Here is a 72,089-nt window from a genome sequence, read left to right as displayed (position 1 = left end):
GAACTCCAGATTGCCAGGCTTGCACCGATTTTATCAAGACTCCAAATGCAGCACCTGAAGAAACTTCTAGCAATGGCTCCTTCTGCCTCACCCAGCTTTAGGCAGCACGCCATCCAGTCTTTGCTGGATGAGATCAAACACTAGCAGAGATAGGTGCTCTCTCACACAACAGAAATGCAAAACCTGCAGCATTTGGAAGGTATTTGTAAAAAATTTCACTTCTACACACCTTTTCCTCTCCAAACACTACTTGGTATGACCTGCAAACTTCCTTTGCTATTCGTGATTTAACTGTTATTTCCAGACCTGTCAATATTTAACTGAGTATGTAGAGTCCCTAAATTGAGAATAATTTCTGCTGAGGCAGCTACAGAAAAGCCTCTGTCTACCCCAGTGTGGCCTGGCAAAGAGAAGTCCCAGTGAAAACAGCCTGCAGTTCTAGCTGGCCTTTCACCTAGGACTGCATTGATCCAGCAACTTTCAGTCTTGAGATATACTTTATACAGTTTTTTCTACAACACCGGAAACTTTACTGTGTTACCAGTCTACCCACAAGGTCATTTTTCCTGGCCTTTTCAGCAAGGATGAGAAAAGATGAGTGAATTCTTCCTCTGGAAATTATCCAGTGTGTACCCCTGGGCATCCCACCTGTGCTCTTGTAGTGGAGAGCATGAACAAATAGTAACAGGTCAGGGTAAAAGGAAAGACACTGAGAAAGTCTTCAAAAGACTGGCAGATATTTAAATGTTACGGGGTTTTTCCATTTCATCAGCCTGTTTCACGTTATTTAACATGTGCCACCTTTTCCTAAAACTCCTAGGTAGCACTGGAATCTCTTGCCACAGGTACTATGCAGCACAACTTCCTTTGCCATTTTCTCACCAGTACCTTTAAGCAGTTATCTCTTTCTTTGATTTTTTTTCTTTGCATTCCTTGATTTCCATTACTGCTGATATCTTTTATTGTGTAGTCCATTGTCAGTAAATGAAGTCTGTTGCTCTCAGGAGTTTCTACTTGTTTCATGTTATCAATTTAGATTGAAATATTCACCACTTTGGGTATATACTTTTCAGTACATTATTCAGGAAACATTTCTGCATAGGGGCAAGCTATGCTAGCACTGGACACCAAGAATTTCAGAGAGCAACTTAGAGCAGCCATCAGATCTGGCTTTGTGTCTAAGCAATGTAGCCAGTTGCTTAGCGTGGTGGACATCTGGAGGCAAAGAGTGACATCCATTCTGACACTGCGGCTGCGATGCAGACAGATGGGTTTTGCAAGATGAAGGTTACTGCTGAGTTAAGTGGGGGGAAAAGCCAGTGTGTGGAGCTGTATTTTGGAAGGTGTAGTACTGTTTACTGCCCCAGTGAAGGGGTCTCCCTCTCATGGAGGGTCTGTAATGGCATATTATAGCAGTTGCAGTTAAACTCATCTGGTTCAAGGTGTTACAAATAGAGTTGTCTGCTCTGCTTCTCCACTGACAGGCCTCTCCTGCCAGCTGCAGGGCAGAGGGATTGCTCCACACCTGAGCTCCACACTCCACAGACACCAGTGAGAATGGAGTCACTGCTGCATGGGCTGATCTCTTTCACAGAGGTGGGGCAGGGAAATAAACTTTGCAGCAGTCCAGAATGCAAGTTCCCCTGCATGCTGGCAGCTGGTGAGCTTCCTTTTCAGTTGGCTTGAATAGGGTGGGAAGCAAAAATCCACAAAATTAATGTGGTGACATTTCATTCCCCGTGGAAATCTGCAGGCATCAAAATAACCACCACCTCTGTCAGTCCAACAGTTGCAGAATTTCCTGCTATGTTGCAATATCGCTGCTGAAAATTGGTCCGTCTGCAATACAGCCAAAGTGTCAGCAGCTCACTGTTGGTATTACAGACTTTTAATCCAACAGAAACATAATGACTAATAACTCCTCCTGCTCACCCCTTGCATACTCACATCTGTGTATGTGACTTTTCTGTGAGATCCGGAGATGATGTAAAACAGCATTACTCCATTGACCCAGCCAGTTATCCCCCATTCTGTATTTATTTGAGCATTTCTGCCTATAAAATATCCTGCACTTATCCTTACTAAATTACATCCTCTTTTTTCACAGGCCACTTTTCCAATTTGTCAAGTTTATTTTGAAGCCTGAGCCTGTCTCACAGTCTCTCACAATTTATTTTATAGGCCAGCTTAGTATCTATTCCCTCCTCTACCATCCATGCAACAGGCAAAACCATGTAAGAGAAACAGCACTGATGTTATCGCAGACGTCATGAAAGTCTTCAAGGAACCTCTTCCTTTCTGACAACAAAACACCAACAATTCGTGTTTTTAGAAACTGGAAAGGTTGTTCACCCAGTGTTACACCAATGTTTCCTTATTTCTTCAGCTACACTGGTTTCAGTGTGAATTGTGGGGGTTGTCATATGCAGGGACAAGTGCTAAACTTGATCATCCTTGTGGGTCACTTCCATCTCAAGGCATTTTGTCATTCTAATCTACATTGACAGTTACTCAGTCTTTCCTTAGAAGTTAGCAGTTTCATTTTTTCTTGTTCTGTTTCCAATAATTGAATTAAGCTATTTTTTTTTTTAATTCTTCGGTTCCTCTGGCTTTCTTTTTCAAAACAGGCCCCACATATGTTCTTTCCCAGTCTTCTGGTTCATCACCCACCCTCCAGGTGCTGTTGCTGATACTGGACTGATTCAGGCATGTCATCAGCCTGTTTGCTAAGCTGGTCCAGAGATAAGGTCCTAACTCCCCAGAAAATGTCTTTCTCATCTAGCTGTACCCAAGACTTGCTTAGGGGATAAGAGAAAATCTGGGCTAGATTCATACTACTGAGAGAACCACTGCATTGTGTGATGGGCTTCTGGCCTCCCTGCAGAGGACAGGCACCTTGGTGCAGGGAGAGGAGGGAAGTTTTTCTCTACCCTGAAAATGCAATTAGGACAAAGGGAAAAGCAGGGGCACAGCTACTTGGACATAAGTGTAAAATTCAGGAAGTAGTTTCATTGCCAGAAGGGAAAGAGATAGATGAAAACATTAAGAATTCAATCTTAAAGGTTTCTCAACACATTAAAATCCCAAAACCAAAGGAAAACATTGCAAAGTTTGAATCCTGAAATGGATTTTGCTCTGCAATTATTTTGTGTATTGTTTAAATGAGGAAAAAAAAAAAAAGTTGCCATTTGACAGAGACTGCAGCTTGTTTCACTCTGAATTTTTCAGGTTAGCTGAAGAGCTGAAAAAAATCAATTGTTTGCACAGCTCCTGTCCTGGAGCCTTGGAAAATTACCCTCTAGAGACAACAATTATGGAACTTATGGTGCAGAACACCATTATGGAGGTTTAAATAAGAACAGAATGAGTTTTAGATAATTTTGGAAGATACCATCAGAGCTGTGTTTTGAAATGGGCCTAAAAGCAGTTTCTGAAGCAGTAATGACTACGGCTTGGCCTTTCCTATGCCTTTTCATCCAGCACTATTAAGTATAGTTACCTCTAGTGCTCTTCATGCTGACAGCATCAGATGATAGGTATTCTTGTTGCAGATGAAATCTGTCAGATGTATTTTTGTGCACCTCTGCTGCTGGGAAAGAGGAGTTGCTTTTCCCTTCCTTCATCTTCTCTATATGCACGGATACCAGGATGTAATGGTGTTTCATAGGGAATTCAACTCTTCTCAGAGTAACAGCAGTTCTGTGTTTGTCTATTGGAGTTCAGCAAATGGATTGTGTCTTTCTTCAGGCCTTGCCTAATAAGGAGAGATTGTTCAAGTGATGAGTGAAAAGGTTGATGAGTCTATTTCTTTTTTTCCAGTAATATGTCATTAGTGAGTGGAATTAATTAAGAAACTACTTGGTTTAGACTTCTTTTTTTTTGTCACCCATGGTATGGTCCATGGATACGTATATACACACTGAAAAAATAGATACAATGCGTAATCCATCAAGAGGAGCGGTTGGTGTGTTCTGACATTGCTGTTAAGAACGCACTGTTTTAAATTTTATTCCCTGTAAATATTATGCTTTTATTCAAGTTTATGACATCATGTATTTTTCCCCTTGGCTTTTTCCACCTTCCCAAAAAATAAGCCCCCATTTCTGTAATTCTGTGCACTCTTTTCTGAAAGACTTGTGCTGAACCAATATATTAGTGTGGTTATTAGGTAGGCCTTTATTTTTTTTTCTTTGAGCATGAGTGTTTGCTTTTACTAACGAAGAATACTGGTTTTTGGCTGATGGGTATGAGCCATTGCACTGTTGAGCACACTCAGGTAGGATCCACATTTAAATCTGGACCTCAGGTACCCAGAACAGGATTCAGATGAGTTTACTTTTCCCAAAAACTGGGACAGGCTTGAGCTGGTTTTTTTTGCCATTGGAAGATGTTATAAAACAGGACCAGCATTTGGTGCCCTAGGTGGTTTGCAGCTTATCTTGAAGGAGACACAAAGTATGATGTAGTCAGAACCTAGGAATGTACAAATGCCACATACATGACAAAGAAAGGAGTGTTATGGGGTTAGACTCAGGGATCTCTGGATCTATTTAGGGTGCACTTGGAGTCATCACTGAGGAAATGCAAGATGTAGAAGAGGATCCAAACACCATGGCTGCTGGAACTGGGACAGGAAAGCCATACAACAGCATAGGTGGGATGTGGGGATAGCACGAGGTGAACACTGGTCTCTCTGCTCCCCATTACAAACTGGGAGCACACAAGATGCTCCATAGCCAGACACAGAGGGACCAGGCAGAGACCAAATGGGAGAAACTCAACTGAAAGCAGCTCCCGCAGGATGGGGTTCAGCTCTGGTCACATCCACTCTCTGGCACATTTGGAAGAATTTCCCCATGGCCATCAGTGAGAAGCAAGGACACCTGGTCTGTGCTGCCTCTGAGCTGACCCTGAGCACCAGCAGCCAAATCTGCAGGAGCAGAGATGCTCAGCACCTTGGTGCTGAATGGAATTTTATCTGCAAATGCTCATCTGGGGTTCAGGAGAGAGTAGTGTTAGCACTGTTAGCACACATCACTCACTCAGCTGCACCGAAAACTGTAGCAGTTCCCCAAAAATGTGTTGCTGTCGACACTAATGCTGATGGCATTGCCTGACTTCAGCAATCACTCTGTGGAGCAGCGTTGTTGGTGGTTTTTTATGAGGCAGATCAAGAATTTATGGGTGCCCATCACAGATCACAGATGCCCCAGTGAGCTGCTGCCTCTAGTTCATCGAGTGCTGGACCAGGGGCACGCAGGGAAGGCTGACTGTTTTGTTCCAGTCACAGCAATCACAAGGGAATTTGTACTTGTCACTGTGAGGTCTCAGCGAGGGGAAGGTGGGACCTTTAGAGATATACCCTTATAAGGCTCTCCCTTTGCCTTTGTCCATCAGTGGATTAACTCATCTATGGATACCATTCCTGTTCATGTAGTTCACCCAGCTTATTAGAAACATAAAGCCATGGAGATCAGGAGGAACCCTCTTGGGTTATGAACTTCACTCAGGTTTAGTCTGGTAAAGAATTCATGACAATAGTACCTGAAGTGTCTTCTTCAGGTGTTGGCCATTCAGGGCCTTTAGTTGCCTCAGTTGCAATTAGTTCACATGCTTTGCAGAAACCACAGGTTGACCAGCTATGGAAATAGTCTGTACAACAGCTGTCTTAATCTTTTGTTTTTCTTCCCAACAGCAGAATCAGAAAAATAGTCTGTGTGTGTGAACGCACATGCAGTAGCTCACAATCAAACCTTCCTTGAGTTTTAAGTGAAATCAAAGATAAAAAAAGTTGTGTGTAAGTTGTGTGTTGTGTTCATTTTCCTGGGCAGTGTACAAAGCAGTGTACAAAGCTAGGGATGGGACACGAGTCAAGTCAACAAAACTATAGAAGAGAGGATCCTCCTCTTATCTAGCATTGAGGGCACCTCTTCAGGGTGTGAGGGACCTAAGTTCATGTCCTTTCTCTGCCTGTGCACACTCTGACAGCAACAAAGGGCTCGCATACTGCCAAGAGGTTTCTGTTCCCTTCCTTCAGCATCCTCTAAGAGGCGTTTTCCAATCTCTGGTTTCAGGGCTCTTTCCTTTGTAAACAAGTCTTAACCAGTCAAAGAACTAATCTTGAAGGTTAACATCAGTCACAGAGGTTGCTCTCATCAGGGTCCCTTTATGATCAGTGGAATACCTGTATCTGAAGCAGATATCTTGTTTTGATTTGAATTCATCTCAAAAATGAGACGTGCTGTCAAGATGATGCCCACAGGATGTCTGCACTTTTGAAATCCATTCCCTTTGACCTAGAAATCTGTCAGTTTTAGTATTACACAAAGTCTGATTCACCTCAACTACTTTCCCTCAGCTTTGCTGAGAGGTGCACTGAATGTCCGTATTATTAATATAAGACGAAGCTTGTCGGGATTCTGTGTGCTTTAATGTTTCTTGTACATCGCATAAAAGTAAAAAAACGTATACAGATAGTGGAAAAATAAGTTCTGACTCTCACTGCTCAGAGTATTGTTTCTTCTGTCCTCAGTGACAAAGAACAAAATGTTAGTAGTTCATATTTGTGAGTGCCCAGCAGTTTTCCTTAGCAGGCAGTCTGAGCAGTGAGGAACATGCCTTTTTAAGCTTTATTAGATGAGTGCTTTTGAGGGATATATTCTTAATGCAGAAAGATCCTTCTGGGTTTTGCTTCTATTAATTTTACAGAAGGCATTTTTGTTAGCCAGAGTTAGACAGCACCGCTTATTAATGAATAACCCATGAAGGAATGCATGAGTCAATATGAGACACTTTCCCAGTCCCTGGTGCTGGTTATTCACAAATCAAGAATGGCATCTATGCAGAACAATCACCGATAGAGATATTTCTGTGGTATGCCTGGATTAACTTGGAATGAGTTATCTTCCCAGCTGTATGAGTTGCTTTCCCCGAAGCATTTCAGCTATTCTTCCCCTACAGGGAATAAGTAATGATTATGGTGGAGTTTTTTTAGCTGTGCACTTTGAGTGGCCTCAATTCCCTTCTACACCTTTATTGAATGGTTCTAATGACTGGTCCTGAAGAAGAAGAGACATCTGGGGCATGTTGTGTTGGAGAAATGCAAAGTGATAATGGTAAAATCCTTACAATTCACAAGATTTTCTAAGCTCTACCAGTCCCGCCTGACATGACGTAGAGGCTCTTTAACAGCCTTTCTCCAATGTGATACTGTCCATTCAATTCTAGAAACAGGCACAATGGATAAAGACCTGAACAAAAAGTGAATTACAACACAGTGAAAGAAAAAGTGTGATAACGTCATCAAAGAGGCTATCGCAACCACACTCTATGTATGCATGTGTGTGTGGACTCACACATCCCTGGGCTGACACTTCCTCACACCTACACTGTGTCTCCTGAAACAACCCACTTAAAATGGTTAACCTATCCAGGACTGTTGTTTAGTAACTTTAGCAATGTAGGCAAAAAAACAAAATTTAGGGCTGCTCAAACAGAAAGGTGGGAGCTTCCCCAGGAGGGTAAAATATGGAAGAAGGTCACAGGTAGCTCAGAGATGTAACAAGGTTGGACAATGGTCTGGTACCAGGCAATGCTATCAGAAACAGAGCAAAAACAAAGTAATAATATCCCTGGCTCGTTTGCTGCTAGATTTTGGTCACTTCTGCAGGCATGCAGAGAGAGAGTTCACAAGGAACTCAGGTACACCACAATATGGGAGATTGGGCATGAAAATCCTGGTGAATTTGAGCCACACCACCTAAGAACTTGCCCAAACAGCATTTTCTTTCTCTAGCACCAAGAAGTTGGCAAAGGCAGGGTAAGATTTTCACTCCATCCCCTGTAATGCCCAAAACAACTGGGAAGAACTGCTTGTAGAGGGAATACATCATCCCCTACAGAGAGGCAGCAATTTCAGCATGCTATAATCCCCTAAAAATCTCGAGAAGAAAATTTGCTTATAATGTGTTTGCTGGAGCACACTGCTGTTACATTCAGTCATTAGGCTGCTCATTTTGTGTGTGGGTGATATATAGCCCATAGCAATGCAGATCCTAAAGCAAGAGTGTTTGTATCTGACTTGGGTTAAATTTTCTGTAGTATAATACAGAAGGAGAATGGTAACTCATAATTTGCCAGAAGCTTTCCATGACTAGTAAAAAATTAGGTGAAATTAGAAAGCAGATTAAATACATTCAGAGTATGTGTTTGGGCTCTGGAATGCATCCAGCCTACATAAGGAGATGAAAGCAGTAAAATATGATTTGTTTTGAACTGACATTTCAATTACAAAGCAATTGTTGAAATGCTTAGCTTTAGAGCACATTTTGGTAACTCACAGGTATAACTGTTAAAAAAAATAGACATGGGCTTAACTGACTTTAATAGGATCACTGCCAAAATTCATGTCCAGAAAAATCTTACATTCCCTGAATAGTAAGATAAAGTTCATTATTATCACTATTTTGTAGTGATTCTTGGATAACTATGTGAGTTTAACCAGATCTTTTACTTCTCACTCTCTTTCCCTGTAAGAATACCTGCCTTAGACATTTGCAGGTTTGTTTTCATATTTCTGCAGTGCACATTGAGAGAGCAGGTAGTCACTTGGAATATATGGAATTTGTGCTGATCCCCTTGATAGAAGTGAAGTTCATACACAGCTGAGAGCAAGAACTGGTAGTTCAACTGGTTCAGTGGGTCTACTCATGGCAGTGAGTCCTAACCCCATGAGAGAGGACTGAAGAATCTAATAATTAAGATCTTTAAAATTTCCATCCACAAAGTTACACTCAGGCACATTGGTCCTTCAGGGGAAGGGGTGAGGGAGAGAATTCAACCTGCGTAATAAAAACAGCTTAGTTCAGGCACAAAAGTTTATACAAACAAAACTGAAAGCCCTTGTATGAGAATAATGAGTAGAAAGTCTAGCTTTTCTATGTACAGAAGAATTACTAGGCAAATTCTTGAATGCTGTGGTTATTTTGTTTGCTTAGCAATATTATACACTCTAGTCTTCTCCTGGAGTTGAATTTCAGTTTTTCACTTCTCATTCTGCAACAGTTCAACTGTTATTTTGGATGTGTTCTTTTTCTAGAATATGAGACAAGTCCAGTGATGTAGATACACAAGGCATACACTAGGCAACCTGGTCACCAGGAAATAATTATTTTTTATTTTAACAGACTATATATCCTTCAAAAGTCATAATAGTCTAGACCAGAGATTCATAAAATTGTAAAATAACTCAGTTTGGGAGGGAATTCTAGAGGTGATTGCTCAAAGCAAGATCAGTTCTGAAGTTATATTAGGTTGCTCTGGACCTTCGGTCAATTTTTCAGAATCCCCAAGGACAGAGATGTCAGAATGCCATTTATGTGGTTCTTGTATCAGATTGTTAATGTGAAGTCATGCTCACAGTAGAAACAATTCTGACTTCATGTGACATAAACAATATACTCACGTTTACGATCAAAGAAAGAGAAGAATATTAATTTTCTAGTTGAAGCAGATTTCCTAGATTTTGAAGACCAGAGGGACAACTGTGATCGTTTAGTCTAAACTCCCGAGCAACATAAACTGGAAAGTTGTCTTCAGACACACTGGAAAGTAGTGTTCAGGCACCCGTAAATCTGGCAGCTCACTGCTGCGAGACTCTGAGATGACCTGTGGGAGCAAGCTTTATATTGTCAGTCACAAAGGACAGTTTTAGCTGAAAGCATGCAACTATGCTCTGCTTGCATCATCTTCTACTCAGTCATGGAGACTCCTTCGGTTCTGTCTAGCAGGCAAAGAAGCCTCAAGGGATCTCTATCCTGAGCAATCATTTCAGGTTAAATTCCAGTCCCTGTGGATTGGTTATGAAGTTGTTATTCAAACTCAGTTGCAGCAAAAGGATTACGTGTGTGATTAAAGGTTGTGAGATTGGCCCCTTTGTACTGCAACTGTAAATCAGAATGTAGAAAGCAGCTGTATCTGCATTCGAATGAGCTAAAAGCTGGGAATTTCCAAATCCCAGCAGGCGCTGTTTTCGGGAAGATTTTCAGAAAATATCTAGTCCTTTATAGTTGCTGGGTAGCTGAGGTAAGGAGCCTTGTTAACATCTTGTTTTATCTCCTGCTGTGTTGAAAGACGTAGTTTTCTTCTCAAACATTTTTTTCTCCACACAAGCTAAAACACATCTGCCATGGATCGTGTGGTGATAAGGCACCTTGTCCAGCTTCCAGAGTGCTGGTTTGCTGTTAGGGTACATGAGAAGCATCAGCTGCTTCATGACTGTACAGTTGTGCTACTCTCGTACAGCTCAAGGCATCAGTTCAGCATTTGTCTTGGAGACACATAAACGTGTGCCAGGTGCAGGTTTGCTCAGCCTCACATGACACAGATCCTGCAGCAATTCTGCATGTCCCCTGCATTGCCTTTGCAAAAGTACTTGGCTGCAAACGAATAAATACCAACTCTCAGATCCCTTGCATTTGGGTGTTTAGCTGTCTTTTATCCTTGGCTTTGTTTGAAGGGTTCCAATGGAGTTCTGGGCAGTAGTAGCTCTGGATTTTCAATGTAGTCCAAATTCAGATTTCAATGAGTTTGAGGCATTTAGCTCCCTTGCATAACTCTGATTTCTGATTTCTGTTTGACAAGTCTTCAAAGACAGAAATCTTAAACTTCAGATGATGCATACATATCTTCGAGAGGTAGCAAGGGCCTTGTTTCCGTGCTACACATGGTACTGGTCTAACATACCTATTCACAAAGTTTCTATTCACATCCCCGTCATGCTGCTCAATTGCCTCTTTGAGCTTTCCATCACCCTGCCAGGAATGGACTAGAAGGCAAGAATCAGGGCATCCTACTGCAGTCCTGTGCTTCTGGTTCAACCTAGTAGTGAGCAAGGGCTGCTTGGAGAGAGCAACTGCTTACCAGTAACCAGTACAGTGTTCATATCTGCTCCTGGTTTGGAATGATCTACCTGACATACTGCCATTGTCTCCTAATGCCATGTTTTCCTTAAATAGGTTTCTAGTTCGAATCTAATGAGTGTTTGTGCTTCTATTCATTGAAGGTCTTATTTTTTCTTTTTTTTTTTTCTGTGCTAGACAGAAGTTTCTGTTAGTGTGGTGAATCACAATTACAATGCTACATGTTTCCAGCTCATCACACTAATTTGGGGCTAGTAATATGGCACAAAATAACTTCAAAGGTGAGCTTGAGACTCTTGGTTGAAGACAACCACAAGATATTGATTTCCTTCGCATCTATGGATGTGACAGGATTGGGAACATGCTGGTTAAATTGAGGCTAACCAGGGACAAAACACATCTGACTGATATCCCACTCTTCTTGCCTACCATCAGAAGTGAAGAAAAGTCTGTTTCAAAGATCAGCATTAAGTTTTGAAGTTTGGCTGGGTCTCTTTTCCCTTCAGGACTCTGTTGCAGTTTACCCTGTGGCTGACACAGAAGGAATTATTGCCTGCACTGCTATGTGCTAGGCAATCTCATATCTCGCTGAGGGATGACATCTTTAAAGAACAATTCAAGTGTATTGTCCAAAGAGACTTCTTGAACAAGGCACAGAAAATATTTGCAGTCACCTTTGCTTACAAGAGAGGAAAACAAACCTTCATGCTACTGGAAGGTGAGTCTCCTTGTGTGTATTTTGGCAAGCAAATAGACTTCACGTGCCTCTCCAAAAAACTGTATGAAACTGTCTGTGGAAAGTTTCTGACTACAGAGGAGAAAGATTAATAATCTTTCTGTTTTAGATAAACATTTACTCAGTGACATGCCAGTACCAGACAAATTTTAAACCCTTGTGAATAAAATATTAGGAAATAAAGCCTATTTATTTTTTAAGAATGTGAAGAAAAAGAAAAAAAGTCTATTGTTTCTGTTATGCTATAGCTCACTTTGGAAATTTGTGATTCGCTTGCCAGGACTACAAGTGCCATCAGTACCATCAGTATTACAGACAATGACAAAGCTGTGGCATTCAGCTTTTGCAGAGCTGCACAGCCAGAATTTCTGCAGTGTATAACCACACTCCAGGCCTGCAAAACTGATTGGAATCCTCAGGAGACTGAACTTGCACGTAACATTGAATGTTGGTCTCCTGGAAAACATGGTATGCTTGCTATGCTTGCTCTAGACCCTCACTAGCACACAGAGATGGAAAGTAACAGCTTAGTTATTTAAAGTATTTTATCATCTCAGAGGAGGCTTGGTTTGGGGAAAGGATTAAATGATTATTATTTGTATAAGGAACTTGTCTACCTGTGATTAATGAGCCATAAAGTGTTTTGGTTTCTTAATCATCACTGCCAGTTTAATGGGAAAGCTTAACCTTTTAAATACACCTTGACTTCTACATTCACTTGCTTACTGCAAAGCTCTTCTCACTGCTAAAAATGACTGTGACTGGAGACAACATCGCACGCCCCATTGCTGCTAAAATTTTCAGATACCTGCCTAATCTTCAACAGGCTTTTCGGTCTGTACATTTCCCCTATACTTCGCCGAACCAGGGCAAAATCAAAACTTAGCACTATAGAGCATCTATTGACAAGTCTTGTGTGATATTACTGAACACACAGATAAAACCTCTCAGGCTGTGCCGCTGCCATCCTCATTTCAGATATGTGATATTCAGCCCATCTTAGAATGCATTTAGGAATAAACATGGAGCTGAAGATTTTGGGGATGTCCTAAGGCAGGACTCACACAGCCACATTATCCCAGCTGGCTGATCTATGGTAGCTTTGAGCAGTTCCATGTACAGCGTAACTCAGAAACAAACTTCACTATCTTCAGAGTAAGAAAGTGGCTCATTATTACATAAGGCTTCCTGGCTTTGCATGAGATTGGAACATTATAAAGTGTAATAAGCAGAGCTTTCAAAACTGGATATTTCCTTCTAGGCCTCTAAGCATAGATTTGGTGCCTATAAAAGTGGTTTCACTTTCAAATGTACCTAAAACCCTATGGAGCTGAAGAAAATTATATCATTTCAGAAAAGCTAGCATGTATTTTTAATATACTTTGCCTGAAATTTTTCCTCCCATGAGCTTTAAACTCCTGCGTTTTTGCAGGGTCAATAGAAACTTCAGCATTTTCATCCTGTGGGAAATTCAAATATTTAGGCAGTTGCTTTTATTATTGAAGGATTACACTGAATTCTACAGCATTTATTTTTCTCAGAGTGCACTATTTCCATACAGTTTTCAGTGTGAAAACACTGTTTCAACAACTCCTTTCAGGTCAATATCATCTATATGTCCATTTTAAGCTATAGCAAACTCTGTGTAGACTGTAATTCAGATATCTTAGTCGTCTATTCTTCATAAAGGTTTCAAGTCATCTTTAAACTACTAATTTAAGCTAATAAATAATGTGCACAAAGTACTCTGTCCTGAAGGAACAGCCCAGCCAAGAAGAAAAATCACTAAGGGACTCAGATAACATGGAAGTTTCTGGTCTATTAGTTTTGTGAGGTGTTGCAGGATTTCATGCAAATACACATAAACACTCCATCATTGACCAAAAGGACAAAAGGGAATGAGCTGACCTATTCAGAATGCTGAAATGTGTGGATTTATGTTGGTTTAAAAAAAGTCCGATTGGTTTGAGGGCTGGTTGGGGTTGGTTGGTTGGTTTGTTTTAAATTCCCACATGAAAAGTACGCCTAATCAACAACAGTTTAATTTTAGTGTAAAAGTGTCTATGTTGGAAAAAAACCACTTTCCATTAAATAAAATAGTTGGGAAACTCCTGAATATCACTATTATTTTATGTAAGAAAAAATATGAAAATGCGCATGCTTATCGAAATAACTCAAAGAAGAAAAGCTGGAGGCAGATGTTGCATAGAGAAGTGGGGTTTTGGAAGCATATCATTTACCTCACTGAAAGAGGGGTAAACCTTGGTTTAAAATGATTTTTCTTACAGTTCAAACAGATCCAGCATGCTCCTTACCAAATCTTTCTGAAAACTTGTAACAGTTCCTGAAATTTAATACTGAGGATGAGCTGACCTAATTACTCTTTTATTATAGCAGAAGGGCTTCCCAACTGCAAGATGACATTAATGTGTCTTTATTATTAGACCCTGTCAACTTGGAGCTGAGTGTGGTGGTAGTTATGAGGAACAAAGAACTCTCTGCTGGTTGTTACTTTACGTATTTTTTTGAGGAGGCGGAAGGCTTTTGGAATATGTCTTTCTTGAACTGCACAGCAATTAGGAACAGCTTTTAAGTCTTTTTACATGCCTTTTCAATAACTGCCTCAGTTTTGCATATGAGATACGCGGCTATTGTGCTTGCCTCTGTTCCTGAAATGAATAAGAGATCATCACTGTAAAACTAAAACGCTTTGGAGACTGATGGCATGCCAAGAAACACTGGAGCTGCAAGAAAATGATCAAGAAATACAAGAGAAAAATGCCACCCAAATTTAGCCAAAGACATTATAAGGCCCAATCTATGCTATCAAGTGAAATAATTCAGTCACACCCATGTTCACTAAATCCTTCTCTTTCCAACAACAACAAAAAAGCATGTATATTAAGCTGCTGCCTTTCTGCACAGAATTGAAAGGAGAAGACACTGAGAGTAAAATGAGATCTGCCAGTCACAGTCCAAGGTGTGACACCCCTGGTGAAGGAACTGTGGCTTTCTCTTAGTCGTAGAATAAACACATAACTAGCGAAAATGAATTGTTCGAGAAAAACAAAGGTAGGACATGAGACAGAAGATGGTTTGTACGTGTGTCTGGCAGGGAATCGATGGAGGCAACAGAGCCTGTCTCAGCTGTGAGGCAGCAGCTGCCTGCTGTGGGAACAACAACCACTTATTTCTCAGGACTCTGAGTCAGAACATTTATCCTCTTGCCACAAGTACAGGCGCATGTTTTCACAGGGGAGTTCCTGAGAACTGGCTGCACACAACAAAAAATAATGTTTTCATGGGTTTTTTGCCTTGAGATTTGAATGAAGAAACAACTTCTTAATACAACAGATGTCATGTTTTGCCAACATTTCACTTACCTTGCTGAGCAAAAGCAAAATCTACCAAAAACATAGCCTTAAAAAAATGGAGAATATGGACAGCAAGAGGCCTTCTGAGACTATAGAGATAATCCCTCTGCTTCCTTTCTAGAAAAAAAAAAGGCTTTGTCTCAAGTTTGCATCTACAGTGTTTTGTTCACTTCATAGAAGGAATTAACAAAACAGCAATGTGCAAAAACACAACACAGACATCTAGGGTAGAAAAAAGATGGTTCTTGTGAATGCCGTACACCGGGAGAGTCATTGGTTATTTGTGGAGAATTACTTGTGAATAACTCTGAACAAGTTTATTGACATTAGATAGAGTCTATGTAGACATTACAAATATTTACCCAAATTCATTGGTCACCATTTCTAATGTGATATATCACATACAAATGACAACATTTTTTTCTGTTTCCTACCTGGAAAACATGTTTTCTAAAAAAGATAAATAAAGAGTGATAGTTTAAAAAATGCATCTATCTATATAGCTAACAAAACGTATTTTTTTAGTACAGCTAGAGATAAACAGAATTTTTAAAAAGAATTGAGTAGGACTCTGAAAATGACATCTTTGTCTAAACGAAAAGTTACAATGATTGCTACTCTCAAAGTGTCAAACATAACAAATCTGCAGTTGGAACTGTGTTGGTATATTTGTTTATGCAGATTTTGGAAAGACGTGTGCAACCTGAAAATGTTTTTCTTTTTCCTGAGTCACCTGCAGAAGCGCTAAAATTCTGAATGATACCAATGCAGTCAGTGAATACCCTTAGCACCGATATCTTTGTTCACATGGATGAACCCAAAGTGTACACCAGAGCATTTGCTGCGAATCTGACTGAATTTCAACAACACAGAAAATAGTTCTGGTTAAAATTACTAAATACTGAAATTTATATCTTCTAGCTTGATTTTTGTAAGCATATCAGGTTGGAAAAGCAAGTGAAACCCTGAACCATTTAGTTGTTCAATTGACATGAGGCAACTTGACTGACAAAGCAGAACAGACATCCTGATACCCATCAATCATAAGTAGCCCATCTGGGCCCTGTTCTATTTATTCCTATTCAGTTAAGAAATATTGCACAGGAGACAGCTGGCAGACTGCACAGAACGTTTCCTCCTCCCTTCATTTTCATGCCTCTGCCTACAAAAGGCAGGATCCAGCCTTAAGGACCCAGTTTTTCTTTTATGTGAAACCAGGAAATAGCAGAGGCAATTCAGGCATAATAGTGAAAAAACAGGTGTCACACACAGCTGGAAGGGGCTATGTTAAAGGGACGTGCAAGTGGGACACACCGCAGCAGTCAACTAAGAGGTGAAGATTCTTCATTTGTGGCTTTTCCCCAGGCAGTCCCCATGATCAGAACAGAGAGCAAATGGATTGTGGTGCCCAGCACCACTCACTGCTGAGGATCACCAAGGAAAAAAGGCAAATAATAGAGAGACTCTGGATATTAATACAAACATTATATGGCAGTTTACACGCAGTCTTTGGTCTGTGGAAGGACACCATCTTTTGAGTGAAGAAGCACACCTAAAAACACCTACTACCTTATTGGACTCAGAGCCACAGGCCACACAGCCAAGGTGCTATTTGAAGAATGATGTTATTGCATGGAGAATATCAAATAGACAGCCTGGGAAAGCCTCTGGGCTGCCAGCTTTTCGTTCTGATTGCCATGAACAGAACCATTTTGCGTGTGGGCTTACAAACTGGAATCAGAGAGCCTGGACAGTCCAAGGGAGGCACATAGGAATGTTCACATTCCTCAAGGGCTGTGAAGCAAACCCCCATGGGAGCCTGAGTCTTACTGCTGCAATGCTCAGCACACCCACCATGACAGAGATGGCAACGTGATCAGAAACGGGAGTGGCTGTGCCATCTTTTTTTTTGGACCAACTTTTCATTTCTTCACAGATGTTCACGCTGCCCTTGAAGACCTTTGTTACAGAAAAATAATAAAAATACAATTCTCTGTGAAAGATATAAGGAATCATCTTTCTTTTTCTCTTTCTTTCTTTCCTTCTTTCTTTCTCTTTCTCTTTCTTTCTTTCTTTCTTTCTTTCTTTCTTTCTTTCTTTCTTTCTTTCTTTCTTTTTCTTTCTTTCTCTTTCTCTCTTTCTCTCTCTCTCTTTCTCTCTTTCTTTCTCTTTCTCCTTCCTTCCTTCCTTCCTTCCTTCCTTCCTTCCTTCCTTCCTTCCTTCCTTCCTTCCTTCCTTCCTTCCTTCCTTCCTTCCTTCCTTCCTTCCGACACTCATTGCCCCCATTACAGAATTTAATTTTGTCAGTACAGAAATACACAGACAATGAAAAATGGTTTTCCTTTTTTCCTTACTTATATTAAATTCTTCTGAAAACATTTCTTCTTTCCCAATCCATTCAAGCCCAGAACTGCCAGAAGCAATGCGTCTACAGGTTAAACAAGCTGAACTGAAGCTGCTGCAATAACTACAGTTCCCACAGGTGCAGCTTGGGTGATTGAAAACCTCACCTGGAAAGGCTGCAAGTCTGATAAGGGTGAGCTGCTCCTCTGGCACACTTTGACGCTTCAAATGGCCCAGGGAGACAGTCTGGGGACTTGGACAACAGCCTCAAAATAATGTCCATTGACGGAGCTCAAAGACATGTTCCAAACATCTAGGGTATATGATGGGGTAGCTTCCAGCTCTTTGACCACATAGTGTAGAAAGGAGGAATAAAATTTCCCCAGTTTTTTGTCACTGAGGAATGAAGAAGGCAATTCCTCTTGTTTAACTTTAGTGAATGCTACTCCTGAGGTGTGTCTTCAGCATCTGTCCTTGGACAAAAAGAATATTCCTCTGGAGGTACCTTCTCCTTTCTACTAACCATTGGGGAATGCCAGGTCAACTGGTTCAGACGTATCAGAGCAAGAGTTGACACACACAAGGCATGTACACCTACAGGGTGGTGCAAGGGGACAGGAATTTTGTTATCAAAGAATGATTTTTTCGTTCATATTGACCAAAATGAGACTTCAGGGAGTGTAACTTTCATGCTGCCACCTTCACACTCTCACCCTTCCCTTCTCCATGATCTGATCTCCTGAGGAACAGCAGAGCTGACATGGAAGAGAATTACGCCAAGGACAGGATCGGCTTCCAGTGTGGACAAGGCCACTGTGCTCCATGTGCAAATCCTCTCCCTTCCAATCGCCTCTTGATTTCAGCACACAGAGGGTGAAGACTTCAATCCTAATATCCTGCTTCTTCCTCTCCTGAAAATACCTCCTTTTCTACTCCCTAGGAGGGGCTCCAGGCCCTTCTCAAATAATTTCCATGCTGTGTAAAGACTAACACAGCACACGGTGAACGTATCTGAACCAGAACTGATCTACAAAACACTTTTGAAGACCATTGATTCCTACAGGTAAACACAAGTCTCCAGGGCAATCACAAGTATGAGATGAAAATCACTACTCTGAATGACAACCTGCTGGTGCCTGTCCCTCTCCTGCCACTTGGGTCCTCACAAGAATATTTGGGTTTCAGCATATACTTCAAAGTCATTGTTCCTTCTGTTTTATTTGGCAGCAGTGCTCATGTTCAGAGGAAATAAAAGACAAGAGAATAGCTGTAGAGACACACATCCCGGTGACAGCTTTGGCACAGCAATATGCTGATGGTGAGCCCCTGAGAATTTGAGTGAGCATCTCCCACTGCCAGGCACATCACTAAGTCCCACCAGTCCCATTCATCAGCCACCAAGTAGCACGTCACAAATCAGAGGATATTCTGGTTATTTGTCTCACAACTCATTTAAACTGTAAAAGCACAAATGTGCTTGATTTTTATTATTACTTTTGACTTCAGCAGATGTCTTGTGGGCAGTAGCTGTCTTCTTAATATTCCTGTGGAACAACTTTATACTTTACTGTACTGAGGGGAGAGATAATTGCATCAGAGGCAGTGCTCTTCCTTCACAGAACAATTTCCTCACCCTGCATCATGTTTATGTTTAATTATGTTGTATATTTGGGGTATTTCAGAACTGATAGCTCATTAAAATAGCATCCTAGCCATCAGCTATGACATTCCATCTGGGAAATAAAGGAAGTATACATTTTAAGGCAGCCAATAAATCAAGTAAAGTTCTGAATCTTTAAACCCATAAAACAAATTTAAAAAAAAAGAGAGACACTTGAGCTAAAATTATCCCAACCTCAGGCTCAAAATGAGACCGTGCAACATGTAGGCTCTAGCACTCATTTTTATTGGGACAGGGGACAAATCAGTATATATAGGAGAAACAGCTCTGACAGAGAGCCCAGAGGACCTTAGTGTCTCTGTCCTCCACCTACCTGTCATCTGTAATTTGGAAGAATGAGGAATTTTCTGGACAGATTCAGCTTCTGTTATCTCACCTGATTACTATCTGTTGCACCACAGGAACAATTGCAGCAAATACAACAGATATTAGCTGCTTGATTTTAAACATTAACCAGACTATCAACTCACAGCTCCCATTTGGCACCAAGGCACAGATTTCAGTCATCATCAGACACACTGCTCCAGTTGAAACCTGGCATGTCAAAACTTAGCAAGTATCTTCATGTATTTAGGCATTTCATCCATCCTTTTCCCCAAAAATACCTGGTATGTAGCAAGATGAAGGATGTATGTGGTGCTAGGAGAGGCCATGAAAGGAGAAACATTCAATGCCCTGGTGAAATTGTTAGTGGTGAAAGCATCACTTTCAATTTAAGAGGATTTAGGTTACATACGGGTACTAGGAACCCCAACATCAGAGCCTTTCCCACAGTTTCAAATACTTAACAAGCCTGCAATGTGAGCAAGCCTGCCCAAAAAGGCTGGTGATGCTGGAGGCTCCATCTGTTGCTTGTTCACAGCACATATTGTTGGAAGACCAGGAATGCCACTCTCCCACCTTTTCATATTCTCGCACTTCTTCGCATCCATAAGATTTCAGAAGCACATTTGGGGCTTTGCTCAGAGTGGAATATGGCAATGCACTCGTCATGTTTTCTCTCTGCCCCCATGCCTTCTCCAGAGACAGCAAAATGGGCTGCTGTTGACCTTATTGTCTGGAAAGACAAAGTCCCATAGGATTATTTTCTCTCTGTTGTTTTCGGAAGTGGGTGTTTCTTTCCTCTGTTCCTTCTTCATCAGTACTTAAGTCATCACCTTTAATCAATATTGTGCCTTGACTTTCCTGACTGTGTCATAATTTATCCTTCCTTTCCATTTTAGCTTTATGCCATTGCCATCCCTCCCTACATGATACAGTCCAGCAGGGCACGTGAAGCACCAAGTACCATTGGTTATGTTGGATTATGGTGGAAGTGGGCAAAGGCAGAGTCTGTGGGACAAAAAGTTCAGAAGTGCTCAAGGACTTCCAACATTTTCACTTTGGAGTGCCTAGCCTGTGATAATCTTGGCTGGCTGTCCACAGAACAAAACCCCTAGCATTGTTTTAAAGCCATGATTATTCATTAGGGCATAGCGAGTGACATCACCTGCTGCAGGGTAAAGTTGCACGGTGGAGTGGTGTCAGTTTGAACACACTTGTAATTTGCACACTCCAAGGTGGCTGGGTAACTACCATTTGGTTTGGGATTTGTGGAAAAATTGGCATCAATTCATGGCATCAATTCATAGAATCATAGAACCATGGAATCACAAAATAGCTTGGGTTGTAAGTGATATTTAAACTTCATCTAATCCAATCCCCCTGCAAACAGCAGGGATATTTTCAACTATACCAGGTTGTTCAGAGTCCTGTCCAGCCTGGTCTTGAACGTCTCCAGGGACAGGGCGTCTACCACCTCCCTGGGCAACCTGGGCCAGTGTTTTACCACCCTCACTGTAAAAAATTCCTTTCTCATATCTAGCCTGAGTCTACGCTATTTTAATTTAAAACCATTCCACCTTGTCCTATTGCAACAGGCTCTGCTAAAAAGTCTTTCTTACAGGCCCCTTTTAAGTACTGAAAGGCCGCAATAAGGTCTCCCCAGAGCCTTCTCTTCTCCAGGCTGAACAACCCCAACTGTCTCAGCCTGTCCTCACAGCAGAGCTGTTCCAGCCCTCTGATCATGGTCCACAGAATCAGAACCCTCAAGTTTTAGTGGAGTAAATTGGACTACTATTCCTGTTCCCCTGCTCTGCAGGACATGGATTTCCAAATTTCACTCCAACATACCATGATGTAAACAAGAGGAGCAGAGTGGGTTCCACTGTGGCCTTAGGACATGGTGAGTGTAGGAGGCAGGCTGAAACACATTTGAGCTACAGTCCCATGCAGCATTCGTCTTCCCAGCTCTGAGTCACACCTTTTCTACACCCTGATACATTTGCTGCTCAGGGACATGGAGCGAGAGATGAGTCACGGTTCCAAGACAGAGGTGACACAGAAACTCTGCAAGACAGTGGCAGAGGAAGGTAGTAACAGGAATATTACTACCTGACACTAGATTGAGCTGATATTAGACATAATTCCAATGTATTTTCATAGAAAGCAGTTGTCAGTTGTTGAAGAGCCAATATAAATTAAGTGACAAGTGAAAAGAAATCCAGGTCATCGAGTGAGCATCACTGCTGAGTATTTGTTTAATAGTATAAAGGTAAAAGAGAATTCAAAATATGAAGCAAGTTTTAGTCCTGAACACCAGAAGCTCAAGAAAACAAATTAAAATGAAAGTTATTAAAAACAACATCTGTAGGCAAAGGATGCAGATTTGTTCTAGAAATGACTGCAAGTAATTGTTAAAGAGAACTAAACTCCTGTCTAGTTGATTATCTGTTTTGCATAAATATTCTGGAAGGGACCTGGGGCATTACCAATTTACCACAAAATAGAAAATTGCTACTTACAGAAAAACTTCTGAAGTTTATTTGAAAGGGCAATGTGACTTTTCAAGCATTGTGCATTTGCTTTTCCATTTGCAAAAGCAACAAGAAGAAACAAAGTCTTTGCAAGTGCATCCTTTCTTAACAGAGAAATCCACGGCGATGACATTCTTAATAGATTCAGTTCACATTACTGTAATGATGTTTGTCTAGCGATACCTCGGGAGTTACAGTTAGCTTTACTATTAATTAGTTCGATGTAATTTTAGTGTGTTATTGGCATATTTTACATCCAAATTATCCCAAGATAAAGGAAAATTTTTCAATGCATGATTTTTCAAAATGCCTTTCAAAACAAGAAAGCATACAACAAAGAAAACAAATCTCTTGGGAGATCTGCATGGAGGGTTAAATTTACAGTTCATGATCTGCACCTAGGTTTCATAACTAGTAATGTGAAATCTTTAAGCAAATCGAATGCCACAATAATCAGATCTTTGTCTCATGGTTATGGCAAATCATGAAGAACTAGGATTTAAAATTCATATTCTAGGAAATTATGTCTTGGAGAGGAAATGAATTTTGTGATCAGTTTTATATAACTCACAGGGAAACTTCTGAACAACTTTCCTAGTACAATGAGCAACTTTTGAAGCTCGGTGTTTTGTGTGCCTAACGTCAACCCGAATACTTTGGGTTTAGCTATCAAAGAGGGAAAGTCATTACTTCAAACACACAGGAGATAAAAGTTAGAAGTTAGGAGAAGAAATTAAGCAGGGGAAAATAAAATATCAGGGATAAAGCAGCTGACTGTGAGCCTCTAAGAATAAGCTGCCAAAATTGCCACTAACACAATACAAGCAAAGACAAAATCTCACAGGCAACTATGCTACATTGCTTGGCAGCAGGGGTGGTTTCTCTCTCTTTTTTAATTTGACATATTCCAGGCCTGAGTCTGCAGCAATTTCACCATTCATATCTATCCAAACCACGTTTTCATTTAATGCTTGCAGTTCTTCTAGCTCAGGACAGCAATGGGACAAAGATAAGTCTCATGCAGGAAGCAAGGTGTCAGAGCACATGGAGGAAGGGCTGCTGTTTCGAGGTTTCACCATGCTGGGGATACTGGAGGCCCTGACTGATCCTTCCCAAGATGAGATAAAAGAATGCTAATTTAGCAGTAACCTCAACCACATGGGACAAAACAAGTGGTGGAGTCAGCTGTTCTTCCAGAGCTGTGATTATTTAAAACAAATTCTCTCTTCTAGACTCTCCCATGTAAGGGGAAAAAGGAGATGGTGAAGATGAGAAAATACCTTGTTACACGTGCCCATTTGGAAGTTGTTTAATAACAGCAGTTACATTTAATAGCCAGATGCACACCATCACTTAATCTGGAAAACAAACAGGCAGAACTTGAAAGAAAATCTTCCTGTCCCGTTGTTGCCATGACAGCCTTGTGAAAAATATTAGGCAGGAGATAACACAATCATCAAACTCAGGATGTGAAATCCCAATGAAGTTCATATATTGTCTGATAGACTGGCTTTGTAATTCAATAAGAGCAACTGTCTTCAAAAATCATGCATATTAATACATAGAGCAAAGCTGGTGTGAAGGAAATGCAGTGAACTACCACATGCACCTGGTCAGTCGTCTTGGAAAACAGAGATAAAGAGGCATTAGCAGCAAGGCTTTTTGATGTAGTCTCCCTTTTCGTGACCACAGAAACATTCAGAGGTCATCCTGAATGTGTCATTATGTCAATCTAGCTAGACTTGAGTCTGATCTCTCACATTTGAACTCTCTTAGTGCTAAACAGACTTGTCCCTCACTCAAAATAACCAGCACCAATTTTTCAGTGCAGGCAGATAGTCTGAGATGTGCTCAGGAAAACAACTCAAGGAAAGGTAAGCCCATAGGTCGAACACTTCTCTCTGCAGAAAATCAGTATAGTCAAGTGGCTACATAGGCCCAGGACCCATGAGGAAGGACTTCTGTGCTCTATAGTACTTACATGGAGACTGAGCGTCCCACTACCAGATCGAAGGTCATCTGCCACCTAACTTCCAACTGTGTCTTATTTTTAGTAAAGTTCATAACACCTACAGCTTTAATTCATGTTTGGAGTGAGCCTAGGCTGACACAGCCCAGGAACTGAGCCAGATCAAGACCTTGTCATGTGGCAGGTGTCCCACAAGGCCACCACTCTCAATACCTGCCAGACAGCCAGCATCAGGTTTCCTATGAAATGAGTTAGCTGCTGCTTTCCCCCTGTCAAAAGCCAGAAAGTAATGGGAATGATTTGGGAAATTTCTACCTGTTACTTACTCATCATTTAGCATTAGAGCAGCAGGCCAGCCTTGAAAACCTGAGGTGGTTCAAAGACATATCTTGTAGGAGGTTATCACTTGAATACAAGATTATAGGCTAACGGATTAGGGACAGTTTTGCATTTGCTAATGCTAAAGGCAGAAAAATCCTATGCAAGTGTGATGCAGGCTATATCAGGCTGGGATTACTTACCTGCAGATAGAAGTTCATGGTCCCAGCTTTCCAGGTTGTTTCAGACTGTGTTTGACATACAGCACAGGACTCTCTCCTGTCCTGTTAGTGACCACATCAATTTAGGATTGGTCTAAGGAAAATATCTAAGCATGGAGCATGTCTTTGCTGCACAGTGCCATAGCTTCAGAAGAAGAAGTAGAGGACACTTCTTCCTTTCCCAAGGCTCTCTTTGGACCCTACAAGCCCAAGGCAGGAACTGAACCCAGGACTTTAGCTGTAACCTAGTAGCTTGATATCTCACCATGTTAGTCAAATGAATTGGCACCAGCTTGCCTTGTCGTCTTGAGGGAGGACCATGAACACCACATCATCTTAGAAAGAAGGATACTGTCACCTATCAGACCTGTGGCCACTAGCTTGGCAGAAGTACTTCCTTAAAGCTTTAGGTCAGATGTCCAAGTTCAAGATATGTGTACAATTTTAGGCCAGGTCCTGTATGATCGTTTCCTGAGGTGTTCTCTAACTCCACCCCAGGCATTTTGCAATGAAAGACCTTCTGCTGAACATGCTGGTATTTTGGCTCTTCTTCTGACACATCTTAGTCTACATCTATAAAACTCATTAAGATGGACAAGAGAAGGATCCTTGCTCCATGTAGTCCTCTGCAGAGCAGAATGACTATAACCACTCAACACAGCACTCAGCTGGTCTTCATGTCACACCCCAGTGACAGTCAGACAAAATCTTTCTTCTTTGTGTGTGTTTTGGCAGTGCAAAGTATCTGAAATGTTGAAAATGCAGCCCAGCTGAGTGATGTTGATGCAACATGAAGCTAAAAGTGTGTGTAGCAGGACACGGAGCGTGGCACACAGGTGGCTGCGGGTGATGGGGGGTAAAACTGTTGGAGATATTTGAAAGGACTATATTTCATACCTGCTGCATGCAGAAAGGGATGCTTGGAGTGAATCATCTGCAGCAACAACATCCCACCATTGTCTTGAAGAAGACTCACTGGCATTGTCCAAAGCAGAGCCATGAAGTTATGTAATATCAATGTGCCCTCATGTGCAGCACATAACCAGTGAACACATATTGCTGGATTTCACTCCTAGGATCTGGCAAAATTAAACAACACAGCATCCCACTCTCAGTCAAAGCAAACTTTCACATCATCTACAGCCCTAGAGCCACTCTGAAGCCTAGTGGGAGAATACCCAGCAACTTTGAGAAACATTGCACTTTTGGTAGTGTACTTTTATAGGCTGATTTTGCAACTGAAGTTTTGGCAGCTATCTTTTACCACTTTGGTCAAAGCCTATAACTAATTGTGACAAGAGTTATTACTTTTGCAACTTTATGCACTTTTAGCTGCTCTGAACACCTGAACTTTTCTTCAGTTTACATAAATCTGCTAATTACAAGAGACATGAGCTCTAGAACACAGGGAGGACTGCGGGATTTTGCTCTTCAGTTTGATATATACTAGTGCAAATCCAGGAGTGTAAATCCTAAACGATAAATTAGAGGAAGGACTGGAAAATGTAAAAGAAAAATGATACCAAAAAGAAAGTGTCTATACCATCCCAGAAAAAAAAAAAAAAACATGAAGGAATATCACCTTGTAGATATTGTCCCTCTGCAGTTCAATGGGGCCTGATATAGATCCTGATTAGCATATGAATTTATTTTACTGTCACAGATGAAATATGACCCTTTCCAAGGTAGAAAACAATAGAAGATCACAATGGTCCTAAAAAAAGAGATTGTAAACAAAACCACCTACTGGGATCTAGCCTATATGAATAACAAGTTCAGGGACATAAACAATTCATGCCAATGAAACCAAACATGTGCTACTTGTAGCCACTGCATATAACCATGTACTAAAACCTATTTGCAATTTATTTCAAATTTGCTGAACATTTCAAAGCCGCAAAAAACCCCAGGTGATTATACTTCCCAGTTGTTAGGAACAGAAAATGACAAATTTGATCTTTCTCCTCACACACACACTCTACCACATCATTTTTCTCCCATGCAGAACATATGCAGATTTTGAAGGAGGTCTCATATTTTCTAAAGCCAGCCTTACAGTGAAAACACAGAGCTTCAGCACTGAGTCAGTGCTGTGCCAGTGGTCTCTGTCAAAGGCAGGCATCCAGCCATCAGTGTGAGACCTTCTCAGCTTCAGATGATTGAAGAAGGAGGACAAGTCAGAGGTAACCCACATCCTCCTAAGAAAGACGATCTTTTCTGTTCCTAGGGACCTTATTCTTCTGCAGGAAGGAAAAATGAACTAAAAAGATTCTTTATGTAGTTCATTCTTCTACCATCTAATTTCAGTCAGTTGTCCTTGTCCTGAACCCAGTAACTTGTTTTTGGCTACAGCATATCTTCCAGACAGACCTCCAGTGCTAATTTGCAAACACAAATTAAAAATTTGCTGCTTCCAAAGCTATTTCTTTCTCAATGATGAATCATCCTCTCTGTTAAAAGTGTTTATCTTACATCTCTTCTGATTTTTAATTGAAATTCTCATGTGAATGTTGTTTCCAGTTCTGGTAGCATTAAACCAATGAATCACCGCAGTTCTGATCCAGCATGACAGCTCCTATGTGTAACAATGAAATCCATAGCCTCATGAAACACAGAAACATAAATGGACAAATATTTCTTATATATTAAATCTACTGGCACATGAACCCCTTCATGCTGCACTGAGCTAACAGCATTCCAGTTACAGAGAAGCATGGATTAGGATTATTTTAAACTAGTATCACAATCAAATATTCAGGAAGGTAAATACTAGTAGACATCAAACCCAAAGAGAGAACTTTCAATAAGAGTTCAAAATCAGTGGGCTACAGAAATAAAAACAATATCACATAAACATCTGAGCTTCAGGTTCAAGCTATGAGGACAAAATAATAGCATCAACTGTCTCTTTATCTTGGATGGTTTGAAAAACATGTTAGAAACTACTCAGTGCATACACCGAGTGCTAGACTTGAACACTGCAATTCATCTTCCTCATCTGCCTGCTCATCAATGTATTTTGCAGACATCAAGGCAGTCTAACATTAATCCCTCAGCTCTCTAGACCGGATTTTTGGTTAGTTATGCTAACTCCTTCTGTGGAGGCAAAAGTTGTCAAAAACGTGTTTTCCCACAAAGCTTTGACTCGTAAGGGCTCTGCTTTCTTCACTTTGAGGTCTTCCCACCTAGCTCAACCTGCAGAAAATTACAGCCCTGGTGATTTCCAGTGGTGTGAATGTAGAGAAGAACTGTTGAATTCCGCAGAAAATAAACACACAGAAAATAAACACAGAGAAAAGTGGTGTCTGCAACCTCTCAAAACACTGAGTGAGGGACTGTAATTAAAAACTTGCCCTACAACGAAGTCTTGTATTGCTCCAGTAAAGTGTCACCTTCACAGTACTTCGCTTCAGGATGGTTCGAATGTCCTGAAATGTCCTTGCATATTCATTTTGTTCACAGTGAGGTTCCTGCACTTTAGGAACAGTTTACATTTAAGTATCTGCTTACGCCTCACTGAAACCAAGTAGCAGTTCAGCACATATTGTGGAAAAACAGGACTGTATTACACGAACAGCTGTAAACAGTATCATTAATAGAAAATACTAATATTAATAAAGCAATAAGCTTGGGCACTTTCATTAATGAACCTCATCAGCTCGCATTTTCAAAGCACAATGCAATTAGCTTTTTTTCCGAAGAGCTTTGTGTGCAAAGCCAGCAAGCAACACCAACTCCACTTAATGCAGAACTGAGTTTTTCAGAAATGTGTGTGCATGTTTTGAGATGACTTCCTAATTGACAGTACCACTGTACACTGTCCCCAGAGCAATGCCTGATTAGATATTAGTTCTCACAAGCAACCATGAATTAATTCCAGGTAATTTCATGCTCTAATTATACATGTATTTGTTCTGTTGCATTTCTGAGAACCAGGTCCACCAAAGTAATCCAACACAGCACCTATAGGGTATACCCATGGCAGTAACCAAGAGTTTCTTGCTCTTAAAGCAGGACTTGCTACACTGAAAGCTATTATGTGTTGCTTCTCTTGGCAGGAAAGGTGGTGCCAACAGTAAATCTGTAGAGATTGTCAAACATGTTAAGTGTACCTGAGCGTAAAATGATGAAATTACGCTGCCAATGCAAAGACTAGGGAAGACATGGGACTGCTTTGCAGGCTGCACCTGCCCTGCTGGGAAAGCTTGAGTCCCATCAATACCAGCTATAAACTGAGATTCAAGTCTAAGTGCTTGGGAAGACGTAAGATACCTACACATATAATAACATTTTGGAGGTGTACATAATAGTGAGTTTAGAATGCAGTTTATGTATCACCAAATAGTTTAGTCATGTATCTGTTTTAAGATTTTTCCCTTCACAGATCCCGGTAATACCTTCTTACCATCAAATGCATTGGTATTGTTGAAATATAGAGTGATAGATTCTAAGATGCTTGGAAATCTCCCCACTTAACAGAGAAGCAAGAGCTGTAAATAAAACCTTCTTCACTCCTTAGACCATCTGGAAAATAAACTTAATTACAGGTTGACATAAGTAAAGGGAATCAGGATTTAATCATTTTTCATAAATGGCCAAAAGGTTGAACTAACAAGCCGAAACAGCAAGTTGGAACACTCCTCACATGACCAGGAAAGGATAGCAGTCTTACACAAACATGCATGAGGTTCAACTGCAGAAACACTCATGATCAAGGAGGTATCATAATAGAGGCAGTGAATAGGAGACACCATCACTGCACACTCCAATACAGGAATGAATACAGAGAAGATATTGCACTAAGTCAAAAAATCAATAAAGTTAAACTGCTTGCTTGTAAAACAGAGAAATTTAAGGTGTAATTTTGCCACATCTTGGTCAGTTAAATGCTATATTTAATTATGAGCTGATCACCATTGTCTCCCTTCACAAGTGGTGAAGAAAAAGGTGACATTTCGGAGTGACTCATCTCACCATGCTGGTGACTTCAATGCCTTTTAGCTCATGGCAATCTCCACAGAATTTTTTTTAATAGGTCTTTGTACTTGTACACACACATACAATGCATTAAGTTTTAAGAGAATAATATTGTACAAAACAAAAACAGTATGCCATGGTTGTTATACATTGGAACACATTAAAAAAACACCTTCACCTTGTGATGTTCTCCTAAACTTCAATTTTCATGTTTGTCTTGAGTAGTTGCCATGCACACATTTCCACAAGCTAGGGGAGTAAAACACTGAAATCCTCACCAAAGGCTACCCTAGAGAGGCACAAATTCATAAGTAGCTCATAAGTACCATGTAATAGATTTAAACATTATATATATTAAAAAAAAATACATAGCACAATTGCGAAACTGTGGAAATTTGTTACATGTTGCTGTAACAAGTTTGTATGTGTTAGAGCAAGCTTCTGCAAAGTTGGTAAGTACTCCCCTTGCATTATTATTACTTTTCTCAGTCTTCGCTTTGCAACAAAAGCAAGCAACCTCACAGACTGAACCTGAAAGTATCCCACTTTGTAGGTAATGAAATAACAATTCAGAGTTTAGTATGGAAGTATTAACAAAAAATTACACTATTGTCTTACACGCCATGAGATAAACTATGGCAAAATCCCTTTTGTGCAACAGCCACATCAGTGGAAGTTAATTTTTCCAGAAATGTCTTTGCCCCCAATCTAACAACATTCAACAGAAATTTAGCTTCTCAGTACTGTTGAAAAATTTGCCTTATAAAATGACAGTCGTTTATATTAAGAACATGTCTTCACAGAAGAGTGAGCTCACATGAAATTCTAGTTGTGCTGCTTTGTTCACTTCAGTGATGCATAAACCTGTGTCTTAGGCTTACCTCTTGGCTCTGCTCACAAACTGCACCAATCCAAGATTGTGATGGTATTCTGAGAAGACCTGTTTAGAAGTGCCATCACCCTTCCAATGTCGTAAACTAAGCCAACAACGGCAAGGGAAAAGCTGTTGTGGCAGTGAATGAAAGTCATGCTCCAGAAAAAAGAATGCTGATGGCATTTTGTTGGTGATGTAGAAGCATGTCATGTTGTAGAAATGCAGACAGTGAAGACAATCAACAAAATCCCCCTGAGCTGGTCAGTTGTTATTTTGCAAGGCACCCTTGAGCTGGCATTACCATCCAGTAAATTGAGAATAATCACCAGTAACTTCAACAGAAGAAGTATCATTTTGACACTACTGAGCTGCTTTCCTTCCTCATCCTGAACAGTCTTCAGTAGCTTCTTTATTTCGCATGCTGAGGCTTCATCCTTGGGACTCTTGTTGTTTGCTTAGAGTTTTCAGAGTTTCTGATTTCTGACATCTTCCCAAATTATGGGTCTTACTAAACTCGTACCAAAAACGATGATGGCATAAACACAAGACAGCAATGGAAGAAATTGGTCTTTAAATGCTAAAACGATCTAGACAACTGCCAAAAGGAGGAGTTAAACAGAGTGAGGAAAACAGGCCATTCTATGAATCTGCAGGACAGGGTGACGTAAGTAACAGATTTTGGATTCATTGCAAGGTAGAAATCTGCCAGTCCGGGCTGAATCAAAAGAAAATCTTGAATCCTTAGCTGGTTTTGCTGCAGACACTTGACATGGGATTTTTCTCCTATATGCATGGCAGAGAAAACCAGTCTCTGAGCAAGAATCCAGACTAATCCTGCAGCAAAGACCTACCCTAAAGCAACAGTTCCCATAGAGGGAATGGAGAGAGTTCATGAGCAGAAGACATGAAGGTGAGTTTGCAGACCTAGAGCTAGGATGATGAACAAAAAACTCCAAAATAACTCAAAATAGCACTCCTTCATAATATTAACATGATGTATTAATGTTTTATTTCCCATTTTAGGCATTATTACCTACTGTAGCTGGATGAGAGGTGTTACTTAGGTGCACCAGTAACGTTGTGTGTTTAGGGGCCAGTGGAGGTGCACACTGGACTGATGCCAGAACAGGAGAGCAGTATGAGAGTTGTTTGCACTTCTCTCACTTACTCAGCTCACCAAACATGGCTGAACTTAATGAGAAAGAAGGTAACAGCAGCAGAGGTGATGAAACAGGGTCCTATAGACTCTTAAACCTGTTTCGTCCTACAAGTCCTCTGTGAAAGAAAATACGCCAACCACCTCTGAGAATTAGGCTAGAATGCCTGTGGAGGACTTGCACTCAACTGTCTTTTCAGAATAATAAGTACCTTAAATGCTGTTCAGGGTACAGTGAGCAAATCAGCGAAGTTGCTGACACTCATGCAAGACAGCATTGCAGCTGATGGTAAACTAAAAAGCTTCAGAGAATCTACTTCGGTTTCCAGTGCACTGTACTGGGCCAGGAGGAAGTAAGTAGTCAGGCCACCTTGAACCACCCAGGTCTGGTGTGGGAAGAGAAATAAATTATTCTCTGCTGGTGATACACTCAGTGGTGCCCAGTGAAAGGATGGGGGGCAACGGACACAGGCTGAAGCATAGAAGGTTCCATCTAAATATGAGGAGAAATCTCTACTTTGAGGGTGCCAGAGCACTGGAACAGGCTGCCCAGAGAGGTGGTGGAGTCTCCTTCTCTGAAGACATTCAAGACCTGACTGGACACATCCGTGTGCAATCTGCTCTAGGGGTACCACTGAAAGGAGTTTGGTCTCACTCTCTCAACATCCACCCTTGAGATATTTATAAACATTGATGAGATCGCCTCTCAGCCTTCTCTTCTTCAGGCTGAACAGACCCATTATTTATTCTTCAGATCTTTCTTCACAAGTGGAAATACTCTTAGTATCACTCATCTGTTTTAACTTCTGGTACCTAAAATTTATATATCAGAGTTCGAACTAGTCTCATGGACATCCTTCATCTCTGATGCAGAGGGCACCACATCTGGATGTGGTTTGTCTTACTGCTAGAGGTGTTGGTCTTCTGATGAGACTGATACAGACCGCTCTTTTCTGGTGAATGGTAAGGTTCATACCAGTCATGGAAGGAGATTGCAACTTGCTGAATGAAATCCTGAATTCCTACGCAACTGAGCTGGCACAGCTCATAGAAAGAGCTTTAGATTAGGAAAAAAAATCAAGGGGGAAACTGGCCATGGTCTTAGTTCTCAGGAATAACAAATGAGGTAACCAAAAATATGGCAACAGCTGATGGAGCATAAGGAAGGAAACTCATACTGATAGGAACCAAAGTCAAGTAGCTGATTGTGCTTCCAAGCGACTGTTTCTGTCCCAGCTGGGTTACTGAGCGTGGCTGGTAGGAAACTGCTTCCCCATCGCGCTCTAATGCAGGAGGCCTGGCAAACAGACCGGGCAAGGTCAAACTATTGGAACAGGATGTGAAATCAGACTCTATAACGGATAACAGCATGTGGCAAAATAGCAGCCACATGCAGAGCAGATGTATTGAGGAAAAGCAGTCTGCAGAAAGACAGAGATGAAGACAAAGGCAGTGGGGTGCATCAACAAAGGAATTGAGTGTAGAGGTAGAAACAATGGCATGGGCAAAACAGTATCTGTCTCAGTCTCACTGGGGAAAACAAACAAACAAAGAAACAACGAAAAAGAGATTTTACTGGGCTGAGAAACCACTGTATAGTTTCATGATGAGGTGTGGTTGTTATAGATTTTTAGGTAATGTTAATAGAAAGAGAGCTTTACTAATAACCACATCATGAAGGGATGGTTCAATGTCCTAAATAAAGAATGTAGAATAAATATGATGAGTAGTAGCAGGGAAAGTTACTTCTAGATGGGATGGGTGGCAGATTTCTCCACCAAATAGCCAAAAAACTCAACAGACTGTATGCTATTTTTATTGGTCTTGTAACTGGTGAAATCGTTTCATAATATTTGATCATTAAAAAGAAAATCCCAATTACTAAGAAGCTGAATTTATATTAAATGAAAGAGCATGTGAAAGTAGGTCTGCAAGCTCTTCGCTGAAGACAGAGCATTAGGAGAAATGAAGGAAACTGATTAAATCTCCTGAAAAGATCTCTGTAGTGACTAATTGCAAATATTACTGCTGTTCGCTTGGAGCTAACTACTTCTTAATGCAGAAGAACATAAAAAGATGCTAGGAGTATTGTACAAAAGACTGGAGAATGGGATAAAATTCTGGTCATCAATATTTAATAATTTGAATTGAGATTTAAACAGATGCAGAGCAGCACTGTTCAAGTGGCCAAAACAATTGGTTTATCTTGTGGGAGGAAAGGAAAATAATTTGATTTGTGATTCCTTTCAGAGAAAATGAGAAGTAGGTTAAACCCAGACATGGTAGAGAGAAAAGATCTGGTTTTATATATTAATATACATATATATATATATATATATCTCGTTGGTTTAAGAGCAAGTGGGTTAAAGAATACATCAAAATGACTGTGCACACATTTAGTATGGAAATTGGAAGATTTCTTGCTTTTAAAGGTGGATGGTTATGGAACAATGTTTTGGTGAAAAGAGTGGCACAAAACCTAAGGAGAGCTAAGACAGAGCCAGACCAGTTGGTAGGTTATGACTACAGTGAGAGCAAGGGTTTCTGGGGCTCAGGACAACCCTTCCTGCCTGTCGTCTGCTCCAGCTATTGTAGTGCCACTGCCAAATGTGCAGTGCTGCTCATTAAAAACTGCCGAAAAGTAGGACAAACTGGACATATTCCTTGTTGTCTCCTTACTAAAACAAACAGCACAGAAAATAATAACACAGAAAACTGAAGACACCGTAAGTTCAAAAGTGCAATATTCAGCTGGCACTAATGTTGCAATATTGGACTCCATTATTTTGCTTTTGATGAAGTGCAGGCTGCTGGCTATTGGGCTGGAACTGCTGATAATTACATGGCATTGATTTTTTTTTTCTGTCTTTCATAGTACCAGAGTCAATTTCCCTCTTTGCTGATGCACAGAACTCGCCAAAGTGCGTGGGCTGAAGGGGAAGAGCTTGGACTTGATAAAATACCCACTTCCATTTCCAGCACTCTCTTCAATGATGAAGAAATAAGGGCTTGGCCCTATAGAAGGCATCCTGTGTTACTGCCCACAGTACCAGTGACTGCCACTAGCATAAAATAATTTGTCTGCAAGGACCCCTGTTGCCTGAGGTGTTTACCGTTAGAATGTGTCCAACGGCCATCCTGCAGATGTAACCCAACTGATCTTCTGTTTGCTAGGTGGGTTACTGATAACAACACCTCTGTAGCAGCTGAGAACTCAGCAACAGCTTCAAAATCTTGCTGGGAAGATAGGTAAATACTCAAGCTCTGCTGCAGCTGCTCCTGATGTTCTGAGGCAAGCTCAGGTTTGAGACAAATTGTCCCAAACACAGCACAAGGAAACATGCTGAAATCATGTCTGGTAAACAAGAGGAGCAGTAAAGTGAAAAATCATGAACCAAAACAGCTGTAGCAGAAACTAGACCTGGATAGTGAGCAAAACAATGAGGGAATAGTCTAATGATATTCCTCTCCTCTTCCAAAGGCCTTAAAAATAGCTCAAACAAGGGCAAATCAAGACAAAGCATAGAGAGACTTGAAGCGATTATTTATACCATCCTCATGGTTGCTAACCTGTAGTCTTGTGGGGCCTTCCTCCTCAGGTATTTCCAACCTATAACACAGAGACAAAATCCATTATATAGCCACAGACATCAGCTTCATCTAAATACTGAAGAGCACCTGGATACGAGGCTTTATTTCTTCTTTCCATCATGGGCAATTTTCTCCCTGCATCCTGTCAGTCTGTGTTTTTGCTCCTCTGTCTGTTTAAGAATAATCTGGGTTAGAGAACCAGGTCAATGTCAGCACGTGTTCTGAGCCTCTGACCAAAGAGGCAACACAGCAGTGCCATAAACAGCCCAATGCCTGGAGGAGCTTGCCAGCCCCTGGAGTTGTTGGAAGATAATTTTCCATGCCTAACTAACTGCAAATAAGCAGTACATTCACTTCTTACCCTTCACTGTATGTGGTGGCCTACACATCCCCATCTCTGGAGCACAGCATAGCTGATAGTTTTTACAACTTACAAACTACATTCAATTATTTAAATCTTCTATAGGTATTGGATTAACTTATTTTTTAATATTACAGTACCAGGGTTATTTGTAGAGGTTGGGGATAAAGGATACTTACTGTGTGCTTCATGAACTGTTGGTTCTTATATGTTCTCTAATAAGTCCCTCTCACTTTCACCTGCTTAATATATATATAAAGCTATAGGTGTGGGTTTTTTGCTTTTTTCTGGCAGCACCATAGAAGACAGCTAGTTTTGTCTGACTAACACAGCACTGTTTAACATTCAAGCATTATGTTGCCATTCAAACTATTTAAAGACTCAGCAGACAAACTCAAGCAGTGGAAAATATTAGCAGAACCTATAAGGAGGATGCAAAACCAGGTCTGCAAGGAGTGGGGAGTCACCATCCCCTTCATTGAGTGACCTGGGATCATGGCAGCCATACCTCTGGTTTGCACCTCTCTGACCTCAAGATTTTACCTAAAAATGAGCCTAAGTATGGCACAAAAATATTTTACATTAATCTGCAGTGTGTGCTACAACCTCAGTGTTCCCCAGAGAAGCCATTCAGCCCTCTACCATGACCAGCACACTGTGAACATGTGACTGACAATAAATATCTGGAACCAATGAGTGACTGATGTGACTTCCGTAGCAGTGGAAAACCAAGAAGTTTTTCATCTTGATCATTGTTCTTTAAGCTCTGACAGTCTAAAAACAGATTTGTTTTGTTTTTAAAATCAAAATAGAGGACATTGTGACAGCTAGAATAGCAGGTGGTTGTCGATCGATTCATTTTAAAGGAAAATGGCCAAATCTCTACTGTCACATGAGAAAGCTATTTCAATATCAAAGAAAGAAGTCTTATTTTGAGGGACTGCATGATCTTGCAAGTGCTTGAACCCTGAGAACCCTGAGAACCTTCTCTATTTCTGGCAAAATTCTCTTTGTATCTCATGCGCAGCTTCTGTAATACGTTTCTTGAGAGATTTTGAAACAAACTTCTCCCTTGTATCAGGGAGAGTCATCTGGCTGCAAGTGCAGATGTATAAAACCTCATTAATTCTAAGGAGAAAAATGTAGCAGTGGTCACAGTGTGAGCTTCAGTGAGAGACAGACAAGAAGGCAAACACGTCAGAGGAGAGGGGAGGAAAAGGAAGTTTTACAATTTTATGCATTTTGTGGAAGTGGAGGATTTCAAATAAAGTATTATAATATTTGAAGGAAAATGAATTCATATAGTGGAGTTTTATTCTCTTTAATCTATGAGGATAGATGACAGTGCTGTTTAAATAGCTTAACACTGATGTAGTGGTAGATAGGAATCCTAAAGCCTCTTGCATTGACTTTTGAAGGATTTTGGCAGTAGATCTCCTCCCACAGATCCTTTTCCCACCTTTTCTTAGGAAAAAAAAATAAATTGGCCACATGTCTAAGACCTTCTTCCACCCAGCTACTCTAACCACCAGAAAGACACCAAAGATATTGCAAAGGACTATATTAGTTAGAACAGCCCATAGATTTGTAATAGGAACTGATCTCACTGAAGCCTTGGAAGTGAGACTCCATTGTCACCCATCCTTTAGTCTTGCATGAATCACAGAGGGAAAAGATAAGTAGATTTGGCTAAGATTGCTTCAGTGGTTCAGAAATAGCAATCAAGACAAAAGATCTGGTCCCATCTACTCTGTGCTAGAGGTGCATGATCACTTTACATATCATTTAAGTCTGTTTAAAAGCACTGGTAGCACAGAGTCTGCGTCAGAAGTGTCCACTCTTAAAAACAGCAAGATGGGGAAAATCAAACTGTAGCAAGTGCCTCTTGAGCACACACAAGCTTGCTTTTCAACAATTTGTAAGTGGGAAGGCTTGAACAGATTTTCACCAGAAGAATAAATGGCATATTCTCAACAGAAACTGCAAGCCAATCAAAAGGAAAAGAAAAACTTCTTTTTGATTCCACCTGAGGACACACAACAGGCGAAGTTTCACTGCAGATGGTTAATTGGTGGCAGCATAAGATACAACTGAAAATGAGGTCTAAGCATGAGACACATCAGACACTTATATTAACCAGACGAGCACTTAGCCTGATCTAAAATTACGCATTTGGTGCACACCCAATTGGACTGCTGCAATTCAAAACATACAGAACGATCACTTCCAATCCTTCTCCCTTCAACAGACAAGTTATAAGGTACTTAATGTGTTTCATCCATTGATCATTCTGAATCCTTTTTAATACCATTTTATCTAGTCACACATATGTTGGGACCACAGTCCTTAATAAACAATTTACAGAGCGCTCAATGTGAAATGTTAAACTCTCACCAACACATTCTTTGGTGTTCGGCAGCACACAAGGAAATTTAAAGAGTTAAACTGTACTTGAGGGAAATTAGTTGTTTAAGGAAATTATAAATACTCAGAGCCACATCATTCATAACATCTCGTTTAAAAATAGGCGGAGATAGAACAATAAATGATTAACAGAAACAAGCGACAGCCTCAGCTAGTTAAAAACCTATTTCTGCAAGTTAATAGGGTGATGTTTGAAATAAGTCTGGAGCAATAGAAGAGTCAACAGTGCCTGCAAGTTTGAGAGAAGATTAGCACTGTTTCAGTGGCTTAAAAGCATTGTCTTTGTGCCATGAAGATCCATGAGCAGAGCACGATCCAAAACCATTTGTGAGATGAAGTGCTTTCGAAAGAGAAGGCAACATCCTTCAAGCCTGAAAGTGGTTACTTTGACAAAAGTTACTACACTGACACTCCTGTCTACATCTTGAAGCTAGTGGTTGCCTGAATATAAATAAAAAGTGCTAAGAAAAGAGAGATCAAGTGTTTACCCTGCTGCTCCGCTCTTCCTTGCTAAGCCTTGACTCACTGCAGCAGCATTTCAGAGCCGTGAGTGATACATGATTGTGTACTTGGTGCTTCAGGGTACGGAGTGAGTGAAGTATAAAAGGGTAACTTAGGCTGCAAGTCTGCTTTTGCTGCGAAAGTGTCTCACATTTCCATGTTCTTTTAAGTTTGATAACAGCAGCAGGCTTTTGAATAAAAAAAAAAAAGAGCACTATATGGTATTTAAATCACAGATCTAACATAATTATGTGTAAGTTGGAATGATCATCTAAAAATCACACAATAAAGAATGAAGCCAAAAAAATTAGCTATCTCAAACAAATGCAAATGCCAGAAGGGACCTAAGCCTTCATTATAGACTTGCAACCTGTGGAATTACATTGCCAGAGCACATGCAATCCTGTCATTGACAGTGTAATTCCAGCCTACCTCTGTGGAGAGATGAGAAATCCTTCTCTCAAGCCCATACCCAGAAAGCAGATGAAAAGAGCAATGAAAATGAGGAGCTCTCTAGGGATCTGCTGGACCTTACTCATACTGCACCAGAACTTGATTAGAGAGGTTACAGGGGCTTCATATTTCTCTGGTTGTCTCAACAGAGTCTATTAAGGAATGTAATGGATAGACTGAGAGTTCATAAATGAGGACGCTCACTCTGGGAAGCCAGTTATTCTCATAAATGAACTCTTTCAAGGTATAAGTGCAAAGCGGTCCAGGCTTGCTCAGAAAGAACACAGATGGTGGTGAGGCAACTTCATACTGTATGATAGCTGCACATGCACACTCAAAACTTTCTTGGAGTGTGCCATATACAGAATAGAGCTGTTTTCCTGGTTCCTTCTATGGACTTGAAGCAAATCTTTTAAATACTTACACATAAGTGAAATAGGGCAATTAGGCCTACCCACTTTTCCAGGTTGTAGTAGTACTGATGAGCTTGGTTCTGGCAGCTTTACTGACAGATCAAGCAGGGTTATCACAAAGCTTCACTGGCCTCCAAAAAAATCTAGACCACACTGTCCCTTAGGAGAAGAGGGAAGAGAGTTTTTCATCTCCTCAAACAAATAGACTGTTTGTGTGCCTGGTCTTCAGCAGAGAGGGCCTGTAAAGCACTTTGCATGCCCACGCTGGATTCTGCTCTGGCTGCAGGGGTAATCAACCACCCCATGGGGTGACCAAGAAAGCAGGGAGCAAGCCCAAAACAACGACTTAAAGGGATGCTGAGGTCAATTCAAAAAGGGCAGGTTTCCTAAGCAAAGAGGACACAAGGGACAGACACAACCACTAATTTGTGAGATGTTGCAACTCGTTGCAGGTTTGGGGTAAAGGCAGCACAACATCACTTCCCAGAGACAAGAGGGAGCTACACCCTAGTCTGTGATCATATGAGGTGGATGGAGACCTTCATATGCCCCTTCACAGTTTTGCTGGGGAACTCCTTTATCCTCAAAGAGCACTTTAAAAATAAAGATAAAGCTTTTACAGCTTCATGTGCATGGCCAGGGAGAACTCAAAACGTCATCTCTCTTGCAAAGGGCAGCATAAGTCTCTGCAGACTCCTTCAGTTTTCCCTCAGGATAGATAAACTGCTAGCTGTACTTCTTAAACTATCAAACCAGTCATTAAACACAGACCACATCATAGAAAATTGGAAAATAATGATGAAATATTTTCTTGCGTGTATATATATATATATATTTATATATATATACTGTGTGATATCTATATGTATACATAAAATGCTTGATTTTTTTTTCATGCTAAAGCTATTTTAGGTTCTTCCAACTGAAAAAAAAAAAAAGGTCTCCTTAAGAGTAGAAGCATGGAGGATGATATTTCCAAGATGATAAAGCTGTATGGCATAAGAAAAACTCTTGCAGATATATCAATATCAACATAGCAGTACATTTTAGGCACATACATTATCGCAGCTGTTTTGAGGTGAGACAGGAATCACTAATTAACTATGTCAATTTGCCTGTGATTTTCAAGATCACTGGCTTAGATCTGTGATTTTGATGGCTGTGCAGAAGTGTGAAATTTGGAGATGGGCAGCAACGACTTCAAAGGTCTTTTGAACACCCAGGTGCTGGAGTCGAGACTCAGGAACATTGCAAGCAAAACGCAAGTACTTCTAGGAACTCTCACCCCAAGGGAAGTGTGACAGGGTGCCCATCTGATGAAAATAAAGTATGCAGACCACATAAAGAACAAGCCTACAAGGTAGTTTGACAAGAGAAACACAGAATGTGGGGTAGCACTGTACAAACTGTTGTGCAGTAGTTGTTTCCCATGGGAGGTGGCCAAGGGCTTTGATTCACTAGCCTCAAACAACCTCTGTCAACTACGTGGTCCACACAGACAAGGGTGGGGTAAATAGATTTGCTGCTGCACTCAGAGGGGCACCTCCATGCAATACTTTCCCAAGGAAACAGCAGTGCCTAAGAGACCTTGTTACATCAACACAAGCCATTCAGCTCTCTGGAATAGTATCAAACAGATTTCAAGCTATTAACACAGAAATCTCATTATTTTTTGTAAGTAAGTGGCTTATCAATATGTGGGTAGCATCTCATGTCTACACAACACCACAACTTTCATTTGCAAAACTCCCAGAAGCACGTGTGGTGAGCTAATCTGATCCAGTACACTCATCTAAATATCCTTTGCATATTAAAGCAGGGCTGAGCCCCAGGCTGAGAACTTAACTACCTCTTTTTTTCAAGCTGTAAGACTCTTGAAACACACTTCCAATTTTATGGTGTACTTCCTGAGGGGCCTGTGCTTAGAGCTACAGGCCAGGTACTCCTGTAGTTCAAATGGGATGGCATCACCACTGAGAGACAATTTAGGAAACTGCTTTTGTTTCTCAGCTATTCACTTGCATTTAACCCCCAAGCCCAAAAATGGGGAGCAAAAAGAATGCAAGGTCTTGGACTGTTGCCCTTGGGCCAAGGGATGCTGATGTTTGTCCTTGGAAACTCAAGGTGATGTGAGCTGGGCTGCGGAGCAGGTGCTTGAGGGAAGCCTCCCAGGTCAGTTTGTTTCACCCAGTATCCTATGCTGTCCCTGAGTTTCTCTTAGCATCCTGCCTTCATATTGGTCTAAACTCTCTCTGAAATGCCTGTACACCAATGTGCGCAGCATGGTGAATAAGCAGCAGGAGTTAGAAACCTGTGTTCGGGCAGGAGATTATGACCTGGTGGCAATTACAGAGACATGGTGGGACAACTCACATGACTGGAATATGGTCATGGATGGCTATGTCCTTTTCAGGAAAGACAGGCGAGCCAGGCATGGTGGTAGAGTTTCTCTTTACATGAGAGAGCAACTACAATGTATTATTGTCCAGGCATGGATGAGGAGCAAGTTGAGAGTCTATGGACGAGAATTAAGGGGCATGCTGGCAGGGGTGATACTGTTGTGGGTGTCTATTACAGGCCACCAGATCAGGCTGAGGAAGCTGATGAAGCCTTCTACAGACAGCCAAGAGCAGCCTCACAGTCACAGGCCCTGGTTGTTGTTGGGCATTTTAACTTCCCTGATGTTTGCTGGAAGGACTACTCAGTCAGTCGGCCACAGTCTAGGAGGTTCCTCCAGTGCCTTGACAATCACTTTCTGTTGCAAATGGTGGAGGAGCCGACTAGGAGAGATGCACTGCTAGACATCATCCTCACTAACAAGGAGGGTCAGGTTGCAGTGGTAAAGGTTGAGGGCTGCCTTGGTTGCAGCAACCATGAAATGGTGGAGTTCAAGATCTTGTGTGGCAGGAACAGAATAGTAAGCAGAATCACAATCGTGGACTTCAGCAGGGCAAACTTTGGCCTTTTCAAACAATTGCTAGGGGAAATCCCATGGGCAAGGCTGCTTGAAGGTAAAGGGGCCCAAGATAGTTGGTTAGTGTTCAGGGACTGCTTCTACCAGGCACAAGATCAGAGCATCCCAACATGTAGGAAGTCAAGAAAGGGAGCCAGGAGACCTGTGAGTCCTGGTGGACAACAGAATGACCATGAGCTAGCACTGTGCCCTTGTGGCCAAGAAGGCCAATGGCATCCTGGGGTGTATTAAAAGGGGGGTGATTAGTAGGTTGAGAGACGCTCTCCTTCCCCTCTACTCTGCCCTGGTGAGACCACATCTGGAATATTGTGTCCAGTTCTGGGCCCCTCAGTTCCAGAAGGACAGGGAACTGCTGGAGAGAGTCCAGCACAGGGCAACAAAGATGATTAAGGGAGTGGAGCATCTCCCTTAAGAGGAAAGGCTGAGGGAACTGGGTCTCTTTAGCTGGGAGGAGACTGAGGGGTGACCTTATTAATGTTTACAAATGTATAAAGTGTGAACATCATGAGGACGGAGCCAGGCTCTTCTCGGTGTCAGCCAATGGTAGGACAAAGGGCAGTGGGCTCAAACTGGAACACAAGAGGTTCCATTTAACTTTGAGAAGAAACTTCTTCTCAGTAAGGGTAACAGAGCACTGGAACAGGCTGCCCAGGGAAGTTGTGGAGTCTCCTTCTCTGGAGACATTCAAAACCCACCTGGACACCTTCCTGTGTAGCCTCATCTAAGTGTTCCTGCTCTGGCAGGGGAATTGGACTAGACGATCTTTTGAGGTCCTTTCCAATCCCTAACATTCTGTGATCCTGTGATTCTCTAAACACAAGGCACACACTGGCCCCTGCTGTAGGTACTGATTTCTCTAAGGAAAAAATGAGACGTGCAGGTTGAAGGGAATGTGGGGTACACTCCAGGCAGGTCCCTGGCAGGTAGGCTAAGGGACATGGTGTGATATACATCTTGCACTCCATCTAGAGATGCTCCAAAGGCACTTTATAAAAAAAATTTCCTCAGTGTGCTTTTTCATCCTGAGATCCTTCAAAGAAACTAAGACCATGTCTTTAAGCATTCAAAAACATTTGATTTATCTGCTGTATGGGAAAATAAGAAATTATACTAGAGAAAGACCTGTGTATAATAAGTCCATAGCTTTGTTCTAACTTATCTCGAAGACACTTTGAGAGGACTGAATCAGAGACAAAGCAAAAGTAGAAGCTAACAGTGATTGTCCTCCAGTTCAGACCTAGGGAGCCAAAACCAGCCCAGTTTTATAGACATCCAGCAGTGGAAAGATGCATCTTCCAATGATCATTTGAGAGCTAGCTGGCTAACTGCATGTTGACTATGGTTCTGTTGTGTCCATACTCAGCAGTGGATTTAGACTACTCAAGATATGCATGTGATTTTGGCACCACTTCCCTCTGAACTTGATTCTCTTATCAGGCTTGAAGGCTCACAATCAGAGGAGAACTTTCCTCCACTCCCCCAGGCCAATGTAAAACGTTTCCAGACAATTTTCACTTTCTCTGTGGCTTCTTAGGCAGCAGAACCATCTGTGTTTTGCTCTAATTTGGGAGAAAATAAAGTCATTAAGATAAAATCTTTGAATGAATGCAACAGACTTGCATGGTTCCCTGTGGACTAACTACTGAGATCGTTAACTGTATTATTAGAAAAGGTAACTGAAATAAGTGCAGTTTAGATAATTAATTACAACTGTAATCCAAAGCCCATCAATAAATTGCTTTAGCAAGTGTCTTTCTAGTAATCAGGAGGAGTTGCTTGTATATGTCCACAGCTATTGAAAGGCTCAGTGAGCCCCAAATGCAGAGGTACCAAATCACTTTGTTATCCCTGTAGAAGCTAGGATAGCAAAAGGGAGCACATTTTCTATGGCAAGGAGTAAAACTTATCCAACATTTATCCTTATCTATCAGAAGATAAATATCCTATCATTTAGTTGAGTGTGTATGGAGCCATAAGAGAAAGAATCTGTTTAGATATTTGTCCTGTGATCCAATTGTTAGGTGTTATGAAGTGGGGGATGGTTCGTGCATGCAAACTCACTGAAGCATTTTCCCTTGGTTTGGTAGCAGACAGTCAGACAGACATGAAGAGATGCTCTGTCAGGGTAATACACAAGCTATTGCAGAACAGAAGCCTTAGTCCGGCTCTGAGATTCAGACAGGAAGAGCTTGTTTCTGCTAGACTGTGAAGAAGTACAATCAATATCGACTGTTCAGAGTTAACCTGATGAAAAGCCATTTGCAGACAAATAGCAGGACAAACATGAGGCCTTTGGTAAGGTCCCTGTGAGCAGAATGCCATGCTCTCCTTGCTCTGGGCCTGAGCAGAGACATCTGGATGACTTTGTGTGGCATCAGGCTGGATACAGCAGGACTAATGAGCTTTGCATCAGCGTGACCTGTTCTGTACTTCTGTACTTTCCTGTACTTCTGTTCTGTGCTCCTGGGCACTCTGGAGTTCAAACTCTACGCAGACACAGTGCTGGGTTAATGGTTTAGCTTTGGGCTCCAAACCCACCCAGACATGGCTATGGGTTAACAATTTAGATATCTAGGGCTCAAAAGTAAATGCATGTTTGTAATGTAGAGGCCCTGCTTCTCAAAGTGGATGGTACTTTTGAATGAGTTTGAATGAGAAGTATTTTCCTTATACCATCAGTCCTTATACAATCAGTCTTCAAAGCACACACCAGTAAAATGTATTTGATCAGATCAGTATCTGTGAGGGTAGCAGCCTTACCACAGTATTTGGGTCATACTCAAGCACGATGCTGTCCCTTGTGCTCGGGCTGATGTAGAACCATGGCACACCACACAAACAAGGTGTATCTACATGGAGCTGTGGTTTATGAGAGCATAGCCTCTATTGGGATGCAAAGGTCAAAGATGGAGAAGGGAGGAGCAAGCACTGGCAGCTGAATCAGGTCCCTTTTATTCCACAAGACAGCACATGCCCAAGTGCTAAGAGCTGTCCACCACGGCAATGATGTCACTACCACACCATCTGTCACAGAGGAAAATGGGAATTTCATAATGGCCAGGGGAAAAACAAGGGACCGAACAGCAAGGTATGCAAGCTGACAAACACATGAAGAATCCGATTTAAAGGGCTGTGGTTTAAATCAGACTTGTGCTAGGATGTTTTCCTGGACCTAAGCAGCAGGAAGGACTGCTGACAGGGAGAAGAAGAATGTGACATGGACAGGCTCAGGTGGATTTTAGTCTGTTATTGTTCCTAGAGATTAATGTCTTCTTTTAAGTGATGCAGAAATGATGAAGAAGTTTTCTTTATTCCTGTCTTGATATGCAAGGCATGATCCAGACAACTTTCCAAAAGCTAGAAAATAAATAAGAATTTTCCTGTCAATGCAATTGACTTTGTTTCATGTTTTTACTTTGCATTTGGATTTGAATTTTCTAGCTAGTGACTGTCAAACAACAAAGAAGCATGTTACTGTGCTTCATATACTCTCATGATGTTTTTTTCAAACGGAGACAAAACAGCAGCATTTCCAGATGGAGTTAATTCTGCATTAAACACAATTAATTCTTTTTATGTGCCTCCAGAAATGGTAAGTTTTCATTTCCATAATACACCCTTCCTTCAGAAGCATCGAATGTGTGCCAGCTCTGTGTCTTTTGAATAATGAAATCACCATGTTTGGTATAAAAAACATAGATTACAGCAGTTTAATTAAGACAGTTCTGGAAAAGTGAACAAATATCAGAGCAAATGTTCATCATTAAATGAAAGACAAATTTCTACTTTTTTTCTGGATAGTTTATATATTTAACAGGGGAAGAGATGTCCTATACAAAGACAGCTTTCTTCCTGCTATTCCTAGAGTGGAGCTGTATTTAAAGGTATAGGCAAGATGGGTTTTAATCACAATATTGGACTAATGAAGTGTAGCCTGGAGCAGAAGAGTATATGGTACCTATTTAGAAAAGGTCTCTCTTTCTTCTCTATGTGCAGATCCAATGGTAGGTAGGAAGTCTGGCCCTCCTTTGTTTTCCAGCACAGATGAGGAGGTCAAGCTGCTTATGAAGGAAGGAATATTAGTATCATAATTCAAGCTGGTGAAATTCAGTTTTCTTATCCTGGGGAGAACTTCAAGGTGCTGGCATTTGGTTTCATCCTGCATCACAAGAGAACAACAAAGAAATATTTCACTTTGACTGTTCTTACCTATTTTGTTTCATCTGTCTCACTCTGAAAGTAATGAGTGCGATGATAAAGTCTAACCAAAATAGTACAACCTCTTATCAAGCAAATATTTTGATAATTTTCCACAAATATTTTGACACAGCCACGGTATGCAACCATGAATTAAATTAATTTATTTCAAATAGCATTTGCTGACAGAAAGCTGCTACATATAAAATCGTTGACAGGGTCTGATTAGAAATTAACTCAGCTGCTAATGGTGAATGAACAGGCGTATTTCTCCACAAGCGACACAAGACCAGGGCTGTGGGATTCTTTAACCTCACCTAGACCTAGAAGCAATCTGGTAACAGAGTGATGCTTCCACATGATGAAGATAAGGGTCTCCCTGGATCAGCCTGTCCCAGTGGAGTGGACTTCTCCATAACAAAGGAATGTTCACATTATGATCTGCACCAACAATGAGCTCTCCATCCTTGACTACCTAACTTCTGCTAATGTAACTGTGAAAGAAGGAATAAAGAAAAATTAAAACCATATTTAATCTCACCTAAATGTCTGGAATATGCTTTACTTAATGTTCTTCAAGCTCCTTTCTGCCTCAGCAAAGTCTTTCAAAGACCAAAAAGCATACTGGCTGCAATGCGGTCCTCCCTAGTCTGTGATTGATCTTGTTTTCTCTTCTGTTTGTTTGCTTGGATATAGATGCATTACCTTTACACTCTAAGGCCCTCAGGGCAACACAGCTTTTATCTGTCACACCCCATTTACTGCCAGTCTTTATGGCCATCAGCGCTGCTACCTAAATAGCAAAGAAGACAGTAGTAACCAAATCAACTGAAGAGCAAAGGAGCCCCCAGATGTCCAGAGAAGAAGCAGGGAAAAGGAAGAGAGAGGAAGAAAGCAGGAGTTGAGGATAGCAAGCAGTGAAAAACTCCCTAATCCTAGCCTACCAGGTGGCATAGAGATCCCTTTGTGTGAGCTGGGGCACTTGGATCCAGGCAAGGCATGGAAACAAGAAGGGCTGTTGTACAAATGGATCTTTCAACAGGGGGACACAGGGGCTTCAAACTTTCTCCCTGCAGGTATCAGTACCCAATTCACCCCTGCTCTTCCGCTATGGCCACTTGACGGAGGTGCCCAGACTGGAAGCACAATCAGCACAGGCTGCCTCAGTAGAGGGAGGGAGACGTCTTCCAGCTGGGCACCCTAAGCTGGAGGGGATGAACTGAAGCCTGACTGCTAAGCAGGCTGTACCCACCTCCCACAACACAGGCACTGGTGGCTGCAGCCATGGGCAGCACTGCCCAGTGCAGAAAGCAGAAGGTTTCACTGAAATTTCATCAACAGCTAGAGGACAAAAGCAGGAAGCTTTCAGAAAAGGGGACTTTTCTTGCCGTGTTCCTGGCAGAACCTAGCAAAGCTGGGCCCTAATCTCTATCAGTGCTCTTGAGTGTATTAAATGAACATAATCAATCAGTAGTGGAAAGTAATAGGCTGAAATGAAGTATTGTTCCAGTTTAAGTACTGGAAAATCACCAGACTCTTGAGAAAACAAATGAAATATTATCTTAAACAAATCTTTTAAATGTAAAGTCACCATTTTTCTTTCCTTCTCCATGGTTGGTAGATTAGCTGTATGTAATGTAAGGCTCAGACAAGATCTGATGGCTCCCATGTTATATGGGGTACTTGGTGTGTCACCATAAAAAGCACAAAGCATGAGAAAAGCCCTTTAAGAGAAAAAAAAAAAAAAAAAAATTTAAAATGACAACAAATATCCCAATGAGCAGACACCAAAGAACAGCAGACATGCAAAAATGGATCTGACCACTCCGCTGGGAGAGAACACATCTGTCTTGACCATGTATTGTACCACTGTGAAACACAGTGAGACATAATAAAGCTCTGATTAAATCATCATCTAAGACCAGGGAGATACACCCTCGTTAACCCATTCTGAATGGTAATAGCAGGGATAATCAAGGCTGGAAGCTACACTGAAAATAGCTGCTCAGAAGTGACTAGAACAAATATAAAAATGAGGAAACCTGTGGAAAAACTGAGAATGATGAGAAAATAATGATAATGAAGCAATAATAGCTTGTATGTATCTAATGACTCTCAGCCTGAAGGAATCCACAGCATTTTGCACCATAATAGGGAAAGTAATTAACAGAGGTCATTTTACCCAGCACTGAAATGGATCTGCCTCTTGTGTAAGTATGTGGTTGATAGCAATTATTAACAGCACAACAGCAGTAATACAAAACCGCTTAGATCTGGAAGTATAAAATAATACCAAAACCACCTGAAGCATCTGGTAGACAGGACACTCAGCCTGGGTTCAGGTTTGATTAAGAAGGCAGGCTGAGTTTATCCCTTCAAAAAGCTGTGTTGGTAAGAAACAAACTCTCTGAAGTCTGCAACACAGAGATGTCTGTCTGTACCTGGCTGCTCTCACAGACAGCAAAGGGAAACAGGTATTCTTCAGACATAATTCACGTGATTGATGACAGACATTTATTTTAAAATGAGATGAATCACATCCTTAAATTATAATCATATCTTGGCTATAAAGGGAGCCTAGACAAGTAGTTTGAATGTGAAGAGCTTATTGTAAAATTCCTTGTTTCTGTCAGATGAAGGCTACTTGATGTATATAGACACTAGATGCTGTGTACAGGTCACAAGACTTTGCTGGGTTGATTTATTTTTTTTACATATTTTAATGAAGAGAAGAAAAATGTAGCAAAATTGAAGTGTCTGCAAGATAGCAAAGTTTATGTTTTTCTGGTCATCATTTACTCTTAAGTTGATGCTCGTATTTTTCTGCATTCCTCACCTTTGTATTTCCTGACATTACAACAATATTCTGTTTTCTGTATAAGTTCATGTTTTGCAGGTGGGAGCAGCTCTCTAAGCACCAAATCACCATATTATGGGCGAAAGAAGAGTTCGGGGTACTTGGAGGAATACCATAAAAGCCACAACCCCCCTTTCCTGCCCCACTTGGTCCCCAGCCTCTTTTTTTCCCCTTTGAGTTTAAGATCGAGCCAGTAACTGTTGTGAGGCGGGAGGGCACAACCAACAGCAAAGACTGACAAGGCATAATCTGAGCAGATATTCATGGAAATAGGGAGAAATCTGGTAGGCAAAATTTCTGGAAGAAGAAATAACTGGAACAGAAAGATAAACTTTCTAGAACAAACTTCAAGGTGATTCAGGAATCAGCTGTGATTTTAACAGGCCGTGTTACTGACTTGGAGAAACTATGTCTAGACCAGCCCTGCTTTGATGTTGTTGCTCTTATTCCTCCAAAAAAGAAGTATTTTGTGTAAAGAGCAATACTTCTACATATTCTGTGAATATGGTGACTTGGATAAGTAATAAAAATTACAATACTAGCTCCCCAGAGACTGTGTGAGAAATAATGGCTTTAGTGACTAGAATGATCCTTGGAAAAAATAATCATTTCTTGAAGCTTCCTACTATTTGGGGGAGTTACTATTTCCTCTGAGCATTGTCTTTTTTCAAGAATACCAAAGGGGATTTGTAATTAAATATAAATTAACTAATATGCTCAACATCCAGAAGAGGCAAAAAGGAGTACTTAAGTATTGACTCCAAGTAGCTGGTTCTGAAGATGCAACCAGAAGTACTACAGAAATAATCTTTTGCATGCTCTTTCCAACACTTATGATGACATTTAAACCTTGATATGCTTTTACATTTACCAGACAAAATTTCATAGTACATGGACATAACAGATCTCTGCTAAATATATAGTTGTATCTATTGTCCAGCAGTTAAATTATCCTCTCAGGACTCTTGCTGCAAATAGATGAAATTCATTATATATAAAGACATGATTAAACTGAAATGTATTCTGTAGAATAGGGTGCAATGAGAAAGCAGACACAATGCAATGTGGAAGTCTGTCAGGAAGCAGTGTTGTGAAGATTCAGCAGGATTTTTTAAAATGCATTCAGAACAGATGGTATGACAGGTCCATGTCCTCTATGCAAGAGAGATCAGAAGCTGGAAGAATGATGTGTTTTCAGTTCTTTAGATTTGGACCATCTGGCTGTGGTGGAAGATTTTGAACTGAGCAAATCCAGGTCCTCAGAGATCCCTCATGAGTCAAAGCATCTCAGTCTTCTCTGGTTTTCATAATGAATCCATGCAAAAGCCACAAGTTCACCTTTGCCTCAGTCTGTCAGTCAATCCTATCTGCCCATACTCTGTATTGTCCCCTTGCACTTGAAAATCTGTGTAGTTGCCATCATCATTTAATAGGAATTTACCAGTCAAATCCTGGTTTACATGTTTTGAGTACTCTTAAAAGCTTTCTTTAACGACCTCAGGTTGTGCCAGGTAAGGTTCAGATTGGACATTAGGAAACATTTCTTCACAGAAAGGGTTGTGAAGCATTAAAACAGGCTTTACAGGAAGGAAGTCACCATCCCTGGTGGAGTTTAAAAGACATATAGACAAGGTTCTTAGGGAAATGATTTAGTGCTAGGTTTAGGTTGTGATTGGACTCGATGATCTTCCAGCCAAAATGACTCTATGATTTTCTGATTAATCACTTTTTTCATGGCGTAACCCTTAGGAGCATTGTCGTCACCATTTTACAGATGCTGCTATCAATCTCTGATGTATGTAGAGATTGAGTAGCCTGCTCAGTACTACAAGAGAAACCAATTATCGTATGTAGGACTGAAAGTCAGGAGTGTAACTCTCTCTTCTTACAGGATGATGTTTACAGGTTTTTCTTCCTGTTTTAAAATCAAGCATGAGGAAAACAAAAGAAATTAAAACAATAGTCAGCACTGAGGAGTCATTCACTAGCAATATGAAAACTGTAAAGGTATGAGAAGCTAAAGATGGTGCTACACATAGAAAATGGAAGAGCTATCATGTGGCCCTTGGGCTGAGTGAGGTGTATCTCATCTAGTTTTAGAACTGAGATTCAGCACTAGGTTGTAGACACAAATTGTAGAAAGCAGCTCAACAAACCTGGATGCTTAACACCAGAGATATCTGCATGACGCTGACCTGCTCTACAATGTCAGCTTCAGTACCACTCTGAAAGAAGTCCCTGTTGTCTTGGTCTTCACAAATAACTGCAGCCCTGGAGCCACTAGAGAGAAGAGTCCTCTAGGATTTCTAGAGGAAGTGGAGGACCTTGTGGTGATAGAAAGGGTGATGAAAATCTAAGCAGAAAAGCCAAGTACAGCACACTAGATGGGAAGTCAAAGCCTGTAGTCCATGAGCAGTGGTCACACGTTGAGACCAGTGCACCCTGCCTTGCATCCATCATATGAGATTCTGGACAGTTGCCCTGGGCCAAACCCATGAAAGTGATTTGGGCATCTAAAAACCATGCCCAGGAAGAGCTAGAATGCAGTTCTTCAAGACAGGATTCACAACAGTCAACACAAGTTTTGGGGGAGGGTACAAAATCACCTAGTAGGAAACCCCAAAGAGGAAGAAGCATAGTCCTTTGGACACAGGCACCTACATGAAGCCAGGATTCCCATCAGGCACCTGCACCAGGGGATCCCTTTGAGGCAGGGGCTGACAGTTGCCTCAGTCTCTCAGAAGAGGCTGGAGAGCAGAGTCTTTGACATTGCCATTAAGGACAGGAGTAAATTCTTCCTTGCCTGGGAAGCAATTGACCACGGTGCCACGATGAAACAGTGCAGATTCTAGTATATTAATCTTTCCGAGACAGTGCATTAGAGACGCAGATGGAAGTAAGCAGGGGGAGAAGATGACAACCTTAATTTTTGCCTGTGATATAGACACAAGAGGTCTCCATTGCTGGAAGGTGAGAGCACAACAGAATCTCACTCTGTGGCCCAGCAATTTCAGGGTCCACGTGCAGAGGGGACATCTGAGGCTCCAGCTCCAGTTGTGCACTCTGTATGAAAGTATCCCTGGACAAAGCCATACATTGGGTGAGATGCAAGGACTGAAACCACGAATGCTACTGAGATAAGTCAGTTTTGCCTTGTCTACACAAAGTCTCCATGGAACTGCAGGTTAGAAAACTAAATCTACTCCCCCAACCCAAAATAATCACTGCAACTGTGGCCCTCAGTGCAGATTTGTCCATCCCAAATGTGGCACTCCTTACAGGCCTACCCAAAATCTGTGACACATGCTCTGTCTGCTGCAGGCAAGAGATGCATAAGCAGCCTCACACAGCCACTGTCCAGCAGATGGTGACAATCTCAGCCTGAAACCACATCCAGGGTCTTAACCCAGCCCTCAGCAATGGAATGGGTTCCCTTACAATCTGTGCATGTCTGGAAATAGCAAGAGTGTTGCTGTGACCGTAGTGGTCTAAATATCTTACAGGATCAGGGAGAGTGACTTCATTTTAATAGACCAACTACTTCATGCAGGAGCACAAAACCTTCATCAGGTCAAGTCCCTCTCTTCTTCTCTGTTGCTGTGTGCAAATTTCAAGCCAAAGTGTGCTGTCATCCTTGGAGTATATTAATTTAGGTCAAAATTGAGATTAATGATCCTTTTTCAATAAATTACACATTCTAGCGTAGCTTTTGGTCCAAAGGCAGATTTACCTATGTCATAGTGTTCTGGGACCTCTAGAAAATTATCTCATACAGTCACTGGATAGCAGCCCAGGAGAATTTTGATTTTGGCTACGGTTACTAATACTTATCTCTGAATGATGGATCAGCTATATTATATACAGTTCATATTTCTCATAAAACTTTTGCTCATAAATCAAGAGGGATACAGTCTCCTATGTACTTCATCTAATGAAATATAGATTAGTCTGCTGGAAGATTTTTGGAAGTCAGTTCGATGAAAGTCCATCTGCGTTTCTTTTCACCAGCCTTTTTTGTTAAATAAAAAACCCAAGCAGGATACATCCATTAAAAAGGTATTAGCACAGGGTTATTTCTTGGAATCGAAGTGAGAGATTGTTTTTCAAGTATAACCATTCGAGTATTTGGTTCAGATTATAAACTGCTACTGAGGTGTAAAGTAATGTCCTAAACATCCTACTTATTGAAATTCTACAAATACATTAAGTATGCTTGCTTCCCTGAAGTTTGTCCAACATGGAAGGTAACCTTGTAATGCTGTCAGTACATGCTGACACAGCACAGACCACACATAACTCACAAAACCGGTGAGTTATAGTTACAAAATGAGGATATCTATCTCAGCACACAAGGTGGCCGTTAGAGACTGGAAAATGTTTCACTTTTGTTCTAGGTAAACCACCCAGCCCTCACTTTAAGACAGCTGAGTCTCATCTTTCAGTGCATACAACTACTGCCTTCAACTTGGTGTAACTCAGGACCAAAGCAGGGGCAGAGGAGATCTCCCAGGAGCAGGTCTCTCCACAGGAAAGCAGCAGCCAACCCAGCTGTCAAGTGGCAGCAGTGGAAACCTCACAGGAACAGGGACTGGATCCAGCTCTGCTCTCTTGCCTGCTCTTCGAGAAGCTTTCTCTCAACAACTTCACAGTTGTCATGAGCTCCCAGCTGTTGCTGCTTTTCATACACAGATGAGACAAGGAGCAAGTTAACCTTTTCAATGTCCCAGCACAGTCAGCTGTGCCAGGTTATGCTGGTTACCACAGATTTTTCACGGGCACCACCAGAGCTAAGAGCTGGCCAGGGTGCAGATAAAAAGGAAGTGACGGTGGTCTGTAATGGGAGAATATGGAAAAGAAGTGATGACAACCTCTGGAAAAGACATTAGCAAAGGAGGAGGGGATGTGTAGTGGAGAAAAACAGATAAAGGAGTCCCAAGGTAGCAGTGGCCCAGGGCATGGTGGAGGATACACACAGATGCTAGGATAGACTGATGCCAGGTCCGTTTCACAGTGGAGTCAGTGAAGTTACGTTAATTTACAAGAGCAGTCGTGTGTTCTAGGAAAACAATAGGGGATGGACTATGAGACCATTGCTTACACAGAGCAGCACGTTACTCTATCAGTAGCTCCAAGGAATGAAACAGAGGTCATCTACACGTTAAAGCAACATGGAGTAAGTAGCTCATCACAGTGGCTGGAAGCTAGAGAGGGGATATTAAAGAATCAGCTCTGTTCTCCCTCAAGGACATAATAGAGAGATAATAGAGATTTCCTGAGAGACCCAGCTGAAGATGACAGAAGAGCACATTTCCAATTATCTGCTCATCTAAAAGGTGACTAGTGGGTGTCACTCACAATCAGGCTTATAGAAAAAATGCACTGTACCTTTGAGCATGACATTTCTTGTCAAATTCATATAACAGAAGTATAATCACAGTGTTCATCCTTCCCAGGAAGCATACTCTTATATTTTTTCAGATATAAATATGTCCAAGTAGGGTAGCTCATACCACCCAGACCCATGGCAATTTCTTTGTAAGGAAGTTTGGGAATAAATAATCATAGAATCATACGATGGTTTGGGTTGGAAGGGACTTTAAAGATCATATAGTTCCAGCCGCCCCTGCTATGAGCAGGGATACCTTGACCAGGTTGCTCAAAGCCCCATCCAACCTAGCCTTGAACACTCCCAGGGATGAGGCATCTGCAACTTCTCTGGGCAACCTCTTCCAGTGTCTCGCCACCCTCATGTTGAAGAATTTCTTCCTTATATCTAATCTAAATCTACCCTCTTTCAGCTTAAAGCCATCATCCCTTGTCCTATCACTACAGGCCCTTGTAAAAAGTCCCTCTCCAGCTTTCCTGTAGGGCCCCTCTAGGTATTAGAAGGCTGCAGTAAGGTCTTCCTGGAGCCTTCTCTTCTCCAGGCTGAACAACCCCAATGCTTTCAGTCTGTCTTCATGAGGGAGCTGTTCCATCCCTCTGATCATCTTGGTGGCCTCCTCTGGACTCACTCTAACATAATGCTATGAGAATCCCCATATATTTTCTACTGTAATTTGCCTCTGCAAGGAACAGTTTGTATTTGTTTCTCTGATGTCCACAAATCTTGAGGGATCTGTATCCACCATGGGACCATCAACCCCTGTTCTGGCTCTCTGAGAAGATGGCAAAATAAGTTCACAGTCTTTGCTGTGAACAATCATAGTGGATGTGTCCCTGTAACACTTTTCAGGAGGACACAGTGCAATCAGGTTTCTCTTGGAAAGAGAAAATGGCAATTTGGTAACTTGCTCTCTCTGGATTTACCTCTCATTATTGCCAGTTCCCTGGACAATTTGAACATAGTGTGTGCTCCAGTATTAATATCCTCTCCAGCCTTGTCATATATTTAGTGTTTGTGTCCTCAGTGCATGTGTTCCTAAATATTATCTTAGAAGAAAAGTTAGGTCCAAGCTCATTTCATTGTCTTCTACTCTCCTTCTCTATTTACACATATGAAACTGCATACAAACACTACATGCAGCACAGGATCATAGATAAACTTCTCATAAGAGGGTCCAAATTTCAGGACTGAATGTTCACCAGAGTATGACTGCTGCCAAGAAAAAAGAACACAATTAACAAATCGTTCTCCTCAAAGAATTAAGTAAATGGCAAAAGGAATAAATGACAAGGCTGACATTTTAATAGAGAACCTTCCTTCTGAGTCACAGCTGTGGGTTGTGAATTGCGTTGAGCTTATGCTCAAAGGGTGTTGATTAAGTTTTTTCAAATTGCTCAGCAACATGTTCTCATGTTCTATTTAACACACCTAGTTCATGCATCCATAAGCTATTTCTTTCTCATTTTTTAATGATGTGAATGTTAAGATTTCTTTGCAGTTTTAATTTTTGTTAGATAGCAGATACTTTTGAAGACTGCTAGAAAATAAAATAAATTAAATAAAATAAATAAAATAAAATATAAAATTTTAAAAAAAGTAAAATAAATGACAGGCTGAGGGCAAATAAGGATAAATACAGTGTTCCGCATCTTGTTTCTAACTATGATTTCAGCAATGCTTTGACATTTAAGCTATCCAAAGACCTAAATAATATGAATAAGGTGATGTCAGAGATGTTATCTGCACTGCCTTACATGAGAGCAGAATTCATATTTCTGAACCTCATGACTGTTGCAACAATGCAGATTTCAGATCTACTGAGAAACTGCAAGTTATTCCGTCAATTCCTCCTATTTTTAGTCGCTTTAACACCAAGTTATGTGTTGGTCCTTCACAGCCTGAATGTTGCTTATTGTGTGTCTAGTCATCCACTTGAGATGCCCACTTTCACAGAAAGAATGTCTCCGATGAAATCCAACATATGCTCAGTGCACAAGGAATCAGTGTCATAATAAATAGTTTTGCATAGCTAACTAGATTTTGGGTTTCTGCTGGAAGGTGGATGTGGTAGAACTTCACTGCTATTTCCTAAGAAGTAGAATTGGTGCCATTTGTGGGGGTTTTCTTTACTACTCCCACACATTATCCGGTCTGAGCACTGCACAGGATTTAGCTATGTTTCACTTACTCAGCGGTCAGGGAATATATTGTACTAACACTGTTTGCCCAGTGATTTCCTGGCATGAATAATGAAGTTGCAGGAAGCCATATGCTTTTTCTAATTATCCATTATCCTCATTATTCAGCCACTATCTGATCATTGATTCCAAAAATCCCAGCTCAGCATTGAGGTTTAGATTCAGCAAATGAATTTTTCAAGTTTCTTTAGGTTAACTTAAAAAGAAAAACAGAAATCTCACCGACAAATTATGCATTTATTAAGATAAATTACTGAGATCCCTCAGGGAGATGAAGTTGAAAGTAATATGCTGTGTGAAAGATTGCAATACAAGGCTGGGAAATTCTTTCATCAACTTTTGTGTTTTTCTCTTATGCTTTGTATCTATCTGGGACACATTGACTCCAAAAAATACAAGTTCCAGTCAGGAAGAAAGAAAGGATGTTGTAGCTTTACTAGCAGAGATAGAGATGTGATCATCCCACTCCACTCAGCGCTTGGCAGGCCACATCTGAAGTTTTGTGTCCAGTTCTGGTCCCCATAAGTCAAGAAAGATGCAGATAGACTCGAGAAGGTCCAAAGGAGGGCCACGAAGATTATCAAATGGCTGGAGAACCTGATCTATGAGAAAAGACTGAACAAGTTGTGTCTTTTCATCCAGCAGAAGGCTCAGAGTGACCTCATCACACTGTTCTCACACTTAAAGGGCAGCTAGAAAGGGAACAGAGGCTGTCACTTCACAAGGGATCATATGGAAAAGATAAGAAACAACGGCTACAAGTTGCACTGGGAAAGGTTTCATGTCAACAACAACAACAATAACATTTTACAGTGAGAAGAATCAACTACTGAAACAACCTCCCCAAGGACCTTGTGAAGTCCCCATCACTGGAGGTTTTCTAGGTGCCATTGAATAGAGTTCTAGACAATGTCATTAGGCTCCCTTTCCTGTGACAGGTTGGACCACATGATCTTTCATATCCCTTCCAACCTGGGCTATTCTATGATTCTATGAAGAAACAAATAATAAAAAGTGCTAATGTTTTCTTATTTTACTGTAACATTTTAGGGGGAGATGGCCACATTTTTACAGATAGGGGATATAATCATGGGTTACTCCTGAAGATTTTAGAGATATGCATTTAGCCTAAAGCCAACCCCCCAACCCAGCCTCTGCAATGGCTCCCTTACACTGAGGCTTTGCTGGTGCTTTGGAACCACTCTGGTATCTCCTCCATACTCTGCTGTCTTCTCCATGCTCCTGTGCCAGGGTATTCACATAGTCTGATTGTAGACCCTTACATACAGCAAGATTCAGAGTCCCTAAGCAAGGAGCTCACTACTATCTGCCTTCAGGCAGCTTCTGTAAAAGACTCTCCTCCTCGCCAGCAGACCTGCAGAGTTTGTTCATCTCTCTGTCTCCACCGTAGGTCTCACAGGAGTGATGCCAGTGTAGTCAAGCAACTATTATCAACAGTCTGCATGGGTTCATGAACCTTCTCCCTGTGCTGAGCACTCCTCTGCCACACTGCAAAATCTGCTTTGATGTATCTAATGATGACTGATGGATTGATTTTTTACTAAAATGTGAGATGAAAAAATCTGGTGTGCTGCCCTGAAACAAACTGGGTGTGAAAGACTTGAAGAAGTTAGAATGCATCTTGGAAATAATTTATTTAAAAGTACAACTCATAAACACTGCCACCATTGATGCAGAATATGGAGTGCTTTCTGGATATGTGACATGCTTCATCTCTTGCATATGAAAGAATTCAACAAAGAGCCAAGTAACACAGACAAGAGGTGCTGGAAATGCATTAAAAGTTATTGCACATGTCATTCTGTTTTCATGAAAACGATAAGTGATCCCAATTTATTCCTCTGGCCTTATTGCTGAACCTCTACTGATGAGATGTACCCAAAATGAAGACATGACACTAAAACAATTGTCAGGACATAACAGGCTTCACTCAAGCCATTGCAGAAATTATGGAACTGGCGATGTATCTTCTGTCTCCAGCCAAGAAGGCTGGCCAGAATTACACAGCTGGTAAGATGGATCCATACTCCAACTACATTCACCAAGATGATAGAAATCCTCAACTCTGACTAACAAGGACTAATCTCCAAGAGGTCTGGAGACAGATAATTTCTATATCATTTGCTCATCTCTGTGAGTTATAAACAACGTGTATGGCAGATAACTTCATCCCAATTCACATTTATATCCTAGTTATAAAATAATGGAGGAAAAATGTTACTCAGAATAAGGTGGAAAAATGTCAGCAATGTTCAGTACAAAAATTTTGCCTCAGCTTCTCTCTACAACCTTACAAGTTGTGAAATCTCATTTCTTTCTTACAAACTGAGATTTCTAGGCTTTTAAGATTTTACAGGTATTTTGACATCCCTTCTGGAGACTTCGTAATAATGTACAATAAGATGAGCCAAATCTGACAAAGAGGAGGCGGGGAATACTGGGAAGCAAGATATGAGATAAAATCCAGGAAAGGAGCTTTTTCATGACCTCCCACTAATTTCTGACATCACCAGGCAATATTTAGGGAGGTTATGCACCAAAGTTTGCAAACAAGTCACACACTATTATCACAGCATATGCCATTCATGCTATGCAATGAGAAATGGAGGAGTCATACCTGTGACTACCAGAACATCCTCCCTGTCCTAGTTCAATGTGGAGAAAAGCTTGAGCTAAACCTGCCTGGATTCCTTCCATAGCCTTCCCTGTTCTCTTAAAGAACCACAAAACTTTGGCTCATCATCCTGAACTCCGCAGTTGTACTAAGTTTCGATTCTGAAAAGAAGGAAAAACTTTTTCTCGGCATTTCACACAAAACTGTGCCAAATGCAGTGTCTGCGGTCAGGAAAATTGGACAATTGTTTGCTCCTCTAAGTTGTTTACTCACTTTATCTTTGAGTTTGGTGGCAGTTTGACACCTTTTGAGAACTAGAAAGTATCTCTTCCAGCACGCAGTTTCTACAGCAAGGAGTTAACAAAACATTTAGATGTTTAATTGACTCTTGTCACTTTTCAGCCAGCTTGCTTCATTGGTTGTTTCCTTTGATCTCCAACTTGTCTCTTCCGTGAAACAATAGAATTTCTCAGGGAGAATTAGCATAATCTGAGAAAACTAATTTTTCTTTCATTTTAATATTTTGTGGGTTGAACATTTCAATAATGTCGCTGGGAAAGGGCTCATCAGAAGTGTTTTTCATTCTATGCACTTTATTGAATTTAAGGTTAAAACCATATGGAGGGCTGAAAATAAAAACATTTGCTGGAATAGGCCAGAATGGCTTTCTACCTTGTAAAGTGCATTTTGATTGTATCTTATTCTACACAAACACTTTTTCAGTTTGAAACAATCATTTTTTACATTAAGCCAGATTTTATTTGACTTGGCTTATTTTTTTAGAATTAACAGTCTTTGAATTAAGCAGTGGAAATTCTGCAAAACTTTATCATTTATTTGCAATGTTTTGGAAGAGGTTGACATTTTGGAGATATTTTGGTTTCTGTTACAACAATATGGCAATGGACTGACAGCTAGTCCTCTAGTTAATTCTTTGCAACGAACCATATGAGCATTCACAGCCAGGGACTAAAAATACCATTTGTGGACCTGAGACCTATCACAACATGTGCATAGAAGGTAAGTATCCATCTTGTTCAATCATTTGCGAAACAAGACATGCTTTTCTTAAAGTGTGGCATTCTTGCTCCATTTGCTTTATATTACCCTGTGCAGGATGCAACGTGCAAAGCACATAGACAAGTATCTAAGCTGGGACCTCCCAAGGCTGGGTCAGGGGATATGGCTGCCTTGTGCTGTGAAAAGTCATTGTCAGTGACCTGTTGTCCCTGATTTTGTCCTGGAGCTGTACTGAGGCCTTGCAGGTCCTCCCAAACAACTTAGGCTTCCAGTACAAGAAGAGGGTCAGCAGAAGAAGCAGTCAAAATGTGATAGAGCGTGGCTAGGTTGAACGCAAGCACAATGTAGGTGTGAGCCTGAGGCATAGGGCACCTCACGTCTCAGAGGGACATGGGAACTCAAGGAGCAGGAATATGAGCCCTTCTGGGGTGAAGTTACCTGTGAACAGGTCCTCGCTCTCCAGCAGTATCAAAATGGCTGAGCGACAAGGTGGGAAAGGAGACGGCTTGAAGTTGACGGAGACAATATAGTAAGAAATTTAGCTGCCCTGCCCGAAGCACCTTCCATCTTTTTCCTCTCACACCTCACACCTCCCAGAACTCCACTAATCCTCCTGGTGTTTCGAAACCCTCCTGACATACGGTAGTGCCCTCCCACTTAACCACTGTCACTCTGGATTTTACTGCTGTCACTAGTGGGCTCTGCACTCTCACTTACCATTGGCAGCTCCAGGCCAGCCAGAGACATGTTCTTCTGTGGCACACAGAAAATGGAAAGCTCTCCAGACCCCAGGAAGACATAGTTTGGGAGGTAGGCAGGGGGAAAGGAGTCATAACTTTTAACTGTTCTAAAACATGTTAACAGCTCTAAAAACATGCATTTTCAGCACATCAAACTCTCACCCATGCACTCTGTTCACACTAGGGGAGAAACCCTTGAAGAGCAACTGAATGTAATTGGAGATCCATTTGCCATTGGCTGTCACCTGTATGACACCAAGTCACTATGTATCATGTGCCTTGGAGATCCATGTTCCAACTTGAAGGAAAGGAGCAGGTAAATAAAGCAAGATATTTAATGCTGTAAGTGGCATTAACAGTTACTAGTGGAAAAAGATTTTATCAAAAATTGGACTTGATGTTACATTTTCATGGTGGAAACAAAGACTGAGAGAGTATATTTATGATTTCTAAATGGAATAGATATGAGCTTTGAAACTAAAAACAGGCCATATTAATTTTTCCTAAAAATTATGGAAGCTCTTCAAGTATCACAGGCCAGCTTTCAAGCCAAAAAAAAAAAAGAAAGTCCACAGTCAATTTTGGTAACAGAAGAGACTTTTTATGTCTCTCTAGGAAGCTCAAACACTCAACTCAGAACCTTTTGAACTGATTTGGTCTTAAATAGAATTTTAAATCGTATCATTCTGGTGATGACCCAGACTCAAGGGCAAAAGTCATCCCTGTTCAATGGGCCAGCTGACGAGGTGATCAAGTCCTTTCTGAATTTACATGTTGACAAGAAAAGAAACCCACGGGAAAAAGCAGTGAAGGGAAGAAATCTCCTGGGCAGTTGTATAGAGGTCTGTGCTGATAGTCTCTCAATAGGAAGGTAACTCAAGGAATAACATCTTGAAGAAAAAGAGCTCACTCAACTTCCTTTTGAACACTTTGAGTGTCTTAGTTTCTTTAATGTGGTTCTTCACATGTGAAAACACAGATCCCTCATGTGTGCTGCAGAACACCCTCAAATGTCAAGTTGTGCCTTTCTATCCAAGCTGTAGGAGCACAGGTTCAACCAACAGGCAGCTGAACAGGTATATCTGCTGCTCCAGGTAAGGAAGAGGACTAAACTTTCTTCAATGCATAGAGTTCAGCATCATTATGTGAGCCAAATACATCCCATCTTTTTCAAGTGCCCTTTATTCTTCTTCCCAGCACCAAAACCTTCAGGTATTTCGTGCAAAGAGCTATGGGTGATGAACTGTTTAACATGTCTACTGACCTTGCCATGTAAGAGCAATGCAGTCAGTGGAGTCTGGTCAGCCAATGACCACATATGTATCTACTTTAGATTTAGCTGAATTGTCTTGTAATCTGTCCTGCAAGTTCAACCAGTTCCCCACACTTAAGGGTGTAGCACCATTTGGGATGTCCTTGAGAATCCCACCTGGTTGCCACTTTCTGGAACTACCATTCCAAAAAGGCACATACTTCCAGCAGTTCCCATGTCGTATCTGCCAGATCCTTGAAGAAGTCTCAGATATCCAAGGGCATTTCCAAGAGCACCAGGTGACTGTAAGTAGGGAACTGGACCTCCACTGACCATAACAGGACACATCCGCATTTAGATACCTGAACTGATATCCCCACACAGGGAAGCTGAATCCCAGCCCATCTCTGCCAGTAGCACCATCTGGGATATCATCAGTTCTCTTGACCCGTGGAAAAATGCAAGTTAATCTGTCTTAAGATATTCTTGAGGGACAGATCTCAGAAATGTTCTGTGTGTTTCTCTTAACATTTCCTACATGGTACACAGCCTTGAGTGCTGCAGCCTATCAGATACAGCTTAGAGGTGTCTGTGATCCAGACAGTGCTGAGAGAACAATTTTGCCCCCAAAAGACAGCCATGACATGATTCCCACCAAGGTGACACTTGGTAAATATGGTGCAGGTCCAGCCCATCCCCTAGATACAGAAAAATACAATTCCCCATACAGAGACACGTAAGTTATTTGGTGTGCCCAAGGATATTTTGTCTTATCATCAGCTGCTAGCCTAGAAGGTCACAGGTCTCCCGTAGTTCTTGCATCCCATTCACCAAACCCCTCCCTGTCAGGCTATTCCTGGGTGCCTCAAATGACATTTAGATAACTGAATTGAGTTCCTGGTGTTTGTAGACCATAGCTTGAGATTTCAAAATCAAATCACTACTCCTGTGAGGTTTCTTCTCACTCCTAGCAATCAAGTTTCATTAAGAGAAACTATAGCTCTGCATTACACTGAGTCATGTCACCGTTATCCTTCAAGCAGCCTCACATGGTGTCATGATTTCATTGCATTCATGAGAGTCTGTCCAGAGAACAGAATTATGAAAAGAGACTTGTTTTTTATGGTAACTTTTTAAAAACTTGAACAGTTTTTCAGAGTGCAAATCACATTCAGTCAATTTTTTTGTTTTCTAACATTCACAGAAAATGCTGGAAAATAACCACATTCTTTCACGGTTGTGCTACATGCCTGGTCAGGGAAGTTATGTGTCTTCTTCCAAACATGCCTCTTTGAAAAGGTAGCTAAACATAGCGGATCATTAAATAAGTTTTCGTGCTTTACTTTTCAAACTGCAAGCCCATTTTCCCAGTAGGAGAAAAGAAAGTAAATGCTATCTTTCTGTTATGAAAGAGAAACTTTTTAGCAGTATAACTGGGCCATGAGCATAGGGTCAAATTTGTAGGTGGAGTGATCCCTATGACACGAAGTAGTGCTTTAACAAAGAGATGCTGATTTTTCTTGTCTGCTCTTTTCATCCTTCTTTTGATGGCAATTGATGCAAATATAGATGATGCATGTAGACAACTCCTTAAAATTTACATTTGCTTTTTCCATTTTGTAATGAATATACCCTCAAAGATCCAATTTGTAAAATGTCCGTAAGGTATGTTCTCTTTGGAAAAAATTGTGCTAATGTTTTTTAATGCCAAATATATCTGATATGGTATGCCTTTTAAAAAATACTTGAATTAGCATTCAGGATAATAAACTTTCTTTACAGTAATAATAAAACACATTGAATATTCTTTTTTATCCTCATGGGAAACCGTGTAACTGTAGTAACCTTAAATCAAGCTAAGAAGTTTTAAACACTTTCTCCTTTCACTTCAAGAGAAGCAAGGTTAAATTGCTGCATTTATTTTAAGTTCATTTCCCATATGGTTGCTCCAGACACACATCTTTTTTGATGACCAGTCTGTAAGTAATGAATGCTCAAGACCCAAGTTCTTCCTTCACCTACTGCCCACCTGACTCTCCTGCCTCACTGAAGCTCACTCCAGTAAGAAAGCATGATGCGCAAGGAAGGACTAGACAAACTGCCTAACCCAGAAGCAAAAGGTGGTTACACACTCTCTAGGTTTATACCTATTTACACTTACAATTCAACAACTATTTCTCATTTTTTATCATCTGTTTTCAAAGAACAGTGCATGACATAAAGATCAGCAACGATGAAAACCACACAGGTTGTTACTAAACACCTCCTGTTTCTGAGCACAGCAGAAGAGAAACCAGCCAAAGACAGCTCGCACATCACATGCGCCTAAACAAATGCAGTCCTCTAGTCCTAACATAATCTGGATTCAAGCCAGCACTGGAAGATGAAATCAGATCACAGTCACTGATAGAGGAACTTCCTCCATGAAGAAGCCTGGTAGCTGTTCTCATCCTCCTAGGTCATTTGGCACAGGTAAGGTCTCAGGAGAAGTGATGGGAATCTAACGTAATAAGCTATAATAAACTGAGTACTTCTTCTGATAGAGAGTCATCTAAGAGGTGCTCACAGAAGACTGAACCTACAGCTCTCTTGCAGAAATGTGAAGCACTGGCTGACGCTGTGGTCCTTCTTAGTAGTCGTATGCAGCCTCTGAGTAAACTAATTAGACCAGCTGAGCTCAACACCAGCAACAAGCAGATGAGGAGCAGCTTTACTCACCATGAGATATAGACACTTCCAGTCACCAAACAGACAAAAGCTGTGGTGAGGTCAGATACAGTGAAGAAGAGTAAGCAGAAGTCAAACTTCAGTATTGTTTCTATGCCAGTGGTGGGCAGAGGAAAGACAGTGATGATTCTAACACTGGAGAACAGTGTTATTGCCATGGTAGGTGCCCATCCCCTGACCAATTCATCCTGCAGATTAAGAAAGCTTGGTTGTCCTCATTGATGTTAAACCCTTCTAGCTTGCTGTGGAAAGCTACAAGAGCCTCAGCAGATCCCTCAATATTTTCCTTACCCACATTCCTCTAGGCTGGCCGGAAAGTGTATTCAACCAGAATAGGATTAAAGTAAACAAAACAATCCCAAGGTTTCCATGTGAAGTCCAGTCATCCCAAGCATCACCTTTCTGTATTACACTCAGGCAAAAGTGGGCCAACATTTTCAGTCCTGTCTATTGACACATGAAAGAAAAAAAGGCAAAAAGCCCTTTTTTTTCCTGACAGATTTAGTTCAGTGTTATCATAAATTGTCTGTGTTCCTAAATCCTGTTTCGACTAGCTGAGACGCAGAGGAGAAGGTAAGTCAGCTGGCAGACCATATCACCTCATGTTACAAGGTTCCTATATCCTGTTGCCTGAAGTAAAAATAACCTTATTTTTTCCCCAAAAGGGAGGCTTAATTGAGGTAATAATACATAAAGATCAACTGCACATTACACTTCAGCAACACTGATCAGCAAATCAATTTCTGTGCACTCAGAGTAGTGCTTTTGATTTCCCTGCAGAGGCTTCAATGGTCTGAAAAAAATGCTTTCCAAAATTCTCAGGATGGAGGTTGTGGCTGGCAATAATATTCAAGAGAGTGATGGAACTATATAGAAAAGGCGTCCAGCTTGTCCATGCAGGAAAGACAGTGTTTGTGGGTGCTGAATCAGGTAAAGAAGTGCCTCAGTAGGTAGGGACCATTGCAACCCTGTCACATCGTTCTTCCAGTCAAAGATGACTCTGTCATCTCTATACATATAAATATATGTAAATATATGTTTATTTTTCTTTAAAATCCCTTCTGGAACAAGACATGTCACTGCATTCATTTCCATTTCCCAAGTGCAGAAAGGAAGAGAGAACAAACAACACATGACAGATGTTATTCATATTGCATAAAGTACTGTTGGAAGACATTCAGATACTAAGTGATAGAAAAATCTCAATGGAATACACTTTACAATAGATCTCACGTGTAAGACACCGTCTAAGAAGAAATTATGTCCAAGGCTTCCTCCGCACGCACTGCCTGCTCCCCCCAACTTGGGAGTGGTGATCCTGGGCATCAAGGACCACATAGAAACACCCCTGTTCCAGGAAAGCACCATGTGTGCAGAAGGATGCACATGGCATGGGAGCTGTGGGTGGCATTAGGAGTCTGTAATCTGGAGAAGATAAAATGTTAGGTTTCTCACACCCACCCGAAGCAAGCTGACTTCGGGGCAAATGGATTCCACAAGGCTCCAGAGAATCAGATTTATCTGGTGTCCCTACAAGACTTTGTTCAGGAAGGAGCTTCCTTTCAGCCTCTGTTGAACACTTCTGTCCACCGTACATTAGAAATAGGATTTGTAGAGAGAGGTAAGTCCTCTTATTAGGCAGTTGCAAAATACAGCAGAGGTTTCAGGCTCATGGGCTGCCCCTCCGATCCCAGATGGGAGCCACAAGCTTGAAGCAAAGCACAGGCTGGAACCAACAGCTGTACATTTAACATGCTAATGTTAATCAAGCAGATGATTTCAGAGTAAAGACGGCTGGTATCTGCAGAGTCAAGGAGGTGTGCTAGCAAAAGATAGTAAAGTTAACAGAGTGAAAGCCAAGTTGTTTTCATCTGAAGGACACCAAGACATTGCAGGGCAAGGGAGGTGGAAAACCACATTATGGCATAGATCCCAAAATTTATTAGTATCCAACAAGATTTTGAATGTTATGATCTTGACCTGTCTTTTGAAGATATCTTGTCATTACTATAAGGAGAAATGCATTTAATTATTTTACTTTGTTGAGATTAAATAAATGCTTTTAAGGGAATACATCCTTCAAACTAGTGATACTCATTTTGTTTAATGTTCTTGCCAACCTCCACATACAACAAATACAGCTCATCCTCTTTCCATTGAAGTCAACAGCAAAAACCTGTAACAGCTTCAGTAGTAAAAGTATTAGACTCTGAACTAGACCAAGAACACTGTTCACTCACCTGTCCCAAACACTGCTCCTTCTGAAAAATCAAATCCAATATCATTTAGAGCAGCTGAGTTTTTCTTCAGCAATCTTCTATAGCATTAATGGGAAGCTCTTCAAATAGCCATTGTGGATAAAATTTAATGCTGGTAGGTATACAGCAGCAGTTTGGAAGCAGTAGATTAATGTTCTTGCTGTGCTATTTTACTTTCTTGGTTTTTTCTTAATTAGAATATACTTTTTAACAAGGAGATGTTTACGACTGAGTCAAGTGAGAATAGATGTACATGAAAGCACAGCCATAATTCTCTCCTGCTAGCCCAGTCCACTGCAACAGTCAATAAAATCACCCTTTCTCGTCAATCTCCATATTGCCTCAGAGCCATACACAGAAGCTGGGAACCATCCTGACCGCTGAGTTGGCAGTTTACCTCCTGCTTTGGATGTCATCAAAGTGTTTTTTCTTTCCAAAACTCTGTCTTTCTAACCTGAAAGAAAATATAGGAACTTTGCTAGGTTTTATACTACAGGTGTGGATTGCTGAGGGGCAGCCTGACAGGAGGGGCAAAACCCTGGGAGTAATGCTGCCAAGTTCTGCAAAAACAGAGGTTTTGCTACTATTTGTGGAGACAGGATTGTAAGGAGGGAGTAGTTACCAACTGAGGGTAATTTTATCCTGATAATGATGAAATTTGGGGTTGCCCACATGTCAGAGGAGACTTAAGCCAGCCCTCACCTAATTTTGGGGGTTCTCAGACTGTTGTTGGTTGTGGTTTTAAAATTTTGCAAATTCAAACCTATCTGTTCTGAAATCTCCCAGTCCCGGCTGAATGGATGCTAAAAGCCAGGGCAGTGGAAGCAGAGAAACTTTTCAGGATAGAGGGAAGAAATTTAAACTAATGTAAGAAGTCCAGACAAGACAGAGGCTAAAGAATTTCTATCTGAAAGTCTCTAAAAATTACAAGAGAAAAAAGCTGAATTGTCCTTTCATTACAGTTAAGGTCAGCAGATTTTCTCAGATTCCCTCTTCTCTCAGATGAATTAATTTGTCCTTAAGTAAAAGATTTTCACTGAATATTGGCAACGTTTCTAAGTACATCACTGTCACCGCCAAAACTGAAATTTCTAAGCTTCAGCTTGGATATGTCCTCTATGAGTTTCACATATTCTGCCTCTGAATATCTAGCATCTACAACTTTCAAGAAATGTAATGACCCAAAAAGGGAAGACCAGAAGAGCCAAAAATGCATTTGATTATGAATCCTACACTTGAAGCAAGACTACATTACTTATGATAACATACTGCTTGGGTATGGTTGGTGTATGCAAAAACATACTGGATGCCAGGTAATTTTTCTAATACTATGGATGATAGAACTTGTTTGGAACACAAGCAAAATCAGCATGCATCTACTTCAATATTTTATTTGGGAGCAGGAACATGCTTTGAAGTGAATTTCATGCTGATATACATCACACAGCAGTCTCAGGATGTATGAACTGGATTCCTTATGGATGAGATTAAGCTACTGGCACCTAATCATACACATTTCACTCTCTACAGGATGGCCAGGATGTAGAAACAGATTAGAGCTGAGTCTTCTCCATCAGAACTAAAACTTACTAGACTACTCCCTTATCAGGCTCAGCCATTAATTGTATATCCCCCACTTATTGTCTCATATCCACATGTAAATGACTGCCACAGAGAATTTCTTAACCTAGAGAGTAAGAGGAAATCTTGTTATGAACAGCAAGAAATGTGGATTTTTTTCCTAGGTATATTTGTATATTTATATTTGTAGCCTTCAGATCCACACAACACAGTCTCATTCTTAGTCCTGCTCATAAGACTATTTCATGGAGGACAGAGCTAATTTAGGATCACATTTTAAGTCATAAATTACTGGATGTTGGGACACCACTCAGGGAAGGCCATATATGTTGCACTATCTGTATGGTCTGCTATAGGTACCTGCTTTTGTCTTCTGTCAGAAATGGAATATTGAGCTTGGTGGACCTTGGGTGTGACGCTGCTTCATCACCCATGTTGCAGGAGTCCTTAATGAACTCTGGACAATATGTCACCCTGGGCTGGTTGTTCCACTTCTGGTACCATCAGTGCTGTTTCTTCCACCATGCAATGACATTAAAATCTCTAATACTGTCAGACTCTCAATTTTTGACGTCTTGTGAGAGATGGCTTAAATCTGGGGCTGTCATTGCACTGTTGATTTTGAAAGTTCATTATTCAGATCACCCTGCTTATTGTCTTGTTTATTTTGTTTTTAAAGAATCTGACACCTTCAAGATCCTGAACTTTCCCCTTGCAAAAGAGAGCAAGAAAACAAAATTATCCACTGTGGGGTTTTTTTCATTCTAAGCATGTTTCTGAGTACTTTCACGACGTTTACCATTTCAGCTGATCAATCTCAGCCTGCAGAAGTGGCCATTCATTCTACAAAATGAAGGATGAAAATGAGGCACAGCTAATAGACATTTCATCAGAGGTGTTTGCCCACAGACATTTCCCCTTTTGATCTTAAATAAATATTATTCATGAAGTTCCTTGTCCTCTTTTTATTAAAAGCACAATTTGTCACCTCACAAACGTCTCTCCCCTGCTGTCTTCAAGAAAGATCTATCCTAGCTCACAGTGGCTGAGAATCTGGCCAGTCTCAAAAATTTTATACCTATAGTTCAGTACCAGGCACTTTAATAAATGGAAAAAAAAATCACTCAGTAAGTTCATTTTAGTGGCTGAATAAGAGAAAACATGTCATTTCAAGAAGATGGAAGCACTAGTTTTGCTAAGCCTATTTTACTACAAACCTCCATTTTTCTTAAATACGAATTTATTATTTTGCTAGTTGTAAGGCTAACGTTTAATTTCCAGCAAAAATGCCTACAGCAATTGTGAGGCAAATCATGTGTTTGCTGTAGGAAGAAGAGATAAGGAGTCACTCCAAATCAAAGAAAGTGTGTTTGTTAGACAAATATGTGTTAGTTTTGCTGTTACTTGCATACCATGTGACTGATCTTCAAGACAGTTTGTATGAATTGCTGTTCTCCTCCAGGAAAGCTCTTTTCAGATGTAAGAGATATTTCTAAACTCAATCATAAAAATGTTTTAAATACATTATAAATACATTCTTTCTGATAACAGTCGCTTCAGAGTGGACAAGTTTCCCCCAAACCTAATGGAAAAGACTTAACTTAGTAGCCATAATTAGTCCAGAAGAAAAAGGGTAAAATGCAGTTGCACACAAATACATCCAGACTTACAAGGAACAAACCTATTAACATTATAATTTATGCAAAGACAATTCCCAAGCAGAAGAAAGACAAAAATATAACAAAATAATTGTTCTCTGCCAATTTTATCTCCTTCTGCTAATTTTAGAGTGAGAAAATAGGTTGAATTTGTCTAAGAGCATGCAAGGCTTAACACTGAAAAAGAAACAAATTAAAAACTAATGTTTTGTGAGCAAATTCTGTCCTGGAGTTCTAGAAAAGAAACACCCCCAGATTTACATATAGGAATCTCCATTTTTTCAGACACCTGAACTCCATGGTTGAGGTACATTACAATTAACACACCCCTTCAAAAGACTTGTGGTGCTGCAGCAGGATGGGTTTGCCTGCATACTCCTTTCAGACCCAAAGTCATCTCCCACCCCAGCTCTCTGCATGGACCCCCTCTCTCTGCCCAGGGCTTCCCTGGAAAACCTCTTTCAACAGGGGCTTTGTTACAGAAACCAAGCCCCAGCAGAAACCTTTGTTTCAGCCCGTTTGGCCTCTCCTAGAATCGCAGGTTCATACAATGTCCTGAGCTGGAAGGAACCCACAAGGATAATTGAGTCCAACTCCTGTCTCTCCATAGGACAACCACAAAATTCACACCATAGGGGTGTTCTCCAATTGCTTCTTGAACACTGTCAGGCTTGGGGCCGTGACACCTCCCTGGGGAGCCTGTTCCAGTGCTCCACCACCCTCTGGGGGAAGAAGCTTTTCCTAATCTCCAACCTGAACCTCCCCTGGCACATCTTCCTGCCATTCCCTCGGGTTCTTTCATCGGTCACTAAAAGGAAGAGATCAGCACCTGCCCCCTCCTCCCCTTGTGAGGAAGCTGTAGACTGCCATGAGGTCTCTCGGTCTCCTCCAGACTGAACAAATGAAGCCACACTAGCCACTCTTCCCATGGCTTCCCCTCCAAACCCTCCACCAACTTCTGATACATCATTAAATGCAACAAACAACCCCCCTTCACCTCTGTTCCCAAACCAGCCTGCATTTTCCAAGAGCCCATAGGAGATGCTGGGATCTTTGTGATCTTTTTTTGCAAAAGCAGAGAGTTGTAGAAAAGGAGGTCCCCTTGTTGAACCATGGTCAGGTACAGTCTGCCCTCTACTCACTGCAACCATTATTTTAATTTGCCTTAGCAAACTGATCAGTACCAGGAGGCTTTGACAGGAAGCAGAAGGAGCACAGAAATCTGACTCAGAAAGGGCCTTCAGATTTCTGAGATAATCAATAGGAATAAACAGCTGTGGGCCATAAAGGTAAGAATAAAGTTGCACAATCTAGTGAATAGGATGCAAAGGCAAAGTGATACACAGTCTCCCAACCATAGCTTGCTCTGTCTGCATGTGGAAGTGCAAGTCAAGCCCTCACTTTCCAGAGAAATTTGCTGCTTTTTACTGTTCCCTCTCA

This window comes from Patagioenas fasciata, chromosome 1 (genome assembly GCF_037038585.1).
Source record: "Patagioenas fasciata isolate bPatFas1 chromosome 1, bPatFas1.hap1, whole genome shotgun sequence".
Classification (NCBI taxonomy): Eukaryota; Metazoa; Chordata; class Aves; order Columbiformes; family Columbidae; genus Patagioenas; species Patagioenas fasciata.
Note: the sequence above shows the minus strand (reverse complement) of the source record.